Source organism: Miniopterus natalensis, chromosome 2 (assembly GCF_054644295.1).
Source record: "Miniopterus natalensis isolate mMinNat1 chromosome 2, mMinNat1.hap1, whole genome shotgun sequence".
Lineage (NCBI taxonomy): Eukaryota > Metazoa > Chordata > Mammalia > Chiroptera > Miniopteridae > Miniopterus > Miniopterus natalensis.
The window spans coordinates 10485351-10546298 of NC_142082.1; the positions used below are offsets into that span (position 1 = coordinate 10485351).

The window sequence follows — 60948 nt, forward strand, 5'->3', positions numbered from 1 at the left end:
GTGGGAAAGGGCGATGAAGGACATTATTGGGTCATCAGAAAATATTAAAATATGGTTAGTGGCTTAGATAAAATTGTTGTAGCAATATTAAATATAGTAAAGCTGATAAGTCTCCCATATTGAAGAGATATCCTAAGTGGAACAACAAATTGATGTTTCCCTCTCCCCCTTCCTCTCTCTCTAAAATCAATCAAATCAATAAAATAAAAAATTTTAAGATTTATTTTAAAAATTATTTGGAAATACAAACAAGATTTTAGGGCCATGATGAATGCAATTTACTCGGTATAGAATAAAAAATATGATTTAAATTACACACACACATGCACACACACAAAGAGAAAAAGAAAAGATCAAAAGTTAAAGCAAATGGAACAAAATGTTAACAGTTGGTTAATCTGGGTAATGGGTATACAGGAGTCCTATGCACTGTTCTTATTCTTGTAACATTTCTGTGAATTTAAAACTATTGTCAAATAAGGAATTTTTAAAACTCCTCTCATTCCCTTACATGTATTGTATACTTTGGTAGCTTTATTATGACCTACACTTCATGGAAAAAATCAGACTGGACCATGAATATGTAGGATAAACTTCACAATGCCTTTAAATAAAATTTAACAAGAAATCCAAAAGATTAAAGTTAAAAGGAAAATTCAACATTTGAGAAACAAACCACAGGTTTACATATAAAACCAGGAGCCCTGATTGATCAGAAAAGTAAAGCTTAAACATAATGTGAAAAGAAGCTAAAACATAACATAAAAATGTAAAACTAACACGAAGCATAAATGTGTAAATAGCTCTTGGACAAAGCCTGCATTTCTACGCCACATGGATTAGGATATGAAAGCACTATATTCTTGCTTAAATGATCAGGGTTTCTTTAAAAGTCTGTGACAAAAATCTCATGAGACGCTTTCAGATAAAAGTCAGCATTCACCCCGTCACTCTCACAACCAAAATCATCTCCAGAGAACTGGGGAAGTGCCTCTCTCGAAGCGACAGTTCTCTAACTTAACATTACACAGGAGAGCCTTCCAGGCACCTATCTCCCCTGGATAATCACCAGCCCAGCGCTTCACTCATCCGTTTAACATGCAAAAACCCACTTCACTGCAGTGTGAGGACTATGGGGGCACCCGCTCCCTGCAGGCGGGCCACCGCAGGGGTACAGAATCCTCACTAGTGACCCAACATCTCACTTGACTTAGCCTAACCGTCAGGGCCATGCCCAACCTACAGGGGCCCTTCTGGGACTAGAAGAAGACACCCTGGGGGTGGAAGCAATCCTGCAGCCCCTTTCAGGATCCTTTCCGTGTTGGGGTTCAGTTGGACGGTTTTTCAGCTCCATGCGAGAGCAGCGGAGGCTGCAGTCATCTGGGGCTCAGGCCTGGAGCATCCAAAATGCCTCACTCACAGGAGGCTGGGGCGGCTCTTGGCTGTGAGCTCATCAGGGGCCCCTAACGCAGCATTTTGATTCCCTTCCACATGACCTCTCCATGCAGCTTGGGCTTCTCCCCATATTTCCAAGAGTGGCCTCAAGAGCAAACATTCCAAGAGGAGGAAAGCAGAAGCCTCTTAAAGCCTGGGCTTAGTCGTCCCAGAATGATATCTGTCACATTCTGTGGGTCAAGGCAGCCACAGGGCAGCGTGGACTCGGTGGAGGGGATCTGTCCCGCCGCCTGATGTGGAGAGCAGCGAGCACATGCAAAGAAAGGAGGGACGTTGGGGACCATCTCAGGAGATTACAATGGATATGTGTCATCCCGCTAGTACCAGTTTCCTGGGGTGCTCTTGCAAGTTCACAGTGGAATCGGGTTCAGCCCAAATTTTCCCAAATCACCTGATCCTGGGCCTCGTTTTTCTGGGGATCCTGGGATTCTGCACCCACCCGCCCTAACAAAGAGTCACGGTCTACTTACTCACATTTAAATACATGTATTTCTTTCAAGTTCTTTCCTGCAAACCGATCTTTCAATTGATCACCCTTACACATTTTAATTGTCCAAAGGCCCAGTCTTATCTTTTCCCTAACTTCTTTTCATCTGCCAGTCCTTAAAACTTAGCATGTCAAAAACTCACATTTAGGTGACACAACGTACGATCATACAATAAATTCTGCCTTCAATCAAAAAGTTATACTTCAAAGGTGGACATCATTAGTCAATGGTGCAATTTCATTACATGGCTAAACCTACTTTTTGCCAGTAAAAGTAAAACACTCACTTTTAGTAATACTTCAGAGCTGGCCTTAAGCTCTTATAAAACACAAAAGATAAGGCAGGAAAGGAGGAAAAGATGTTTTTGATCTGTGTTCAACCTATTCCCACTGCGAGTAAATCACTTCTTTATATTTACAAGAGTTTTCCTGTAAATGCACAGCTCTGCCTTTGAGAAATTGTTGCTCATAAATAGCTCTAAATTTCTCCATTTTTTTTGTTAGCGAGGGACAAAACCCTCAGCAAATAGATTCAGCTGGTGGCCATTCTCAGCATGAATCTGTGCGGACATGGCTCGGTGCAAGGTCAGAACTGAATCAGTGTGGCAGGGACCCCGCAGGCAGGGCCTGGTCCAGCTCCAAGGAAAAACGAACCCCTCAGATGGAGCGACTGTCTCTTCCAGTGGAGGACTATCCCCCACTAGGGTCGGGCCAGCCACCAAGAGCCTTGGCTACTCAGAGAAAAATGTGATGTCACTGCTACTTCAAGCAGCATCTGCTGTGACCACCAGACACAACAAGCCGTGAAAGATGATTTCAAGATTCCGGAGTTGAGAGGGGGGATAGAAACTACAAAAGAGATTTTCTTATATAGAGGCCAAATATAAAAGAATTACGGGGGGGGGGGGAAGAAAAAATTTATATCTATATATATGCTTGAGGTTAGAAGACATCAGTAAAAGTATGACTAACGTATTCTTAGAATCGTTTCCAGCCACAGAGCTGGACCGCGCGTCTGCTGCCCTGTGCTCTGTCTTGCTTCATCCTCGTATGTCCCACTCTCTTCTTAAAAAGTCGGATTTGTGTGCTGCTTTTATTTTTAAAGCATTTTACATTGTACTCGTGCAGTCCTGAGAGGACATCAGGACAGGGGTTTCTATTCCCGTTTTTGCAAGGGAGAAAGCTGAAACTAGAAGTCGTGGGCCTCTAAATTGAGTCGTGTTGGAACCTTCCCTTAAAGGACCAAACCGAAGCAATTTCAGCAAGAAAGTGAATTTACACACACACCAAGTTTGCTTTTTTACTATGTGCTATTATATGCTTAAAACAGGATACAAAAGACATCTTGGGATAAACTTGAACAGGTTTAAGTTTAAACTTAAACAGGTTTGCCTCATGTGGACACTCGGAATTAGGCTTCCTACCATGTTGAAAGAAAATTATTCCTTTTTTTTTTTTTAAATAGTATCTTTTAACATAAATATAATAATCACTGAAAAGTACAAGGTGTCATCATTACCATTAAAACCTTTTGTGAGATAAAAGGTCTTAACAGGCATCAAGAAAGAATTCACACAATACAATATACAGATGATGTATTATAGAATTTTACATCTGAAATCTATATAATCTTATTGACCTGTGTCACCCCAATAAATTCAATAAAAAAATAAAGTAAATAAAACGGATAAAATTCACAAAATTGGGTGGGGAGGGAGAAAGAAAAAATCCACTGCCAGCTTCTCAGTGACAACAACAGTTACATTTGGTGATGAGATTAAGCGAAGTAACAATCATTTATTGTATTAACAACGCGGGTGTCACAATCTGGATAATGTATTTTTAGAAGGGGATAATGCACTTTTAATTTCTAAGTTAATCTTTACAAAGACTCAGAGCCCCCTGTGGTGGTGTGCAACTTGGATTTCCGCTAATGATCTAAAGGACAGCTGCCATCCGGCCGAATGAAGGCAAGCAGAGAGGAGGAGAGGGGTCTGCGATGATCAGCACGGCGCCAGGCTGATTAATCTTGCCCAAATGAAGGCAATCTGAATATACCAGCAGGATCCAAAACTGCTTAAAATGGGTTCTCACCGGAACAGACCCACTTTGGCCAGGAAGGTGGAAATGAACTCATCAAGTCTGTGTTGCAAAAGCAGAGCCCACACCTCTCATGCTCACCTGCTTCATTTTCATGGACTTCACTCATTTGTGTTTTTAAGTCCAACTCCCATAGCCTCTATACAGGCATTTTACATTTTACTTGTCACTCCGTTTTCTCTAAAAGCAGGGAAGCGACTTTGTGGAAAGTAGTAAAATTATGAGAATAAACTGGAAGAAATGTTTTGGATAAAATGCTGATAGCACTGAAAGCAAATTGCTCTGGTATAAATTCAGACGTGGACTAGCACCATCTAATAGATCAGAGAGTAGACGGTTGGTGAAGTTGATGGGATATTGATTCCAGCAGGAAAATAAGGGGCAATAAAACAAAAGATGATTAACATGAAATCGTTGAGTGAAGGAAAGTCTTAATATACTTCAAGTTGTTAAATTAAACAGAGAGAGCTGCGTAAAAGAACTCAGCTCTCAGATCACTTATACAGAATTCCTTTCCATTACATATGAAAATTTTCCTGTGTGTTTTTACATTCCTGTATATTATCAATCCATATTCACCCAGTTCAGAAACATCTGAAATTAACATCTGGGGAAAGGTAACCGAATCTGGGCCACATCATCAATCAGACAGACAGCAACTCAGAAAGCAATGGCAATCAGGGCCTTAAAAACCTATAAATACTGTCAAGAAATAAAGCTTATTTCTTTCATTTCACAAAATCCCATTAATGTTTTGCTACTATACCATGCGCAATATTTTTTTATAAATGTTGCTGCATTGTACTTTTACAGGTCGATTGGTTGCTTAAAATATGCAGTACTCAATGAATAGGTATATTTCTAAAGTATTCTTCATGTGAATTTCCAGGGCCAAGTATCATTTTGGTCAAAGTCACTCTACAAAGGAAACACACTCCCCATTTCCTCCACCCCTCCAAACACACACCACCACCACCATCACCACCACCACCATCTTCACCACCACCATCACCATTATCTCCACCACCACCACAGTCACCACTATCACTACCACCATCACCACCACCACCACTATCTCCACCACCATCACCTCCACCATGATCTCCACCAACAACAACAACTCAATTCCTGCTAAGATATTACCAAAGAAGCTTCCTTTTCCCAGAAAACCAGGCATTGCTGAAGTATTACTGGTTTCATTCCATAAAAAAGAGGCAGCCTTTCTGAATCAGAGGCAACGCTATTAAGAGGTTAACTACAGTTTTCTGGTCAACCACTAGGAGTCAGTGGATTAATGCACAATCTTAGATCTCCAAGTGCCATCTTTCAAAAGCAGATATGCTGGTCTCGATTGAACAAGTGTGTGTTCCTGCTGATGGAAAGACTTTTTTCCAGAAGACCTCAAAGGGCCTGAAGTACATTCAGATAAAAAAGTAAAAACACGAAAATATTAAAACAAGGTTTGCATTAAAGATTCTGCCTCAGTGGAGCTTCAACTGAACTATCGATAAAGGCAAAATAACCCTTGTAAAGTTTCTAACCATTTCATGCTACCCAAAATATCAATGGCTGAAAACACTGTTTAAGATTAGCAAGAGTTGATGAAAAGACTAGTTATACAAGGCAAATAGATGCAAGCACTCAGTATAATTTTCCCCAAGATTTCTCTTTGACTCGTTTCATTTAAGTTTTCCCTTGGCTGCGGAGAAATTGGCAAGAAACAGCAAACCCAAGGTTCATTCTCTGTACACAGCCTCTCTGATTTAACTTGGGGCTGCCAAATACAGCAAATAAAAATGCAGGATGCCTAGGTAAATTTGAATTTCAAAAAACAAGAAATAACATTTTAGTATAAATATATCCCACGCAATATTTGGCACACACTTATAATTTAAAAATTACTTGCCGTTTACCTGAAACTCAAGTTTAACTAGGTGCTCTGTATTTTATCTGGCAACCTTACCCTAATTATACTCCTACCCGATTCACATTGTATTTCAGAACTTACTCCCTCATTAAAGGAAATAAGATAGCTTTCAGGGATAGAAAAACTGGAAAAGTCCCAAATTATGAGTGAGAAAAATGTACCTTTGCAAAATGAAAGCCCTTTATAACTGTATAAAGTGTAATACCAATAGTTCTCAGTGGGTCGTGGCAAGAAAGAAGGAAGAATTGCAATCACTGAGGAGTATTTCCCCTCAGATTGAAACCACTACACTGCTCATATAATGTGTAGTTATTATGTAGTGCTTGCCCATTTTTATTTTAATCTTAGAGGCCATGGTTATAAGCACAAGCTCTGGAGTGAGACTGACCTAAGTTTGAACCACGGCCCTGCCACTGACGAGCTGTTTGATCCTAGATCAGATGCTTAACCTCCCTGTGCCTGCTCCTTTGCATTTATAAAGGGAAGGCGACGACACCTACCTCATCGGGCAAAGGCAAGCGCTAAAAGAGCCATGTCCTCTTTCCAGCACACTTGGGCATCACGCGACACACAGCAAGCCCTTGCTCGTTGAATGGTATTACCGTTATCGTGTGCAAATTGTTTTTACCTTACGCATTGACCAAGGATAAGGCTCCCTGGCAACGACAATCACAAAAGACCTCCTGCCCTGGGTTATCTGTGAACAGAGTGTGCTGGGGTGCAAGTGAGAAGAGCCAGCTGCCACTTGTAATCTGCAGGATTTCTGGCCTGCATGAGCTCTGAATCGGGAAAAAGTCCGGAGCCCGGGGAATGTCAGGTTCCTCTCAGAGCCGTTTCTCCTTCCTTAGGATGGCTCCTTCCAGAAGCTCTCTGCTCTGAATGCCTTCCCCACTCCAGTGGACAGAAGCAGCAAGTTCACCTGGTCTCCAACAATAGAGTTCATTTTTTAAATTTATTTTTTTTAATTCTCACTGAGGATATTTTTTCCATTCATTTTTAGAGACAGTGGAAGGGAGGAAGGAATGGAGAAAGAGAGGGAGACAGGGAGAGAGAGAGAAACATGGATGTGAGTGGTTTCCTCCTGCACACACCCCTACCAGGCCAGGGATGGATCCTGCAACCCAAGTCCTTGCCCTTGACTGGAATCAAACCCAGGACACTTCCGGGCACAGGCCCACACTCCAACCACTGAGCAACACAGGCCAGGGCTAGAGTTCTTTCTACAATTTCTTTCCAGAATTTGCTCTGGGCAGTCAGATATATGTATTTTGATACAACATTCCTGCAGATTCATAAATGGTAGCCTGTGGTCTGGTTCTGATCTTGGACCAGCATCCCTCACACCCAATCTACCCGTTTCTTTTCCCCCGCAGAAGTGTAACGGAGCTGGCCAGACACCCTCTCGAGCACAGCTGAGGAGCTGTGCGATTGGAGGGACGGCCATCGCCTTGCTCCGAGGCGTTTTCTGCACGGGCGAGCCTCCCTAATCATATACCCTGAGCGCTTACATTGCATTTTCAGGCTTATTGCCTTATTAGAGGAAATAGGACAGCTGCTTCCCTGAAAGAAATGATGGGAAAGCCCAATTTGTGAAATGTGTTTCATTTCAAAGTCTGTGGCTTACGGGCAGCGAGGAGTGAACAGAAACAACTTTTAACACAATTTCAACCTCACCCTAAATGTGGAGCCTCTCTTAAGGATTTCTACCTTTCCGGCATGCTTGAGGAAGCGAGGACTGCTTGTAAAACCTTTGCTACCTGCAGAGACGGCAGATGTCAGCGCTGTTAGAATTGATACAGGCTGTGGGCGCTTCGCTCCCCGGTGCCCAGACACCACATGGATATCTTGTACCTGATCACTTTCAAACCTTTAATAAGCGTTTAGAATTATACCACCGAGTAACAGGTAGATAAGTATACAGCCCCTTGGGTTTTCTTACAGGAAGAGAAAAATGATTTCCTAGGACTTAGGATTTTCTGGTTTTTTCAAAAGCATTCCCATCTGCCAAACTAATTAGGAGAGAACACCCCCCACCCCCCCATGGACCAGATCCACATCCTTCATACATTCCTGAGATGTTCTTTCAGACAACAGGCTTCCCCTGGTGCTGAGGCAGAGAAGGAGACTAGTAACTGGATGGTAGACAAGCCATATGCGCACCTAAGCAGCACATGCCCTGTCATCCTACGGATCCCCCTTGAAAACACCCCCATCGACCTTCCACAGCCCCCACTCAGCAGGGAAGCGGGAAGCACTGGTGGTGGGAGCGATGCCCAGCCTCTCACTTCCACCCTCTTGCCCAGGGGACTAGGGCATCACTCCTTCAAGGGCACACAGGAGGGCGTAGATAATAATAAATATGTTTTCTTAATTATCGATTTTTAATTTTTATTATCTTCAAAAATCAAGATCAAAGCTTTTCGATATGAAAATGACTTCAGAATGCTGAGTAATCTTCCGACAAACACTGAGTTCCTGGTATTGGCCAGGCCTAGTGCCAGGCAGGGGGTGTGAACTGGAAACAAGATGACCAGAGGCCCTGTTTGCATGGAGCCTAGAGTCCAAATGTCTGAATTTCTGAATTATCCAGATGTGTAAACAGATTAAACCACATGCAGTTTCTTATATTTTTATGTCAGTTAGATTAAAAAATGCTTACCATTTAAGAATATTTTTATTATTTCCTTGTAGTAAATGTATCATGCCTTTCGGGTCAATACCTGAAGTTTTAAAAGAGCACTTTTCACCAGAGATGAATAGTATGCCATCCTAAATGACAGGATATTTAGGAGGCTCACTAAATAGTTTATCACTAGGTATCATAGTGACAGACTATCCCTGAAATCGGCTATGAAAATAAACAGGGGTGACATGAGCAATAGTCCTTAACCTCTCTCATCAGAAATACATGCTTGGTAAAAAGAAGTGAAAGGCGGTAAAACCTCCAGAAAGAAGGCACACATCTAAGACAGCCTTGTTAAAACTATAGACGCAGGAGTGCGGCAATGTACTTAATGAGGCCAGCTCAACAATATACATTTTAGGCGTGGCACAGACATCTAACATAGCTAACTATAATCACATGGCTGCCAGCTCTTGGGGTTCTACATTTGATGGTATTAAAGAAAAATATATATACTCATCCAAGGAGGACAATGCCTGGAAGGTAGGTACTTCAGAGCTTCCTCATAGTTGCCTCCCTTTCAGGCAAACTGGTCCATCTAGTTTCCCAGCCTTCAGCACTGTAGCTGACTCAAAGCAGGAAGCCTCTGTCTGAGACTATGAGTAACTAGCACTGCGTCAGGATGTCAAATGCAGTGAACTGGGTCACCCTCTTTAGCTTAGGGGCGAAAATATGGAACCTGAGATCTAAGACACTGACTTTTATTTTTATCTCACATTAACAACATTCAATCATTTGTTCAGAAAATATTCAAGCCCCTAGCAGGTTCCAGTCACTGTGCTGGGCACTGGGAATGTAACCCCCAACAACACACAAGTGCTCGAGGTCCCTGCCCTGCTCTGCGCACCAATAATTACAGGAAGGGCTGGGATGGAGAAGCGTGACAAATTGTAAGCTGATAGATCTAATCAGTGAGTCAGAAAAATAGTTGCTCGATATTGAGCCTGCCTTAAACACCAGCGCAATGGGCAGTCGCTAGTCATCCATCCATTGCTCACGTGTTACTGAGTGCCTGCTAGGTAACCACATCCCAGATGGTATGTCTGAGGGGCAGCAAGGCGGCCCCCTTGAGTAGCCCGAAACCACATAGCTTGCAAATCCCATGCCCAGCCCCCGCTGCACAAGGTGTCTCGCTGCATTTCCCAACATTTGGCCTCCATTAGCCACCTCCAGCCACACACCCACCAGCATTCATATAGGCTGCCACCTGCAAATCAGAAAACTGTTGTTCTCACTCAGTCCCCCTCAACCAATTTAAAACCATATGCATTTGTCTCCAGCATCGGCCACGATCAAATTGCTAAACAGGCAACACGGATTGTCCTTCCTTCTGTTTCCCTTTACCCACCAACCTGTCCAGCTCCTCCAGCTCACTCTTCCCAAGCCTTTTTAGTTTTTTTTTAAACCCCTGCGCCAGGTAACAGCTAGTTAACTGAGATGAGATTAAGGAATTATACTTGACCTCTTCAGGTCACATATTTGCATCTGCCACGTACATTCTCAGCAGGCAAACCCTGCACAGCGTTCAAGGGGTTGCCCACTGCACACCACGGGCGATGGCACTTTCCTGGGAGGGCGAGAAGACACGGTGAGCGGGGCAGAGGCAGCAGGCTGGCAGTTAGGGCGCCCGCTCTAGAAGCAGGCAGTTTGGGCCTGAATCTCTGCTCCAGGCCTACGAGTTTTGCCTATCTCACCTCTTTGTTCTCAGTTTCTCCTCTGGGAGGTGGGAACCAGGACACCTCACTCAGAGGGTTGTTATAAATAGTATTAAATGAGCCGATGTAGTTAAGAAATTTAAAGCAATGCCTGGTACGTAGCAAGAACGCAACAAATGTCAGCCATTATACTGCTCGCAGCAAGACTGGCTGTATAATTTGTGAGATCTGGTGCAAAATGATAAAGCAGGGCCCCTTGTTCAAAAATGATTAAGATTTTCAAGACCTGGACAGCAAACCTTTCAATCAAGTGCAGGGCCCTCCGCAGCAGGGGGTCCTGTGCAAGTGTGCAGGCCATCTGCCCGCTACGGTGCCCTGACTCTCAGGTCTAGGGCAAAACTACTTTCCTGACCCTTGCATCTAGGAACTTTTTGGGGTAATTGTTGAGAAAAAGCTCTGGAAACCCATCTTTTGTTTGCTTCTGGGAGAGGGGATGCTGGCAAGAAAGATAGCTAGTATCTACAAAAAATGCAAATAAAATATACAAGTGACAATCACTTGTACAACTTCATGATGATAGATCTCGGGTCAAAGATAACATCTTCCAATATTCACTAAAGCTGTTCTTCAGTGGCAAAATTTTACAATAAATCTATGTTGGTCATTCACTATAAACTCCTGCAAACAAAAGCTTTAGCTAAATAAAAGGAATATCAGAGTAAGGGGGTATGTTTATAAGAAGCAGGGATTTCTTCTTAGATTAAAAATAAAATTGTGGCTCTTTAAATTCATTTATTTTTAAAGATATATACTTTACTGTTTAATTTGGTGGTTTAAATTATACCATAAAAAAATAGAGCCCAGATCCAGAGCTGAGTAAACCAGTTTTACTTTCACATGCAATTATAGTTTTTTAATCTTTTTCACCAGCTCATTTTCAACATCTTTTTATTTTATCACTTGTCATCAATTCTCAGCAATTTACTATACAAATATTATCAAATGCCTTCCATTTATTTTAAAGGTATAAATTCTGATGAAGTACGCCTCTACGATCAACACAGATAGCATTCTTTATCCACTCCCAGGTCCCTGGCTGTACATCATGATGTGACAGCATCTATCTGGAGGTTGAATCACTGTTACTAGTCTACCTTGTTTATTACCAGGTCACAAAATCTTCATAAATCATATTCCCGTTTCCTTTTTCTTGCACTTCACATCTCAGTGAAAACACATTCATTTTCCAAACTCATCATTTCCGGCACTGTTCATTTTCAACCTTAATTTCCTGGCCAATCTATTCATTCAGATATCTTCTTCAGAGGTGATATTTGTCTGAATACACTGCATTAGAGCCAGACATCTTTTTAGAGCTCTTCTCATCTACCATATAACCTCTGAGAAAGGTTAATATATCCTTATATATTCTTAAATTCCAAATCTCTTCCTATTCCACAAGCTTAAAATTATATTGAGGAAATTTCAAATCACTTGAACTATGGCTCTGTGCCATGCCCCTTAGCTCTCTCCTATTTTGGTTGACAATGATCGTGTTCATATGAATTTTCAGGGCTCAGAAATACAAGTGGCATACTGAAATATTTTTTTAATATACCTTTTACAATTTCTGAAACTACACTTTATAAAACCTACCTCTGGGAGAAAATTATTTTAAAATTTAATTTTGAAATAAAATTTTAATACAATTAGTTCATAAGTTTAATGTCTCATGATCTTGGAAAACCCTCTTAGCAAGCTATTTTTATTAATAGACTATTTTGACTGATAATAGGAGGAACACACACATTTAACTTCTTGGGCACTATTTCTTGGATGTAAAAGAAGTAATAATTAGGAAATGAGGTTTTTTATTATTGATTTCATAGAGAGAAAGAGAGAAACATCGATCAAACCTGCAACATGGGAATGGGCCCTGACTGGGAATCAAACCTTGCACATGTTGATGTACAGGAAGATGCTCCAACAAACTGAGCCACCCTGACCAGGACAGGAGATGGTTTTTAAGTTTTTAAATCTCCTGAGTGCACTGCAATTTCCTTAATTTTTTTTTTTTTTTTTTTACATAACTTTGAGTGGTGGTGACAGAGACCAAACTCTGGAGACCTGTATCCATACATAACTTCCCCCACCCTTCTTGCAGTGGTATCACAATGTCTGTGAGAGGGGTCATTTCCATGAATTTGAGGCCACAGCTAATAGCAAAGTGGGCAGTGGCCCAGAGCCGTGCAGTGAGGAGCATGACTTGGAGGAACAGAGGCCATGAGAGGGATCCAGGCATGTGCAGGTCACATATGGGCTCACAACCATGAACTCCATGTTCCTGAGTCTCAGTTGAGCCCCACATCAAGAAGGACATTTCTAGAGAAAAAAACACAACGCAATCACTCCTGCCTTTCTGGAAGGGGCTCTTCTGAACAGCTACTTCCTGCTACCATATGCACAGCTACCACATTTATTAGTAAACTTTTGACATAAACCAGCTAAAGGCGGATCTACACCTCTACTGTCTTTCAGTAGCACCTTTTAAGGGTATAACCCAAACCACTGTCATCATTTCTACATTAAAAGTAACGATCAATTTTGCTCAATGCAAGTTTTGACCTTAATAACATTCCCAGAATTTGGAAAACATGTAAAAATTAAACCTATATGTCCCCAAGTTTAAGGCCATCTACAATATTCCTTAAGGAATCGATCAAGGAGTCATTTTAGTAACGTGGAATTTTCCAGTATGGTGAACCCATGTGTTTGCTCACTTTCTTCAACACTGTTACAGGCTGACTTGCTCCCTGAGGCTGGCTAGTGGGGGTTGTTCTTAAGTGGAGTAGCTGGAGTTGAACATACCTCCAGGTAAATTCTCTCAGAATTCCTTGGGTCTTAGGGCCACCTTTATTTGTGATGTATTTTGATTTACAGAATTGTGTCCTCCATAATTTAACTGTCTCTGGACACAGGTACAAGAAAAACACACAGGAAATATACATCATTTAACAGGTGAATTCACAGTCTGCTCTAAGGATCAGTGAGCTGGCCTTCTGCCAAACCAAGGCAGGTGGAGAATTCCACAGTGTGGACCTCACAGCCACATTCTAGGAAGAATTCTGAGAAGTGTTATCCAGAAAATCCTGGATGATCTTAAATATTACCTAAAATTAAGCATAAAATGACAAGTTTATACTCATTTTTTAAGGAAGTACATGATTGATAATACCTTCAGTGTTTCTGCTATCTTGATATAAATAGACTGAGTTTAAACATTGAACCAACTTAGTTTAAATAACTAAATAGTGCCCAATATGAGCAACTAGTGAAAAATACTGTGACTCTGAGTGAATGAAGAGTGGTTGCTTTTTTAATACGATGATGTTTATAATTCACCTGTCAAAATAGCTATACAAACAAAAATGATTGAAACAATCCACCTAATACTCCGGCCCTAATAAAAACAATATTTTTCTCTTTGTGTCCATCCATCTAATTACAAGTATGAACATGTGCTTTCATTCATTCAATAATATAGGGTGTCCCCCCAAAAATGTACGCACACACTTTGAATAATTATAAAGGTGGTGCTTATTAAAATACATTTCATTTTCAAAATTGAGCTATCTGCTGTTAAAGTGTGTATACATTTTGGGGGAACACCCTGTACTTATTTCCTACCCATCACTGTGCTGGTAGCTAGAAAAATGGAGAAGAGTAAAACAGACATGGTTGCTGCCTAATGGAGCATACAGTCTAGTGGGGAAGACAAACATTAAAAAGTAATCATTCAAATAACATACATATGCTAGTCCTAGTTCATGATAAATGCTAGGAAGGGGGGAAACGGCATTAGAAGATATAACTGAGGGACCTAATTCAGATGGCTGATGGGGGGAAATATGGAAGAGGTCCTCGAGGAGTGACATTTTACCAGACACAAAGGATGAATAGTAGTTATCCAAGCAAAACATGGGCAAAAGCACTTCCCAGGCAGAAAGATCAGCATATACGAAACCCCCGAGTCAGACAAGAGCTTGGCTTGTTCAAGGAACCATAACAAGGCCAGTGAAAGCTGCAGAAGCAACACGGAGCTGGAAAAGGAAAAAGTGGAAGGATCGGGAAGGCTTAACAGACCACACTGAGGATCTTTTATTTTATACTAATTATAAGAGGAAGGGTGTTTGTTCTGCAACGTAGGTCAGCTTGTTTCCAAGCCTCAGGTGCCTCTTAAAACCCATATTTTCAGCTTTCTCTGGCCTGTTGTTCTAGTTTTCATTGGTCCATCTGTTCACCAGTGTACTCATTTCCTAGGTTGACCATAACAAAGCACCATAAACTGGGCGACTTGAAACAACAGAAATCTATTGTATCTTAGTTCTGGAGATCAAAAGTCTCAAATCGAGGTAACAGATGGCATTGGGGGGAGGAAGGAGGGGCTCATAGAAAGAAACCATGTCTCTCTTCTAGCTCCCGGTGGCTGCCGGCAATCCTTGGCATCCCTGGGCTTGTGGAAACATAACTCCAGTCATCACATGGCTTCTCCCTAAATGTCTTCTCCCCCCTAATCCAGTATGGTCTTATTGCACCTTGATTGCATCTGCAAAGGACCTATTTCCAAATAAGGTCAGAGTCACAGGAACCAGGAAGGATACAATTCAACCCACAACAGGAAGCTCTTTACTAGGGAAGTGATAGGATCATATTTACATTTTAACTTCACGTTGCCCATTGGGTGGAAATGGGTTGAAAATAGGTTAAAGTGGAAGGGGGATGTTCCATTTTTTATAATATAGTAAAATAAGTGTTCTGAAAAAAAGTCTAATCATATAAAACATATAGAAATACTAAAAAAAAATGTATTTAAAACTACTTTAAATACATAGCTGAGCTAGAAAAAATTATAATTAACTGTTAAAAATTATAATTAACTTAGTTTGTCATCTTTTTCCCCATTGATTCTAGAGAGTGGAAGGGAGGGAGAGAGAGAGAAGAGAAACATCGATGCGAAAGAGCCACATCAATTGGCTGCCTCCCACATGAGCCCTGGGGAACCATGCCCTTGACCTGGAATCGAACCCAAGACCCTTCAGTGCGAGGGGCAGACACTCTAACCACTGAACATGAGGGCCAGGGCTATAATTAACTATTAAATCCCTGCAGGCATTTGTAATCAGGCATTTGCGCTAATGTCTGGGCCTGGAGGCTTGAGCTCTATTGGCTCTATAGGGGACAGTAGGCAAGGCATCGTGTCAGCCCAAAGAAGGAGTTAAATAAAATTAAGATCTACAAATAAAGCCAGGCTCCAGTAAAAGGAGAGAAAGCAAATCTCTACTGATTGTCCCATTCACTGGTTCTCAGTCTGTTTTGTTCAGCTTCTCTGGGACTATAAACTCACAGACCACTGAATTCAGAAACCTTTAGACTAATTCTTTCGTTTACTCTCCACTTATTTTGCCTGGTCGTATCATTTGAAGAGTCTTAGATTTTATTCTTTTTTTATTTTATTTTTCTCAGACAGGTTTACATAAAGAGTTTAAGGTGTTTGGTAAGAAATAGTCCAGTCCACTGGCTGGAGACTGAATATAAAAGTTCCCGGGAAAATTGAGAAGAAAGTAGCTGACATGTTGCTGCAGAGACTCATCACCAGGATGGAAGGGACACTTTGCACCTCTTCCTCCCCATATTGTCTTTAAAGTACTGGTATGTTACCTAAATAAGTACGCACAATGGGTGGCAGGGACAGAGGGGGCAGGGGAAGGACAGGAACAGCTCAGTAGCCGACGCTGCGCACTGTTGACAAGGTTTCAGTTGGAGCAGAGGAATACACATTGTAAAGTACTATAAATCTTAATCCCTTATATAATCACGTGTATAGTTTGATCCGGAATTTGTAAAATTTTATTTTTCGCCTGTCCCTCTAACTAGCTGGTTAGCTGTGTGCGTGTGTGTGAGTGTGTGCATGTCTATAAAATCTGGCATGATGTTCACCTGATTTGATGATTCATTATGTTGAAGTAGTAGGATTTTAGGTGATAAAACTGGTCATCTTAAACTTTCTATATTGCTTGAAATTTTTAAAATGAGAGTGCAACCTCAACAAAATCTTTTTAAGGTAATTCATGCTTCTCATAGAACATTGAGATAAGGGATAATATTGAAAAGTATAAAACAGAAAAACAAGTAGCACCCTAATCCTATCACTGTTAACGTCCTGTTGTTTCCATCATGACTGATCTGAATACTCAGTTTGTACTTCTCATTTCATAGCGTTTCCCTGTGTCCCGGGCACTGGGGAGGAGACTCTATTCCAGCAGTTCAGATAACAAAGAGATGAGAGTGATCTAGATAAGGTGATAGGGGTTGAAATGAAAATAAGCAAAGAAATATAAGAATTACTTAGAGATAAAACTGACAGAACAAAGAGACGAATTTGATGTGTATTTTGAAATAACTTTCAAGTTACATGTTTTATCTTTACAAACATAAAGGTCTCACATAATTTCATGACAAATCAAGCAAAGAACACAAGTGTAATAGTACTTTCATGGGAAATGCATGAAATCTCTTACAAAGCCATAATTTGAAACTTTGAGTTCATGTGCCTGCATATTTACATTTTCTAACAACTTTACTCAACAGTATGAATGCACGTGTTCCATTCTAAGCATCCGATGGAAACAACAGGACCTAAAATAATTCAAGAGAAAGAGTCTTGGCTCTTAACCAGAGCCTTCTAGGGCATATTTCTGTCTTCACTACATAACAGTGAAGTCTATTAAAAATCCAAAACTGAAGCAAACTCAACTCCTCATGTTGCTTTAATAATTGTATTTTGAGGGCCTTTGCTATATACTTGAAATACTTTATTTTCAAAGCTAAATGACTGATTTATGAAGCAACACACATGTGGGGTTTTTTTTCCTTCACAAAAGCAACCGAAAGCACATTTGGATATTATTAAACTGAAAAGATAAAATATTGCACAGGTCTGAAGAATTAATTTTAAAATGTTTCTTTAAGACAAACAGCGTACCAACTATATCTTAAATGTCATCACTTTGGATGACCAACTCGGCAGATTTACAGACAACTGCAGGGCTCAAAAGGAGTTCTTTTGGTCCATCTGTCAAAAGCTATTACGTCCAAATACGTGGGCATCACCTCCACCCACCTGTGAGCAGTGGGGCCCCCACTGACAACAAGGGAGATCTACTCCACACCACGCATAATTCTTCCAAGTATTTTCTCATCTTAAGATTGGCTCAAAAACGACCCGGTACAGGGGGAAATAAAATCCTAGGGATCTCAAGTCAGAAAGAAGGAGCTGTCAGCATTCCACCCTTCGGACTGTAATTCAGAGCTGTTACACAACTCACATGCTGCCCTTATCAGAAGCCTGCTTTCGTAGCTTTTCTTTACACATTCCAACCTATCTTCACATACTTTGAGCTTTCTGTGATGAAATAAGAACTCTAAGATATAAGCATTGGCTGCTGATTTAGACTTTGCTAACCGGGTCTATGGCATTCAAAAGTCAAATTATGGTGCCGCGCACTTCATGAGCCTGAGGAAGGCCTCCACGCCTGGCCAGCACCCCATGCGGCCCCGGGCTGGCACCTCTGCCAGCTGGTGTTTCTCTGCAGGGTTGAGGCAGCCACTTCGAAGCCTCCCGAATTCTCAACTACGGCCTCTTGAAGAATTGCAGAGTTTGGCAACCTAGGCCACAGAGTCCTGCTCCCTCAGGTACCGAGCCTGGAAGAAGGCGAGACCAGCTCTTCATAGGATGAAGGAATCGAAAGGCATCAGGGTAACGCCCTGGTCACTGGAGATTAGGGTTCCAATAAACTCACATCCCACTCTTTCTCGAGGATTCATTCATTCATTCCACAAATATCTACGGAGGGCCTACTGCGTACAAGGCACCATTCCGGGCGTTGGAATAACAGAGTGAACCAAAATGGGCAAAAATCTCTCTCCTCATGGAGCCTACATTCCACATTTTGGACAACATCTACTGTCAAAAGGGGTCATTCCTTCTTCTGCAGCGCCCAATGGGACACTGACGCTCCCTTTACAACAGAGGAAGTTAGAGCTCCTGATGACAGACAGTGACCGACAAAAAGGCGACAGCTGCTGAAATGCGCGCTCCTCCAAAGCTGAATCTCTTCGGTCTTAGCACACACACAGCTGCACTTTCCTTAGAAAAGCAAAAAGTAATCAGAAGATGAATAATGTGAACCGCTTGGAGCTACCTCTGAACAACCTGGTGTGTACCTTATGCTTAACTGTTCTGTTTCTTAAGAGGAGTTACCTGTGTTCATTGCCTTGAAGAAATAAAAAATAAATAAAAATAAAAACTGCATCACAGATGTTGGGAAAGTAAGTATTGTATTAGTAACACAAAACCACAGTAACGTGAGGAATCGTTCTGAGAGAGACTTTCAATCCTGTCTCACCTTCCAGCACATGGGAGGCCTGGGGGTCTTTAGAAATATCTAGGAGGTTGGATAACATCTCTTAGCACCTCAACTCTCCCAGAAACTCAGGATGAGAGCTGGGTGCGAGGGCCCATCTTTCAGCAGCTCCTGCTCATCCGTAAGGAAACAATGCTTGCTTTCTCATGTAAAGAGGGAGCCTTGTATCCATTCTGACCGGTTTAATCTTGATGTTTGATGAGGGATGGAGGCTACGGAGGCAAATTTGAAAGAAAGAATATTATATTTTATAAGCTTGATTTGAATATAAGCCTTATATTCATGTTGACTGAATCCAAGGATGTTACTCAACCAAAAATAGCAAAGGGTGATCAGTTTTGAGTTTTTTTCCTAATTACAAGGCCCATGGGCAGAGTAATAATGGGGAAACTTTCATCATGGAACTGGATCCCTCAGAACTTAGAGATAAAGAAACATCAAAATGAAGAATTACAATTGATTCCAATTCTCCCTTTTTCATTCCTTTCTCTTTTTTAATGCATCTAGCTACCTGAACACTATTATGTATTTTCCCCCCTCCCTAAAAGTGAATCTTCTTTTTATAATAACTGGAGCCCAAGTATTTCTATTAGAAAATTCTTTTCTACATATACAGTGTTTTATATTGATATAATGGGGTTTTTTGGAGTAGACCTCAATAGGTCATTAAATTAAACTTTTAGATGACCGATTTGAGACAGCAAGAAGTCATTCTTCAACATGTAAGAAGATTAAAGTCACTTTGCAACCTCAACCAAAGATATCAATATTCAAAAACAAGACTGATTGAGGGAGCAACATGGATATTCAGTCGCAACTCAAATTGCAGGTCCAGAGCGGAGCCCTTGAGTAATTCGCAGGGCCCCATGTAACGAAGATTCATTCCTGATAACCTAAGGCCTAACAGTTCATTCTCAAGCACAGCACAAAAAACCCTGGAGAATTTCCTGAGTTTTCAGCCTTGGCACAGAACCGTAACCGAGCTATGGGGAAGCACAGCATTTGCTGGGCGCCCTCAGAGGACAAATAGGAGAGCAAAGCCTTCCTGTGCTAAAGGACTCAAGAAGCACTGCTCAGCTCTAACTGTGAATGAAGAAATCTCCCCAGAATTTCCAGAGCAAGAGAGCTCCCAAATTCTCTGTCAGCTCATCCTAGGAGTTCGCTGGCTGCCTTCTGCCTCCGGCTCACTGTCGTCAGGGCTTCCCCACGCTCAGCGGCTCTGGCCCACAGGGCCCGTCTCACACACACCCCAGGCACCCGGTCTGGGCGCACAGCCCAGGACGGAGCAACCACCCATCTCTCAATGCAGCGGGTCAAGAGGAGCAGGTTTGTTCATCAATGTTTAAGTACAGGGAGTAAACAAAACATATGGAATGGAATTGTCGCATTGGGTTGAAAATATACCTAAGGCTCCTTTGCCTATTCCTTCATCATTTGTAAAATTGTATCTATTCAACAAATCTGTCTTGGCTAATTGGTTGATACCCAATTATACCATGTATCAAATCATATAGGATTTGTCCACAGAGTCGTAAAACTGACTTTATGACAAATATAACCAAGTAAATGAGCGTCACATATGCTTACCCATTTCTTGCTTTTTTTTTGGTAACCCAAAAGTAAACCACACAAGAAAAGCAAATGCATTGCTTTACAGTAGCCCCTTGTTTTTAGCCCATTAGAAAATGAGTCAATCTCATCTACACGGTATGTACCAAACTTAATATATTTTCACAACTTCACCCTCCTCAAAACACAAAGACTTCTCTCCCCTGATGACATGCAAATGAATGTGTCATAGAGCCCAAAGCTACTTTCAAAAGGAAAAATTCAGAAAATACTTTGAACTAAGCAAACATAAGTAATGTGGCCTCCCAAGGTCACACACACACACAAATGACAAACAATGACCTAGAATGGTAAGCTTAGTGTTTTTATTACTTGACTTGTTACCTGATTTTATGTGTTTAGGTTACATTCTGGATGTGTAGGGAAAGAATTCCTTTGTGAACTCATTTTTATAGATTTTAAAACATAATGAATCAGAATCTGCTCTCTATATAATCATATAAGTGTATCATAGTGCCTACTATTTAACAATTTTCAAATAAACTCTCACATATGAACATACGTATCACATCGCTTAAAAATTTACTGAAAGTGCATCTTTTTTATGCACATATTATTCTGAACATTTTAAACTAAACCTCCTTCCAAGAAACTATGAGGTTAATAGTCATTCTCCTTATAAGCAAATCAGCTAAATTTTCCAGAGATACTTTTCCTTTACAGCTATATTCTTATATCCTAATTTTTAGAGCACTTTGTTCTAATTTATTTTTTTCAGAAGCAAAGATCATTATGTTTGGTCTCAGAGACCAACACTGAGACCAAACAGATTTCACTGCAAGTCCCTTTGGACATTTTTATGGAGATAACTATAGATTCACACGTGGTTTTAAGGGATGGTAGACAGAGGTCCGTCGTATACTTTTTCTCGTTTGCTCCAATGGTAACATTTTGCAAAACTACAATACAGTATCACAACCAGGAAAATGACATTATATAAACCAGTAATCTCCTTCCACTTCCCCAGTTATACTTTTGCGGGTGTGCTTATTAAGTTTGATACAATTTTATCACCAGAGCAGATGTGTACCCACCACCACAGACCATCAGGATACCGAATAGTTCCATCCCCACAAGGATCCTCTGTCATTTTTTCACTTGGCAGGCAGCTGTGGCGAAGGAAAGACACCAAAGGGTTGCCTGTATTCAGTTATCACCCAAATGTGACTTTTCACAATAGGTGTCCGTTTTTCAAATCCATTTGTTATCCTCTGCCGTCTCAGAAGGATCACAAGTACAAACTGCAATTTTTTTTAATCAAGTCTTATTTTCAGTGGACCATGCTTGCTGCACATCACTGTCAGAACAGAGGAAACAGGAACATTTTTAAGACAGCAAAACTCATCACAGTCCCAAGACGAATCGATGTTAGCGTCCCCGGCGGAGCGGATAACCAGAGCCCATATATCCTTCTGCTTTTGGTCCTGAGGCCCTGTCTCCCTGTCTTTGATTCTCTAGCCTGTATCATTCTAGCTTCATCCTTACCTATTTTTTAGGAAGATACGGACAAAAATTTTAGGAAGATAAAGTCGCAATTTTCTATTTTGAACTCAAAACATCAGAAGAGTTTGAAGCCAAGACCAGCCGTTGATACAGGCCACAGGTGATCAAAAAGAGCAGAAGAGAAGGAATATGGCGAAAGGGGTGCTATCAGTTGCCGTCCGAGCTGTTATACTTTCGTGAGGGAAGGGAGATCCTGGCACAGCAGCAATTTTTTAAATAGAGAACATGGGAGAAACCAATCAGAACCAAACGTGTGCAAAATACAACTTAGGAACATGGACAAAGATGTTCGTGTGCTGAAGTTCAGCAGTGAGCCTGCATCTAAGATTATCAAGCTAACAGGCCGCGGCCGTTGCAGGCAGAGCTGGGTCAGAGACGGGGTGCACCATCTCTGCACCGAGGGCATTTCTGCAGCTCAAGGCATCACAGCCAGGTCAGGGCGGCTGCACCACCGGCTTGTCTCGGCCTGTGCCCTTCCCGGGGAGGCAACGCAGCTTTGAATGTTTCAGGATTACATAACAGACTCCATTCCTGGGGTTTACCTGAAGGGCATCCTGAAGTTCACTGGGAAAAGACGGCTATTTCCCTGTAAGGAAGGGCCCGGATGGCCCCACCACAGATTCTCGGACTTGGGCAGAGAGGCAATGGGAGGCAGTTCTGGGCCAGCTCCCTCTCTCGTCATTAGAAATAACCCACATGAAGCTTTCCTGTTGATATGTTCATTGATAACTGCAATTTCAATTAATTATATACCCCTCTGCGTCTTCTTAATTCTGTTCCCCAACTAGATGAATGTCTACCAGCGACCTCTAGTTGTGCTGTGAATAGTGAGCAGTGAATGATACTCAACAGTATTCTTTCTCTAGCGTCATAATGCTTTGCATTTATATATGGTCTTGTAACATTTTATGAGAATTATATACTGTACCATATATGTTTTCGACAGTGATGCTAAAAATGTCCCATATCTCTTTCTCCTTTGCCTTACAAATTAGTTTTATGCCAACTCATACAACTAAATTATTCGTCTATACCAACTAACCCGAATAAATTAGTATTCTAAGCTGATGGGCCCAACTTCTTTACTCCAGTTCCACTGGAACTGCTGACAGTTCCAAACATAACATGTCCCATTATCAGTGAGTTCTAAAGAGGGTAGGCGGTCCCCCGATGGGCTCCTAGAGCTCCGGGAACTTCCTAGGCAAGAGCTATCACCTTGTACTGAAATTGTCTTTCCACTTGCCAGCCAACCCCAGTGTAACCTGTCTGCGGACTACGGAACGTGTTTCTCTCCCTCACCACTGAGGTCCCACTGCCTGGGTAGACACACGGCCGCTAAATGAAGGCCCGTAGGCCCTGTGGGCCCTCTCTGCATGTCGTCTGCTTCCGACCAGTGCCACCAGTATAAGCTGAACACAAAATCTTCCCCCACCAATCCGTAGCAAAGGGGCTCGATCGAGCCTGAACACCCTTTTCAGTACCTGTCTCCAGGGGCCGCCTCCCCCTCCTCGAAAGCACAGCCAAGCGGCTTCTGAAACGCAGGCCCCCACGGGCCACGCCAGGTGGGCCTCATCTAGCTCTTTGGCCGCAGTTAACACTAATTCATCAGGAAAGCGTCCTGAATCCCGGCTTTAACCAGACGAAAGCTCGGGGCTACCGTACTTTTTGCCAAAACACAGTGGAAGAGCTTCAACTGCCTGAATGAAAGAAAACAAAAGGAAAGGTTAGGTCATGGCATAGCAAGTCTGTTTGTTTTTTGGGGGGTCCTAGGGCTGTAACACAGGGATTCCTCTTGAACTGGCTTTCCCCATCTTTGTGAATGACTTTGGAGAGGAGAAACCACCAGCTTCCCCAGGACTTTGGCAGGCAAATCTCAACCCCACCCGCGCAGTGCTGTTGGCATCCAAGCTAGAGACGGAGCCAAGCACTGCAGTCAGGTGGCAGGCGGGAAAGAGCAAGCTAGCCTAGCAAGCTGGCATCTGTAGGGAATGGCGTAAAACCCTTTCTGTAACGGAAGGAAGGTCCTTTCGAAGGTATAATAGAGGAAGAGACATAGAACTGTTATAAGAAACTAAAGCGGGATTTACTCTGAGTGATGACAGCTACAAAAAAAAAAAGGCACCGAGATGCGGGTAGATAAACGCAGGCTCCTAGTGCCACTTAGAAGGGATGTGGTCTCAAAAAGGACCCAGAGAATTGGCATCACAGTGTTATGCTTATTTCTCAGGACTGGCGGTAAGAGAAATATTAAAAACTAAAGTAAATTTATGAGGCAGAAAGTAATAAAAATTTTAAAACTCAAGGAATAGTTTATATGGAAAAATTTGAAAGATCGGATCTGTGTGGTTCGCCTAAATACTGACTTTGCAGAGGTGCTACTATCTACAGATATACAGAGGAAGTAAATAAGAAAACAAAAATTACTTAGAATGATACGGAAATTGTATAAATATATATATAAAGCTAGAATGAAATTGAGGGGGAAATTATAATGCCTTTACTTGGGTTTGGTAATAGTCTTTCAACAGACATCAAGCATACTCCACCATGGGCTAAATCTAACGTCTCACATTACATGTGATTTGGGGGTATTTTATGGTACAAAATAAAATTATAGATCCTTCCTTTTTCATAAATTACCAAGGGTACTTTTCCACATCCTTTGTTCTTGTACTAAACACCTATGTTACCCAACCAGTGTTGACGATGTGTGGAAATATTTTACACACCCCCCCACACACACACACAGTCTTAAAGTGGGATATTCATCACCGCTGCCCAAATATTTGTCGGGAGGGACCTATTCAAGTGTTGGCACCCAGGTTGGTGTTGATGTCATTACATTCAACTTCCAACAAGCCAGGGTTACTCCGTCATCTATAGAACTTACTGTATAGAACAAAGAAAACTCACATTAGAGTAGCAAGTGGCACAGGTGCTGTTTTCCAGGTTTCTTCTTTAAGTTCCATTTTACCATAAATTTAGACCTAAAGCCACATGAATAATATGGCCCTAATCTTTAATCACTCATATGCACTGGAGATATAACTAAAATGGATTCTAATGAAACCAGGCTTAATCTGTATGTGAAAATCTCATTTTGGTGCCTACTACAAGTATAGGACCCAGTCCCTACCCTCAAGAAATATGCAGTCTTCCTAGGAAGAAGGGGCATGTACATAAAAAATAATTCACCAATATAAGATAGAACAGGATCATCAAATAAAGGGGTCAGAAACACAGTAAGTGACTCAATAAAAGTCAAGAAACCGAGAGGTTTAGGGTGTACTAAGCTATCCCAAAGACTGAGGGAAAACCTTCAGGGAGAATTTGGATTCCCTATTGCTTGTTTTCCTTTTTCCACAAATGAATATCCAGCACCTAGCTCACTGAAACAGGCTTTAAAATAACTTAACGGTACCTCTTGAATATTCCCATTCGTGCATGCAATACTTACCTGCATGCCTACTATCTGCCAAATATTCTTTTTAAACCTAGAGATACAGCAGTCAACAATGCCATGTCCCTGTTCTCATGGAGTTTACATGAGGAGAGATGAAGCAACCAGTCAAATATTTAAAACGTGCATACAAAGCATGTCAGGTAGTAAGGGGTGCTATGAAGAAGGGTAAAGTAAAATAATAAGTGCCATTGTAAATGAAATGGTCAGAAAAACTCTTCTAGTGACAGGGTGTGCTAGGAGGAGGCCTGGATAAAGAGAGACAGTAAGCCATGGTGATACCTGGTGGAGGGACATTCCAGGCAAAGGCCACCTTAAGTGCAAAGGCCCTGAGGCAGAAGCACATCCACCTGGAGTCTTTGAGGACTGCAGTGGGAGACGGGAGCGTGACTGGACTTGAGCTCAGGAAAGCGACAGGAAACAAGATGACTGAAAACCTTGCTATTCGCAGCAAGATATTGTCATTTACGTTGATCTGGAAAACCACTGGAAGGTTTTAAGGAAATGAAAATTATTAGCTATCTTATGTTTTATTTTTTTAAGTTTATTTTTTGTTGTTGACATTATTACAGATGCCCCCTATTTCCCTCGCACTTCCCCCCCTCCATCGTAAGCCTTTTAAAACATAAGACAGATAAACCAAAGAACTTATCTACCTCATGTTTTAAAAGGCTTACTCTGAGGGCTGCTCAGCAAGAGTAATTTCACAATTAAAACCCCTGTACTTTCTAAGATCATCATTCAAAAGTTACTAAAGTATAATCTGTAAGAATAACAAGATTGGAACGGAGCCGTTTACAAAACACTTTCATTACTTTCCCACATTTAAGAGGAGTCCTCAACTGGTCAATATATTCCTGCACATTAGAAAACAGTAGTTTGGGCTGGCTGCTTTCGTTAGGGCAAATCGCTAAGTTTAAACTCTTTCTGAGCCCTGCTATAGGGTTAAGCCTGGGAATTGTCACTTGCTTTCCTTTGGTCTGTAGATAAATCACAGGCGGCGGACCATCCCCCGCCCCACCCTGGAAGCCCTGGGGTAGCGGAAGGCCCCCGTGCCAGAGCCAAAGCGTTGCCACTTAGCTCAACACGCATCTGTTAGGAGAATTCCCACAAGCTTCAGCTCTACCGGTGAGCTCGGCGACGCAAGGAAATTCTGTGGAAAATCCTGCACAAAAGGAATCCTCCCTTTCTTCCTATCTCGAGGCAGAAAGTATGTTTCCCAATAACTGATCTCCAAAGAGCAAATGGAATGGAAATTCCAAAGAAGCGCCCCGGTGGGGCACGTAACTAGCAAAACGCCACATCTGCCCCACAAAACCCTGCTCCCACCTCAGGCTGACTCAGGTTGGGCCCCCCAGACCTGCTGACCCCGTCCTCCTCCCCGGGCACTGGTGCTGCCCGCGGGGTGCCTGCGCCCACACAGCAGCTGAGCCCGGGGTCAGGGGCCTCCCACTGCGCCCCGGGGCTCCCACCACGACTGTCCTGCGCCGGGCACACAGGGCACACTAATAAATAAGTGTCAGTGGAACACTTTGACCTTGGAATGTTACATGGTCATCCAAGCATGGCGAGTCATTCTTTAAAACACTTTGAAAGGCGTTTTGGAACTTATTTTTTTAGATGTTTCTAATATTTCCAGTAACAGCAGGGTCTCGCCCTTCCAGGTTAGATCATATTTTATTTTTTTGAAACTGTCAAAAATCAGACAAAATCCAGCCTGTATCTCTGTGCGTTCTCTCTTCTGCCCCACTTGATGCTACAGAACCGCCCCTTCTTCCCAGGCCAACTGCTCCACAAAGAAACGTGTCGAGTGAATCACGGCAACAGGAGAACCTTCGGGATGTTTTATGAGCGATGGTGCTGCTGCGGGAGTAAGCTGATAAATTTCCAGGATTACTATTTGATACTCATTTGCGTTTCTTCTCTATCCGTGAGCCAGAGTAAAGAGAAGGGGTCTAAAGAGGATGGGAGTTGCGGGGGTGGGACCCAAGGCGGGGGACAGGGCTGAGCCTTACACATGTCGACCAGAACAGATGTAAGAATTTTCCTGCCTTCTTTCCAGACAAATCCAACAAAGATGTCTCTATCTGTTACCTAAAACCAGCTTGAAAGGTTTGCCCCTCCCACCTCGAGTGGCTTTGTATAGAGCACATAATTCAACGTTAGTTCCTACAGCACAGTTATTCCTTTCGGTGTTTTCAGATCATCGTTCAGAGCAGGTTTTTTATTTAATCCTTGGCAATCACAAGCGGGATGTCGACAATGTTCAGCACATTAGCTGTATTAGGGAGAAAACACCGTGAAACTCTAAAGACCTTGATTACTGGGGCCATGAAAAATTCATGTCCTGCTCCGGTGGAGTCAGGCCTTGGCGGGGATGGCGAGATGCCTTCGAAGTGTACCAACGAGGTTCCCAACCTGCTGTTTCAGATAAATGGCTTTCATTTTACTGTTTGCTTGCGCTTGATAAGGTTACGGGATTGATTCCGGCTGTCTGCAATGCCTCGAAGGCAAAGGATATTCCAGCATCCCGCGTCCTCACAACTCACTGTTGCTTTTCTGAGGAAGGTTTTCATCGTGATACCCAAGATAACAACAGAAGATATTCCACTTCTTATCATATACTTGTTTTCCTCTGGAATAATAAATGTGACTACCAGAAATTCCCAGTGAGGGTTTCATGTAGGTGCTGACGTGTGTTCTCTAAGCTGTAGGTAGACTGCAGGGAGACTTCTTTTCATCCAGGGTTTCGAGTCTCAGGCCACAGCAGGACAGACATCGAAATACATATTCTCAGCTTGGATCTGAGAATTCTAATAAAGATTCTGTTTTCTCCCTAATCATGAAATGGGGTTGTTATGGTCTGAATGCTTGTGCCACCCCACCCCCTGGAATTCATAGTTTGAAAACCTAGTCCCTAATGTAATGATCCTTTGAGGTGGGGCCTTTGGGAAGGGAATAGCTCATGAAGGTGGAGCCCTCAGGAAGGGAATTAGTGCCCTTCTACGAGAGGCCCCAGACAGAGCTCCCACCCCTTCCATCACGTGAGGGTGCGGTGAGAAGATGGCTATCTACGAGGAATCGGGCTTGCACCAGGCATGAAATCGGCCAGCACCGTGACCTTGGACTTCCAAGCTCCAGAACTGTGAGAAATCATGACTCCTGAGTTATGAAACTTAGTGCAACTCAGCACCCTCCCTTCAACCACACTCCGCCATCCAAAGGAGTGGAAGGTACATGATTAGAGCCGAGGATGGCTCGGGACCCAGGACCCCAGGGAAAGCTGCAGGGGGCACACAAGAGAAACAGAGCCATAGACATGGAGAAAGGACGGGGAGCCATCAGTCTCCCTCACTGCCCCTGGCCCCTGCAGTGACGAGCCCAGAAGTCTCCTATAAGGCCTCAAAGTAGCTTCTGGCTACTCTGTTCCTTACACTTTTTCCACCCCGAGCATTAGCACAAAGAAAGAAATTTTTTGACCTATAAAATGCCTGACTGGGTGGTGGGATGTTAGGAATCCTTCACCCAGTATGAAACCCACTCTCGTGGAGTCATATGGGCTAACAACCAGTAACCTGAGGGGTTTTGGAAGCCTACAGCAAAGTTTTCGTTCATCTTGATTTTCCCCTAATGCCTCGCTGAGACTGTGGGTGGAGGGCTGATGTAAGGACAGGGAGAAGCAGAGCTGCCTTCGATGGGTGGAGCTCTTTAGAGGCAGCCAGACAAAGCTTAAAACCAAGAGGGATCTTGGAACAACTCAGGGAAGGACGGCCTGAAAGCAGCAGGTACCTGGGGGGCACCGATGCCCTGGCCCCTGGCCAAGCCAATCGTGCCAGCATGTCTGATAGCGGAGCCCAAGCAATGAGTTTAGTTTTACTGTGGTGAACATACATAGCATAAGAGTTACCATTTTACTCATTTGTAAGGGAACAATTCAGCGACATTAAATGCACTCGCAGTGCTGGGCAACCGTCACCACCACCATCTCCAGAAGGTTTCATCGTCACAAACAGAAGCTCTGTGCCCGTTAAGCAATAGCTCCCCACTCCCGTATCCCCCCAGTCCCTGGTGGCTTTATTCCACTTTCTGTCTCTATGAATTTACCTGTTCTAGGCACTTCGTGTAAGCGGAATATTGTACAACATTTGTCTCTTTGTGCCTGGTTTACTTCACTTCGCATGTGTTTTCAAGGTTCGTTCACGTTGTAGCAAGTATCTGAATTTCACTTCTTTTCAGGGCTGAATAATATTCCGCTGCGTGTACACACTACCTTTGTTCATTCGTTTATCCACCAATGGACTTCTGGGTTATTTCCATCTTCTGGCTCTTGTGAATAATGTTGCTGTTAACGCGGGGGTAGGTGTACCCTTTGGGATCCCTGCTTTCAGTTCTCCTGGATACATAGCTACCTATGAGTGAGGTCGCTGGATCGTATGGTAATCCTATGTTTAGCTTTTTGAGGAGCTGGCAAACTGTTTTCCACAGCAGCTGCACCATTTTACATCCCCACTAGCTAGATACGAGGGTTCTAACTGGTTTTTGTTTTTTAAATAACAGCCATCTTCATGAGTGTGCATGTGTCTTTTTAACGCCACTTCTGTGGTTCTAATGCGTAACGAGGTGGGGGGGGGGGGGACCACGGATCTGAGGCTCGGTTTTTTTACGTAGGTAAAATGGAACAAACAAAACCTATCTTGAAGGGCTGCTGTGATGATTAAATGAGTGCCCGCAGAAGGCAATCAACAAACGCAGCCCAGTCCCTCTCGCTCCCTCACATGTCCACTCCCTCCCTCGGCGTCCAGAGAAACTGTGAAGTTTTAAGCTGCGCAGGTTTGACATGAGGTTGATTTTAACTCCTGTTTTTGCTTTACCCACAGACCCTGCCACAGATGTCGAGCGTGTCCTCCATTACGTCTAAATAGCACCACACCTGCTCCCAGATTTCCTCTCACGTTAACTACTCATCGGCTCTGTTATTAAACAAACAGGGAGCAGCTGCTATGCTGGAGAAACAAGTGGGATTACACTTCAAAACTACAGCTCTGCCAACACTTTCCGTTTGTTGAGTAACTCCACCAAGTTGTCCAGTTAAATTAATACAATACTTTGGTCCCCAGATACTTGGGAAAAGAGGGAACAGAATATTTTACAAGTAAAGCACACACGTATGACACCTGGAAATGCTTTCAGAGGTGAGTGACAAAGGTGCTTATTTTCAATTAGTGCGTTTTCTTTCTTCTCTCAGTCACAAACCGTGGCCTAGCTCATTGGTTGAACACTCGCTGGGTGTTCTTTATAAAATGCTGGAGACTCCCTGCACCACCTCCCCCAGCCCCCTCCGGTGTCAGGCGGCCTGTCCAGGCTCCCGGTCCCCAGACTTGTCCCTGGTCCCTGTGAACCCAGCAGCCCTGTGCCTGTTTCCCCTCGGGCTGTGTAGGCTGACTAGCTTGGAAAATCCGTTAAGTGAGCGCTGCACACCGATGGCTTTGCTGAAGATCACCGAGCTCTATTCTGCTTCCCAGATCCCACGTCCCAACAGTGGGGTTTCTGCCCGAGAGAAGAGGTGGTGCCCAGCAGGCCCACAGGTGCGGGTCTGACTTACTGCTAAACAGCCAGGGAGCTCGCCTCAGACCAAACACCGTTTTTATGCAAGCCTAGGACTTGAAGAGCAAAGCAGAAGACGGCCGGTGTCCCTAAGAAGACGCTACCAGGTTTAACTCACCATGTCATTCTCTCACCACACTTGTCTCCTGAATCTCCCTTTAGATTTGAATTCCACCAAGGAAATAAAATTTGTTAAAATAAAAGTGATTAAGATGGTATTTGGCCAGGGAACAACACATCTCTCCATGACGTCCTTAGAAAGATGTATATGTACAGAAAACAAAGCCTAGTGAAATAATTATCACTACCTGAGAGGGGGGGAGAGAGAGACGCTGAGCTGAGCTTAAAGCTGGACGGACTCTATCACTAACTTGGTCTAACACCCAAGCAGGCCAGAGACCCCTCTGCCCCCTCCCCAAGCCCAAGCCCAAGCCTGAGACCCGACCGCTGCAGCGTGAGGAAGGGCCAGGACCCCTGCCAGGCCCGAGAACAGAAAAGCAGCCAGACAGTCGTCTCAGTGATGCCAGGGAGCTCGCCTGAGCTTTGTTGGTTTTTTATTTGTTTTTGGTTGTGTGTTTGGTGGGAGGGAGTGGATAGTCCCTGCGGCCAAGCATGAGAATGCAGACACGGTTATCCAGCATTTGGGGGAGCAAAGCGGGGTTCCAAAAAGAAATGACTAGTCTTCCTCTCAAAAGGAGTAACTGCAGGCTACCTCAGCTCCCGAGCCTGCCCATAAATCTTTCCCTAGAGTTAGGAAAGTTCTACCTCTAGCTGTGGTTCACAAAAGATCCTTAAACTCGACTGGCCATAGCAGTCCCTCCCCAGAGAAACGAAGCGACAGGGAAGGTGCGGATAGAAGCCGTGGGCTTCCTGTCCCCCACAGGCCGACCGACCCGTCCCCTACCTCCCACAGAGCTGGTGGGAGTCAGCCCTCCACTGCCCCTTACCCACTGACAGTACCACAGAACCTTTCCTTACTGTGAATGTTAAAGGTTTCAAAGAATGTCGTCTCTGCGTTAGGGTGCCCAATTCACAGATCGATAAAGCTGTTACCCGGAAAGAAGTGAGGTTTCAAAAGAGAGGGTGTCAGTGTGCTCAGGGACTTAAGACATAGTCTAGTACAGGTCTTGGAAGCAGAGACTTGGATTCAAATCCTCGCTATGCCACTTACCAACTATGAGACCTTAGGCAAGTCTCTGAAATGCAGTTCCTCGGCACCACGGGAATAGTAAGAGCAGCCGAAATAGGGTTCCTTGTGGACTAAAATAATAATGTATTAAAGCACTTAGCATTTGTCCATAAATTCTACCGTACAATTTCAGAGCACATGCTTTTACCTAGAATATTATAACCCTCCTATGATAGATGGAGCTATCAGGTGTCTAGTTATGTCATTCTGTTAAAATTCTGTAAATATAACAGGGTAAGAATGAATAAATCTTTAGAGGAAATAGCCAACTGTGCTTTGTTTTTAACAAGTCCAAACAGACTGTGCAAAAATCAAGTCATATTTTAAATCTTTTTATAGGGGCTAGTTTTTTTTATCCAAGGCACAACTGATTTTTATTAGATAAGGTACTGCGGCCTGCGTGTTTCTGTGCTCCTGGAATTCGTATGTTGAAGCCCTAACCTACCACGGGATAGTTTTAGGAGGTGGGACTTTCCAAAGGCAAACAGGTTTCCGTGAGGTCCTGGGGGGGGGGGTGCATAATGGGATTAGTGTTCCCATAAGAGGAGGAGACTAGAGCTCCCTCGGCCACTCGAGGACACAACCAGAAGGCCGTTGTCCTCAACCCAGGAAGCGAGTCCTCACCAGGCACGAGATCTGCCTTGATCTTGGACTTCCCAGCCTCCAGAACTGTGAGAAACGGATGTTCGTGTGTTATAGCAGCCTGAGCAGACTAAGACGTAAGGCTGTTCTGACTTTAGAAATCCAGCTCACTGCAGTCACCTGCCATCCTGAGATGCTGTCTCCTCTCTCCTCTCCTGACGCACAAGCTCTGGCCCAAACCTGACGGGTTTTTCTCTGCTCCTGTGGGCTGCTTCTCATGCAGTCAAAGAATGCTTGCTAAATGGAATTAACCATCTCCATGCTGCTCACCTGCCAACGTCTGCAGCGCACAGCTCCGTGGGTCCTGCCGGACCGGAGGCTACTTCATCCTGCTCATGAGACTGAGGTCTCAGATTTGGCCCAAAAGTCTGGATTCTGGTGGTAGCCTTTCCCTCGGGATGCACATTAACACCCTGCTTAGCTCTGAGCACTGAGCGTTGAACGTTTGGCCACCACCTCTGGCCAGTGGCCTTTCTCTCTGTCCCAGTGCCCGTCAGCCTGACCTCCGGTCTACCTCGACGTTCACCGAGAGCCAGGCCTGCCGTGGCCACCAATGGCTCAGTCAAAGTCAGAAGCTGATCTGCTGGCTCCCAGTCCAGGGTTTGCCCGCAAATCCATCAGCACAGATATTAAATACCTCGGCTTGCCTTATTTTCACTTTGCCACCTCTTAGAAATCTCCATTTCAAGAATCCTGACCTCCCAACATTCCATAATCCTCTGGAAAGTGACACAGCATACAGGCAGCACACGCTGTGCAAACGGAGGCCAATTTCATTTTTCCATCACCTAAAAAGCACACGAGGTAATTTGTAAACCAGCAGTAACATCTATTTACAAAGAATGCTGATTTGTTTTCCGCACTTTCCAGCACAGAGGTTCAATTTATTTCCTTACCATAAAAAGAGCCATTACTTTTTTTAAGCAACCATAGTACATTTTAGAAATGTTTTAATTTAAAAAAAAAAAAAAACTTGCAAATTAGAGTGTAAATAGCTTTCTTAAAATGGCCCCATTTTGAACCCAGTTTGCTGATTGATGATTTCCCTGGGCTCCAAGGCAGACAACTTCACAGTCATTGGGTATATAATATGATGTTTTCATAAAGCCATTATATCACAAAATATAATTATTATAAATGAAATTATGAGGGAAAACGGGAGATGACTGTAACAGTGTTGAATTTTGAGCTAACTCATTGCTAAAAATTATGTTTCTACAAGAAGAACCCTACAGATTTCTTCTATGGGACAAACCTAATAGCACCCTGAGAATTTAATAATTACAGAACAGGAATGATGATGATTGCTTCGAGTACCCTGTTTTCTTGGGGTTGGCTGCCATGTATTATTAGAAGGCAAACAGCACCACCTTGTGGACAAAAAAGGAAGAAATGGGATCCATTTTGCTCAAATTTTTATTAGGTTGCATTAAAAACACTATTTTGTTAGGTTTGTGCAGCCCCCTCTACAAGAGAAGTGGGGCCCTATTTGCATTTAAATGATAGCATATCATCACTTGTAGAGATTTATAAATGATCCTAAAATGTATAAATGTATAAAGATCCCAAAATGTATTCAGGGAGACCCATCGTCTAAATACAGCTACGCGGGCTCTTTCTAAATTCCAAATTTGGGTGCGGGAAAAAATGAGACAGAAGACTTTGAATGTACCAAACCTTGGAGCACAGATTTAAAAAGTCCTTAATGAGGCAATATCAAGGTCCATTCACACAATTCCTCGCTTCTGGTAATCTCATCATCCAAAGAGCAAATTCTAGGAACAAGAGCACGAAGAAAAAGGAAAGGAAATGAGACAGTGACCTTCACCTCTGCACTCCTAAACCCCAGCCCCACCCGTCAACAGAACCCCCCACCCACCGCCCCTCACCCAAACACACCTTCTACCCTGTACACCTGGTCCAGAGAAGCCCAAGTCCCTTTCAGGGCGTCTGCAAAATTAAAACTCGACTCCTAATAATACTCGGGAGTCGTCCGCCTTCTCCACCCCCATTCTCTCATGAGTGTACCCTGGAGTTTCCCAGAACCCACCTGACCAGTGATATCGCAAGCACACCAACAGAAGCTCTTTGGGGACTGGATAATTTTTAAGAGCATAAAAGAGTCTTGAAAGCACAGAGTCTGAGAACCACTGGTCTAAAGCACACACTCTGCGGCAGCTCCCGCCCTTCTCATTTCTTAGAGACAACACTTGATCAGTCGGCCCCCAGTCCCCTCGTGAAGCCTCACTGCAAAGTCCAGGAACCGGTCCAGCCTCCAGGCCTCCCGCCGACGGGGCGTTCTCGGGGCGGTGGGCGTTGCGTGCCAGCACCTTCCCCAGGGAGCGTAACGTCATGGGCCTGCTTGGAGCCACTTCCCACCCCGCCCTCTCTAAGGCATTTTGTAAATTCCCTCTTTCTCGGGGCGCAAGTCAACTGGTCTCTGCTTAGAAATGTGTCAACTGGCCAAAAGGAAAAACAGAATTCTTTGAGACTTCTGATAAGTGAGAAAATAATGATAGAATGTAGTCGAATATCACATATTTCAAGCCCTGTCAACTTGTGACTCTACGTGACACACCTTCTGTATATATCATATAGTCAACGCTATGTGCCCAAGTGGAAAATCCACAGAGTTCAGTCCAGAATGTCCCAGCTTCGGTCCCCGGGAGACGTGCTCGTTACAGCCTCCGAATGCTCCTGAGACGTTAGGTGTTTCTATTGAAAATGACTGTAAATGGTTCCTGAGATAAAGGCTTCTTGTTTGTACTTCTTGGCTGCTCACCACCTACTGTCCCCTTGTATTAGCCGTTGTCTGAATCCCTAATGGGGCCACCCCTGTCCTCGAGGCTTGGGGGATGAAGCTGAGCCCACCCCCAGCTTCGGGAGTGGGCACCAGGCACCGATGAAGGAGCCCAGCTGAGGGGCAAAGGGGGCTGAAAGGCAGCCTGCAGCCCTGCTCGCCAAGCCTCGTGCTGCATTTCTCGGAACTGCTGAAAGGATAGAAAGAGAGTCACCACTTACCCCGGGGGACCCCGACGGGGGGCAGGCTGTATGGGAATGTGTCCAGTTGGTCTGAGGTAAAGAAGCTCATTTTCAAACCTACAGTGATTCCAGAAACAAGAACAAGAATGATTCTTTTACTTTGATGACACAGCCTTTAGTGTTAAAATGAAAGAGGCCCTTCAATAGATTTCATGGCAATGGAAACAATTTAGGAGAGAAAGGTCTAGAGGTCCTTTTTTTTCCAAAAGCTTTATCTTAAAAAGGGGGAAAATTACCCTGAACATACAAAACTAGTCTATCAAACACCATGGTGGATTAACATGATACACTGGGTTGCTTAACAAATTTACGGTAACAACTGATTGGAAACATTGTCCACAAGAGGATTTTGTTTCACCTTTAAGAATTCGTTTCACAGAAAGTTTGTTACTCACCTCCTTGGTTCATAGTGCCCATTAACCCTACTAGTAACCCTGTTACTCTGAGCCAGAATTAAAAATAAAACTCATACTTTTCTCCAGTAGGGTGTCTCGCTGACTCCAGGGGGATGCCGGGATGCAGGCGTATGTTAATGGGCCTTCACATGGCAGAAAGGGCGGGGTAGCTCTCTTGGGCCTCTTTAATAAAGGCACTAATCACCTCCCAAAGACCCTACCTCCAAATGCCATCTCATTGTGGATTAGGTTTCAACCTATGAATTTGGAGGGAATACAAATATACAGTCTATAGAGGAAAAAAAAAGGCACCGGACAGTTCACAAAATCATTGCCGGTGCTGGAGAACCGAGGTAGAAGCCAAGGAAAGCCGAGGTCATCCCACAGAAACAACCTGTTTAGGATGCCACCTCCGGGTTGTTGCCAATTGACACCCGGCACCAGCAGCTGGGCCTGGGCACTGGCTGCCACAGCCTGAACTTGCATCTCTGCTACAGCTGCTCAGAAGCACCTCTGTCCCCCGTCCTTTGCAACATGCCATCAGGTTCAAAACTCCAGGACCAGACAGTGGTTGGGTCCAGGTGTGTGCCCATGCTACAGCAGCCAGGAAGCTGGGGGAGGAAGCCCACGCCCCTTCAGCTTTTGTAGGGGGCGGTGGAGACCTACCCCCCACTGAGCTTAGCATCCCACAAAACTGGTTGGTAAGCTGTCCACTCCAGCACCCCGTTAGTGAAGGAAGAAACAGGGAGACGGAATGTGTAAAATCACAAGGTCGGTCTAAACACATTGTTAGGGAGATCCCTAGGAGAGATTATATTTGATTGGAGGCCGGAAAATGCTTCGTGAAAGTGGCATTTGAGAAAAACTTGATGGATCAGATCTTTACTAGTAGAAATAAACGGAAAGGGGGTTTCAGGCCATGCAACTAACCTGAGGACTAACATAACCAACTTCAACCTGAATGTCAAGGAGATGGAAACATCATATCTTCCATTAAATTCTTATTCTGCTTAAGTGGGCGACAGTTTATTTCTGTTACTTGCAGGGAGGAATACAGACCGGGCATACCTTCACATTAAAACACCATCCCCCCCAAACCCCACCGCAGAAAGTACGGATTTTATCTTTAGTTCTGGCTGTTTGATTCTTACATAGACGTTCCGCCCAGAGGTGGGGGGGTGCAATGTGGCAGCAACCTGTAAACTGAAATGTGTGCCCACTGACTCAACATTCACTCAGAGGCCAACGTGTTCCAGGTTCTGAGATCAAGTGGACAAAATTAGCAAGTTCGAGGGGCCTTTGGGGTGGGCTGAGTAAGGCCCCCGCCCCACCAGGAGGCCTTCTCCTCTGGAGCCTATGAATTGTCACCTTACATGGCACAAGGGACTGTACACACACGATTAAATTAAGGACCTTGAGATGGGGAGATAATCCTGGACTACCTGGGGCAGGGAGGCCGTCTAGTCACTTAGGAGAAAAGCGTGCGGATGGACGCAGGGAAAGCAAGCAGGACGGGACAACTGTGGCGCCACGTGGAGGTTCTGAGCTACCTAAGCTGTGACCGTTAACTCATTGCCACAGAAAATCAAGACGAAAGCTAGCTAGAAATACAAAGGCGAATAAATGAAGCCGACTAGAAATAAAACAATAAATAGTAATATTTATGGAGCTCTCACAAGGCACCTTACCTGTGACACGTAAAAATGTTGAAATGTCACATAAACTGCACATGTGTGCAAAAAGTTTTTTTAAAAGGTCTTTTCTTTCTCTAACTGATCTCATTGTATTACCCCTCAGCAGAGGGTGGGAAAGTGCTGAACTTGCCAGTGAAATGCACTGGCCTTTTCCCACTCACTCGATCTCCTGAGCGCTCCCTCCGATCAAAGTCCAAACTCAAGGCTGCTTCCTTGGGGGGGGAGGGGGGAGTCTACCCTCTGTGCTGTTTATCCTGCAAAAGGCACCTGGGCCGGGAGGAAAGCCACATTTGAGGGGTGCACTCGGGCGGGGGGCGGGGGGCCCCTCTTCTGGGACCCCCTGGCCCCTGCTGGCACTCTGGAGCGCCCTGTGCATCTGCCAGCGCGTGGCCAAGCCTGTCTCGCCCGGGGCGGGCACTGCCACCCTGTGTGCAGTTTCCCGTCCCCCACTGCCGTTCGCTTCTGACCCCCGAGGCACCACATTCGGGGGGGCCCCCGCCCTCTGCAGGCCTCTGCTGATTACTCGTCCTCTGAACAGGGCGAGTCTCCCTCCAGCCAAGGCGGGGAGGGGCGCGGGCTGGCGCAGCGCTCAGAGGCCGAGAGCCAGGGGCCTCGGCACCTCTCTGCCCGCAGCGCCCCTGGGCAGCGCGGACGTCCTCTGCCCTGCCGCCACCTGCGCGGAGCTGAGCTGGGAAGCGGCTGAGGGGGTCGGAGCGGGCAGGAGCCCTTCTTAGCGGCTCTCTCAAGGCCAGCCCTGCACGCAGATTGCCCAGGGCGTTCGTTTCCCATGCCACCCTCCCGCCCCTGCGCCTGCGCCTGCGCCTGCGCGTGCACGTGCGCCTGCGAGTACACCTGCGCCTGCGCGTGCACGTGCGCCTGCGAGTACACCTGCGCCTGCGCGTGCACGTGCGCCTGCGCCTGCGCCTGCGAGTACACCTGCGCCTGCGCTTGCACCCAAATTCCCGCAGCACTTTTGAACCTTGCGGCCCAAATTTCGACACTGAAGTTACCTTTTGTTATGTTCCCTAATTGTTCCCTGTAGCGCATCACTCGGGTCGCCCTGGTTAAAACACTGCCAGAGACGTTTACGGAATCGAACTGAAACGGCTCGTGCAGTCGTCCAAAGCCCCCGGGGCGCTGGCGGCGCTGACTCCCCACGGCGGCGAGAGACGCCGGCCACGGCTGCTAGACCCGCTCCGACCGCCAGAGGGCGCGTCTCCCCGGGTTTCCCGAGCGGGCCGTCCGGGCCGAGCGAACGAGCGGTGACGTATTTAGAGCCTCTGCGGCTGCCGTAGCCGGGGCAGTAAACAGGAAGCGGCGCTCGGGCCGGGACTCGGAGTTCGGGGCAAAGCAGCCCGGGGTCCCCGCGGGGCGCGTCTTGCCGCCGGTGCCCGTCCCCACTCGCGTGCCTCTGCCGGCCGTTCGCGCTCCCGCCGTCCCGCCGCAGCGTCCCCGGCGCCATGGCCGAATACTCCTACGTGAAGTCCACCAAGCTCGTGCTCAAGGGGACCAAGGCCAAGAGGTAGGCGCGGCGGCTCGGCGCCCTCAGGCCCCCTCCCCGAGGCGGCGGCTCGGCGCCCTCAGGCCCCCGGCCCGGGCTCCCCGAGGCGGCGGCTCGGCCCCGGCTCGCCCGCAGGGGGAGACAGCGGCGGGCCCAGGGCCCGGGAGCCCCGCCCCTGCCGTGGGCCCGCGGGTCGCCTCCGCGAGGGCGATTGTTCCGCCGCGGGCGGTTCCGGACGCGCCTTCCGCGCGAGGAGCGGGCGGCCCGACGGGGAGGGGCTGCGCGCCGTGACCGCGGCGAGCCCGCCAGGCCCTCGCGCCCCCGCCGCTCGCCTAGAGAGGGGCCGCCGGCGCCCGGGGACGGGCTTGTGAGGGTTACGCGGCGGCGCGCCGCGGGCCGTTGGCGCCTCGGGCGCGGGGGGCGTGTGGGGCAAAGCTGCCGGCCCGCCGGGCCCTCCTCTCTCGGCCGCGGCTCCGCGCGGGCCGACGTCCTCGGGCTGTCCGCGCCCTCGGTCCCGCGGTGGCCAGAGCGCGGGCGAGGGGAGGACGGCGCCCGGGAGCCGCCGGAGCCGCTGCCCGGGGAGCCTGAGCCTCCGGCCGGGGCCGCTGCCCTGGGAGCCTGAGCCGCCGCTGCCCGGGGAGCCTGAGCCTCCGCTGCCCGGGGAGCCTGAGCCTCCGCTGCCCGGGGAGCCTGAGCCTCCGGCCGGGGCCGCTGCCCTGGGAGCCTGAGCCTCCGCTGCCCGGGGAGCCTGAGCCTCCGCCGCCCGGGCTCGGGAAGGAGGGCGAGTCGGCTCCTGGAGCGGACCGAACAGACGCGCCTTACAGTCACCCTAGATGCCGAGCATGATGTATACATGTGTAGCACTTTTGTGGGCCAAGAACTGTTGTGGACACCGCATAATAACTTTTTTAAATCACCCCTGGGGTTTTTTAATTATTGCAATACAATTTACATACCATAAAACTCAGCCTTTTGAAGGACAAATTCAAAGTGCAGGTGGGTTTTTTTTAGTATATTCACAAGGTTCATCACTAATTGCTAAACGTTTCCTCACCTCAGAAGGAAACCCCTTACCCATCCAGCGCTCACTCCTCCCATCCGCCCCTCCCTGTCCCCATCCCTGTCCCTGTCCCCGGCCACCACTAATCTGCTTTCCATCGCTGCGGATTGGCCTGTTCTCAGTAGTTCACACAAATGTAATCATACAATGTGCAGCCTTTTGTATCTGGCTTCTTTTACTTAACAAGACATTCTCAAGGTCCATCCGTGTTGGGACATGTCTCAGGACTCATTCCTTCTATAGCTGAGTAACATTTCATCGTGAATGTAAAATTTATGAATATAACACATTTTGTTTATCCATTCAGCTATTGATGGGCATTTGGGTTTTTCCACTTTTTGGCCAGTATGAATAATAGTGCTACAAATATTTTTATACAGTGAAAATGAGAACACAACCCCAGGTTTTGGGTGACACAGGGAAAGCAGTCCTAAGAGGGAAATTCATAGCATTACAGGCCTATCTCAAGAAACAAGAAAAAGGTCCACCCATCATGGCTCAGCGGTTGAGCATCCACAGCTATGATCCAGGAGATTGGAAAAAGCTTAAATAAACAATCTAACTTTACACTTAAAGGAACTTAAGAAAGAACAACAAACAAAGCCCAGAGTGACTAGAAGGAAGGAAATAAAGATCAGAGCAGAAATAAATATTCTTATACAGTTAGCATATGGACATATGTTCTCATTTCTCTTGGGTGTATACCTAGGAGAGGAATCGTTCGGTCATATGGTAAGTCTGTGTTTAACTTTTTGAGGAACCCCCAAACTAATTCAAAGTGGCTGCACTATTATACGTTCTCACCAGCAACATACGAAAGTACATACTATTAACTCTTAATCCTCACAATAACCTTAAGAGTTGGGTTAAATTATTCTTATTTTATAGGTTGGGAAACAGTCAGTTTTGCCAAAAATCACAGAGCTGAGAAGTGATTAGAATCAGGATTTAAATTCAGATGGACTAGCTCCAGGGTCTGTACTCTTAACTGTGACTCAGTATATACGGGATCAGAAGCAGCATCTCACCATTAGAAGTAAGAGTCATATCGATGTAAATTTATAAATCAATGTACAGCTTAAAAGAGCCTTCTAGAATTCCACCCGTGATATTTAAAATGCAGATCAGCGTATCTAAACTCCTCTGTACTGATTACGTCCTGTAGTAAGAAGAAAAGGAGCAGAGAGAAGAAGACAAGGGAGGAGGCCGACGAGACACAGCTTGATGCTGTTGGTGAGTGCGCTTCCTGCGTTCTGAGAACAGTTAACCCTGGGTGAGATCCCTTAAAAATATTTTCCTAGGTAGAGGTAAGTAGTTAAAAGAAAGTAGGAGCAATTTATGGCCCATTCATACTTGTCTCAAAGTGCCCAGGTATTACGGTTGTAGGTTTCTCTCGCTCTTCAGCGCAGTAGATGTCACTGATGCCTTTTCTCCACCATCAGAACAAAGCCCAGGAGAGGAAACAGCCCTCTGATTTAGTAGACACCATTAGTCTACTTAATAGCCCAGATTCTGATACATAATTTTCCAGGCCTGATATAAATATTTAACCAAATATATTTTACAAATTACAGTAAGTCCCAATTTAGCAAAGTTGTCCATAGGTTCTTGGAAACTGAACTGTAAGTGAAATGATGTAGGTGTCATGGAACCAGTTTTTCCACCGGCCGATGGATGTAAACAAGAGTTAAGCTCCTGCAGCATATTTCTGGTCACAAAAACATCACCAACCTTCTAAAGAAAGACCCAGAATACTTCTGATATTAACCATTGACATCAATACAAGCTGTGCACACCTTTAAGCAAGATGAACATGAACAAGAAAGATCCTTCTCTTCCAACCCCCTTATTCCAGTTCAGGTTGCAGGTGACCAGAGCCTCTCCTTGCAACTTAGGACACAAGGCAGGCACCAGCCCTGGACAGGATACCCTTCCATTCCAGAGCACACTCACATGCACTCCCACACTCAGACCGGGACAGTCGAGACACGCCAGTTCACCTCACGTGCACATCGTTGTGATGTAGGTGGAAACCTGAGACCCGGAGAAACCCCACACAGAAAGGGGAGAACATACAGACTCCACACACAGTGGCCCCAGCTAGGAATTGATTTTTTTTTCTCTCTCCAATGTTATGATGATACATCATTGAAAACAATGTTATTCGGTGACTTTATTTTCTTTGAACATACATGCATTTTAAACCAGTGATTTGTATATCCCTACAAAAGAAATATATTCACAGTAAAAATAATTTCTTTTATACAATGAAATGAATGGAAATCTTAATTAAACATCAAGGTAGCCTATAAATGGTACCAGCAGTGAACTGGCCCAAACATACTTAACTAGCCTGTTTTCTAGTTAACCCTTCTTTCCACACCTATACTTTAAAGCAGTTATTTCTCCTAAAACTTGGCAGGTTGTGTTTTGAAAGTTCATAAATTATGGCTCCTTTACATTTTATATGAACTGGTATAAAGCTAATATTCCAGAAAAATCTCACATTTTTTTGAAAGACCAAATCAACAATTCTAAAATTAGGGTAATTATCTTGGATAGATGTCTAGGTGTGTAGAAATGCTATGTCAAAGGAAAAGTGAATATTTATATAAAAAACTGCCAAAAGTTTTCTAAAGTGTTTATAGCCTTTTACCCTCCCACCAAGAAAGTATTAAAATTCTATTACTCTTTTTTCCTCAGGTTGTGGTTTGACTTTTCATTTTCTTAAGTGTTTTTTGATAAGTTTATAATTTTTGTAAAGCCCAGTTAATTCTTTCCTATTATGGCTACCACCTTAATTCTCCAGTCTAAGAAATCCTTGCTTACCCCAAGGTCACAAAGACATTCTTCTACATTTCTTTTTACATGCTCATTCTTTGGGTCTTACATTAGGTCTATGACTCATCTCAAATTAATTTGGGGTATGAGGTAAGGATCAGCATTCTTTTTTTTCCTTTTTTCCCCCCAGGTTTTTATCCAGTAGATTCAGCAATACTGTTGAATAGACTTTCCTTTCCCCATTAAACTGCTTTGGTGTCTTTGTCAAAAATCAGTTGATTTTGTATGTGTTGGTCTATTTTTGGACTCTGTTCCATTAATTTCTCTATTTCTGTTGTCCTGCTGATGTATTTGTCTTGATTACTGTCACTTAACAAAGTCTTGAAATCAGGTGATAGTTTTCCAACTTTATACTTCATCTTCAAGAATGTTTTGACTTATAGATCCTTTGCACTTACATATAAATTTTATAGTCAGTTTATCACTTTCTACAGTAAAGCCTGTTGGATTTTCTGGGGAATTGTATTGAATCTAGATCATTTGGGGAGACTTCACATCTTAACAACATTGACTCTCAATAATTTGCAGGTTTTTTTGTGTGTTTTTAAAAAATATATCTTTGTTGATTTCAGAGGGAGGAAGGAGGGGGAGAGAGAAACATCAGTGATGAGAGAGTCATCATTTATCAGCTGCCTCCTGCACACCCCTGATGGATCGAGCCCACAACCCGGGCATATGCCCTGACCAGGAATCAAACCTCCATCTCCTGGATTCTAGGTCGATGCTCAACCACTGAGCCATGCCTGGCTGGGCTAATTTGCAGTTTTTAGTGTAGCTGTCTTCCATATCTTTTTTAAATTCTGAAGTATTTCGTAATTTTACACTACTGTAAATAGAATTTTGAAATTTTATTTTTCAGTTGTATATAGAGATACAATTGATTTCTGTATATTGACCTTTTAGTCTGAGATGTTTCTAAATTAATGGATTGAATCATTGTCGGTGTCCTGGTTTTGATGTTATACTATCAATAGCAAAGTTATGCAAGGTGTTAACCTTTCGGAGAAAGTGAGTAAAGGGTATATGAGGCCTCTATTATTTCTGAGAACTGCAAAATAAAGTTTTGCAAAGTGCGTTATAACAACAATAACAAGTAAGAACCTTGTGTCAAATCTAAAATATAAATGTTAAATATTGATTTTCTTTTTTAGGAATCTGGTGGACAGTAACAAACTTTGGTGAAATTTCAGGAACCATAGCAATTGAAATGGATAAAGGAACCTACATACATGCGCTTGACAATGGACTCTTTACCCTGGGAGCTCCACATAAAGAAGGTTTGTGCCAGTAGAAGGGATTAAAGGGAAAGTACACATTTTACTGCATTTGTTCACTTAGGCCAGTATCTCACTAATCTCAAGTGTCTTCCAAAGGAATGGATCTGCTGCATTTGACTCTTCCACTTTTTCTTTCCTCCGTATTTACCAATTATTGGCAACTCCCTCTTTCTAATATAAGAATTTGAAAACATTTTTTTATAGTTCGGAAGAATATCTGTGGAAATCAAAAACAACGTGAATAATTGCAATCATGTGGGAAAGTAGAAAACTTGGCTGAGTCAAAGTTCAGATTCCTGTATCCTTCAGACCTTTTGCCAAAACTAGCCTGGAGCACCGCACAAGTCAAGTCTTCCCATTCCCTTAGCCGTCACAGGACGCATTGTGATACGAAGTAATCGGGAGAGTAAAGGCAAGTCTTCAGTCTGAAGGGTCATTGCTTGAATTAAAGCATTTAGTTTTTTAAATATGAAGTGGTTTGCCCATGTATGACAGACTGCATTTTTAAAATGCGAAGAGAATATCTTGGAAGTGACTAAGCATCATGCTGACCTTTCTTATTAAGCATGTAAAACTAACACTGCAGTTATAAGAAGATAAAATAGGTTTTGATAGTGTGACTATGACATTATAACTATCATAATGTAATATTCTTACATTTAATTTTAAAAGGAAAACTACATTTTTAAAACTAAGGAATATCTTTACATGTATATTTATAACAAATATTAACTTTATTTTTAAATGTTTTTTTCTCCTTTAGTTGATGAGGGCCCTAGTCCTCCAGAGCAGTTCACAGCTGTCAAATTGTCTGATTCCAGGTAAGCCTGCATTAAACTATAATTAATAACCTTTGATTTTTTTTAATTTAATTTTATTCATTAAAAAATTTCAATATATAGCTAACTTATGCCCAGAGAGTACTTTTGATTTTAAAAAGCAAAACAGTATTGTTGGAAAGTGTATTTTGTGATATTTAATAAAATATAACATTATTCCCCTGCTGGCGTGGCTCAGCAGTTGACCATCTGAGCATTGACCTAGGATCCAGGAGATTGCAGTTTGATTCCCGGTCAGGGCACATGCCTGGGTTGCATGCTTGATCCCCAGTCGGGGGCGTGCAGGAGGCAGCCAGTCAGTGACTCTTTCATCATTGATGTTTCTGTCTCTTTCCCCCTCTCCCTTTCTCTCTCTGAACTCAATAAAGACATATTTTTTAAAATATATATATGTACATATATATATATAATATTATTTACATATCCAGTTGATATTTAGGTATTATTAAGTTACATTTCCAGTAACCATGTCTTTAAAAGAGAATTAAAGCCCCAGATAAAAACATACATTATGATTTCTCTGCTATATATAATACTATGCTGGAAAAAAATGAGAATTAATGATGTCATAGACCAAATAAGATATAGATTAGAAAGGTCCTGTGATGAAAACAGACATAAGACAAAACCTGTCTGCTGTTGCTATGGTACATAAACTCATGGGTTAGAAATCAAGAGACAGGATAGAAGAAAGGAATATTGTTGAAACCAGCAGAGAATGTCACATAGTCATAAAGACGAAAAGACCATTTGACTCACTGTTTTTACAGGCATTTTATAAGCTGAGCTTTTAAAATGAAGTACAGAAGTACAGAGTGATGCTTCGTGTGGTAGACAGAGAAACTGAATTTCATATTCTAGTCATTGGCTATGTCAAGATGATCAAGATTTGTGTTATGTTATCATTAACCTATAAATGAGTATAAAGTCATTCTGCTGGCATCACAGGATTGGTAAACTAAAAACGTAGAAATCATATTTTTTCTTTAAAAAACAAGATTAAGATGATTATTTCTGTACTTCCTTTGAATGGCCAATAAGTACAGTGGAGGACTTTTCAAGAGTAAAAACAAGGAGAATCAAGAAACACAAGCTTTTTTATATGTTTTAAGAATAAAGCATTTGGAAAATGTTTGCTGTGTAATATATAACATAATACTTGCAGTAAAAAGCAGAATATGACAGTGTATATGTAGAACTACTCTGTCCAACATGGGAGCCACTTGTCACATGTGGCTTTTGAATATTTGAACTATGGCTAGTCTGAACTTCTATACAAATACGCATCACTTTTATGTTCCATATTTGATTTTCTTTCTCAGTTTCTAACATTTTACCTTCTTCGTTAACCTGAAGAGTTGCCCTAAAATCTGGCTATGGAAAATACCTTGGCATAAATTCGGACGGACTTGTTGTTGGGCGTTCAGACGCAATCGGACCCAGAGAACAGTGGGAACCCGTCTTTCAAGATGTAAGTGCTATTGTTGTATATGAAAAGCTGCTGGTCGATGTAAGGAATCTCTTCTAGGGATAAATCAGCAATCTTCATGTATAGAAATAACCAGCAGCACTATTTATGATAGCAAAAAAATACACTTTAATGCATCTATAAAAGAATATTACATATCTATTAAAGCAGTATATATGAAGAATAATGAATTTAGAAAATGTTTACTATATAACATATGAGATGTAATGCTTGCAATAAAAAACAGAATGTAAAGTTATATATATAGAACTACACTGTCCAAAATGGCAGCCACTAGCCATGTTTCCACAGTGATAAATTAGCCAAACATCCACCTAAAAGTACAATTACTTAGACTGATCCCCTCATGCCCTGGGATAAAACCTCTGGATCACTGACTTGCAAACTTGTTCACTCCAGTCCAGTGAGGAAGACATTTTTCCTTTGCACATTGTAGCCTAGTGCACACACATAACTGAAACAGGAGCTATACTTAATAGTACTTATCTACATGTTTGCAGTCTGGTATTTTCTGTTTTACCTCAGTTTCTGTGTCTTTTTATTTTCCCCCCAGTATTGGCCAGAACCCTCTAAATTGATTTCATGAACTACTAATGGGTTGCAACACCTTGTAGATGATCCTATCAATATAATAAGATGTTTATAATAAAAGTTATATCAACAGAAAAGGCCATTATATCAGAAAGTTAGGATGGTGAGTCAGATACTACTGCTCATACTGAACTTTAGGGACGTTCATCTCACTTTATTTTGGGGAAAGACATTAAGTTCTTAAAATACAAATTAAAGAAAAACTTAAAAGTCCCTGATGTTACAAGTAAAATTTGATTGCAGGTATAAATCACCTGGGACTGTACAGCCATTTCCAGGCTCACCAGGGGTCATCCAGGTGACAGAAAACCCATCCCTTGCCACCTCAAGTAAATTAAATCAGATCCATGTTATTAGCACTTTTGTAACTGGATATGATATAAGGTTATTAACACATTTTTGTAATTGTGGATATTTTGTTTGAGGTAGTCAGTTTTCCAAAACAATCAACTATGTACAAGTTATGATTAAACCTTATATATGTAAGGAAATTGAACTAATCAAATTTATAATCTTGGTTTAGATACACAAGAAAATGAGTTTTCGAAGTTTTATCAGAATCAGATAATACAGCATTAAATAACTAAAAAGAATGTGAATATTTCTTTCCACACACACAAGTTTCTCAAACATTGATTCTGAAAGTTCTGAACATAAATTCAAAGGCACCAAAGGCTAGCTTTTATATGATATAGTCTTATATTTTCTAGTTATGGAGAAAAATTTTACTTAAATCACAACTATTTGAGTAAATTATTGTGTGTTATAATTTTTTATTGTGTTTAAAGCTATTTTTTTTCAAACTCAAATTAGTTTTATCCTCAATAGATCTTTTAGACCAAAGGAAACAGTTCTATATCATCTAATTAGAATTTAGTCCTGCTAGTAGAATATACTAAAAATACTTATTGTGGTTATCTTTGAATAATTAGATTGCAGGTTATTTTAGTTTTCTATGTGTTTTTCTTTTTATTTTCCAGGTTTTCTCCAAATTCTTTTTCCTGATTACTTTTAGACTCATGGGGGGGGGGAATTAGTTTAGTCTTGAGAGTTAAGAATTCTTTTGAAGGTATTCTCATAACTGTTTTTGTTATTTTATTTAGGGGAAAATGGCTTTATTGGCCTCAAATAGCTGCTTTATCAGGTGCAATGAGGCAGGCGATATAGAAGCAAAAAGTAAGACAGCAGGAGAGGAAGAAATGATCAAGGTAACCATGGCATATTTCCGTAGATTAATACCTGTCACGTGATGTGACTAAAGCTCTTTAAAATGTTGGAAAATGATTTACTATCACTTGAAAGATTTACTTCATAGTTTTTTATACTGTGCTCCAAATAAGCCTTGTTTTTAATTATAAATCCTATAACTGATGGTGCGTTTGCACAACATGGTAGAGAAATTAGTACATCTGTGAGCTCCTTTGCTATTATCTCCGTGTATTAGAATCTTTTCCTGAATACTTCACATGTTTTTTAGGCCTAGCTTTTTTTTTTCTTACCTGCATTTTAAAACTTAAATTTTTAAGTAAAAATGTTCACATGGTTCAAAATTTTTTAAATATAAGCATATATAAACACATCTCCCATCCTTCTAGAGTCTCTGAATAAAAATATGAATATATTTGTCATTTTCTACTTGTTTACACTAAAGTTAGCCTCCTGTACACACTCCTTTAGACATTGATTTTTTTTCCTTTACATTTTATCTTGAAGATTTTCCTTTATCATTACATGGAAAGTTTTCCCTCTCCTTTTTTCTTCTTCCTCTCTTTTTTAACAGCTACATAATACTGTATTTTAGGGGTGTGCCATAATTTATTTAATCAGTTCCTTATAAATGGAAATTTAGGTATTTCCAGTCTTTTGCTGTTATAGGCAATGCTGCAGCACATAACTTTGAATATGCATCATTTTGTGGGTGTGCAAGTATATCCGAGGATAAATCCCCAGAAGCAGAGTTACAGGGTCAGTGGGTATAAACATCTGTAATTGTTTAGATTCTGCCGAGAACCCTCCGTAGGGGTTGTACTAACTTACACTCCCACCTACACCTGTGAGCAGGTTACTGAGTTTTGAGTTGTTTTGTCCTTGAGCACTGTGTTGCTAGTCACTTTATAAAATATAAAAGTCACAGCAGAATTTTCAGAGCTCTTGCCATCACTTTCTGGATCTTTGGATGAATATGTAAAAGGCTTTACATGAGGAGGAACATGAAGCACATAAAACAAATGTGTTTTAATTTGGTATCAGTCACTAAGATGGAAATAAAAGTTGCTCATTCCAGGCTAAATTCCCTAATATTGTGTTTTACTTCATTATAAAAGTTATACAGACATCTTCACATCAAGGTAAAATTTTAACTAAAACTACAAAATAGATAAGTCATATAGTTATCTTGACTGAAACCTGATGAAGGCCTTTAAGGCTTAGTTACCACCTTCCTGATGTGGTGTTCTCTTTCTTGGCATTCTGTCTCAGTGCTGAGCATTCCGGACCCCAGGGAGCACAGGTTCCGGAAAGTCTGATCCAGAGTTTGTGTTTGTACTGCATTTGGGCGGGCCAGAGTGCACGGCTCAGACAAATGGGGGAAGTGCCTCAATCCTTATAAATAAAGCATAAAATCCATGTCACATTTTCTCTACCACCAGCACAATTTAAAAGCACCTATCAAGTATCTGTACATGCGTTGTGTTAAATTCCATGTCATATATTTGATTTTACTATTTAAATATTCTTGATTTTCATAATCAGTTTTAGTGTTTCAGTATTCTTTTTACTTTGAAAAATATTACTAATCTTTTAAAACAAGAATAATACCAGTAACTCTTCATTTCATTATCTGGAGTTGATTGGTGGAGAGAGAAATCCACATAGCACAAAAATTAGAAATTTCAGAATGTATTCCAAAGTTTCCCCAAAAGGTATTTTCTCCACCAGAGTCTCAAATAATTTTCATCTAAAACTCAGATCTTAATTGCCGTACCTGTGTCTGTTCATTTATGACAGGATAGTAAATGTCAGTCAAAACTTAGAATATAAGGAGTATTTGAAAGGGGTGGAGTCTAGTTAGGTAAAAACAATTGTGTTATGTTAAAAGTTTGAAAGTATTTGGTAATAGCCTATGCAAAGTAAAATAGCTACTACCTTAAGCTTTCAGTGTTATAAAGTGAACACTATATACCAGGGACAGTTTGGTCCTGCTGTATTTACTTTGAGGTCAGAATTAAGTTAGTTAAATTATTGCCTAATTGTTCAGCAGGATCTGATCGGTAAAATGTTTTTCAAATAATTTTCTCTTTAGTGTTTCTGATGCAAGGGCTCTAGAGAAACAAATAATAGCAATGATTTATGTAAATTCTTTATAGAAATAAAAACAATATCTAGAACCTGTCTTTTCCTGAATCTAATTGCTAAGTTGATTGTTTTCTTCTTTTACATAAGAAATCACCTAGGATGTTCTCATGTAGTAAGTAAAGTGGGAAGGGGGGAGATAAATGTGTAACTTACTGGGTTCTCATCTCCAATATCCAGATTAGATCCTGTGCTGAAAGAGAAACTAAGAAAAAAGATGATATTCCAGACGAAGACAAAGGAAACGTTAAACAATGTGAAATCAATTATGTGTACGTACTTTTTTCCTTTTAGACCTACAGGTCTGAGGAAAGTGCTTCTCAAGGTGCCTAAAATAAAAAAATACCTGAAGGACAGGAAGAGGCAGTGAATTGTAAACTAGGACAAAGCACTGAGCTCAGGGCTTTTCTTTTCTCGTTCCTTCAGTTTTCCTGATTACCCTGCTGGCTTTCAAAGCTAGAGTCACTTGGCTTTGTCTGTTCTCCCTGTTAATTGATAGAATGGCTGTAATGCGTGAGTACAGACTGCCAGCCAGACACTCCATAGCGGGACACTTGGGACTCCAGCCCGCATTCCAGGGGGAGGTGAGGCATGCAGAGCTGCCCAGACCGCGGCCCTCCTCTTGGTGGGGCACTGAGAGCATCGGTAGTTGAGAGGCTGTGTGTTATTAAAGAAATAGGATTTTTTTAAATAAATGAAAAACTTTTAAAATATAAGTTCATCAGTAATCAGGTATAATCAAAGTTGAGATATTTTTCAAGAAAGATATTTTCTTAACAGAAAGAAATTTCAGAGCTTCCAAGACCACAAACTTAAAATAAGTAAAGAAGACAGTAAAATTCTTAAAAAGGCCCGGAAAGATGGATTTTTGCATGAAACACTTTTGGACAGGTAGGTATATTTCTACTTATTTCCAGCTATGGTTAAGTACTCAGAAGTGGCGTATATAAAACCAATGTTCTTTTTGAATTGCTGTAATTGTCAAATATTTATCTTTATTTCTAATTTGTGAGCATGGTAATATTACCAAAAAAGGACATCATAAGCCTGGGAAAAGACCAGCAAAAAAAACTAACTAAATATAGCTAGATTCCAAGTACTTATATATTTTGTAAGAAATTCAGATTTCACTAAAATTACATGGTAAACTTCTTTACCAACATCTTTTTGTAACTGTTGGAAGCAGGCTAGAAAGAAGTCATTTGACTAATTTCAAAATTCTGTTCTGTTAGAGTGGCACAGGTTCATAAAAATGTAAATATAGGTCAGTTTAAAAATTACTAAATATGAAGTTAAATAAGTGAAAGTGAAGCACTTTAAGTCGAATTCAGAAATGTACAGTATATTTATCACACATTATTAATATTTATTACTGTTCCTATTTAGGTAAGTAGTACTCTGGATTTCCAACATTAAGAAAATGGGTAGAGAGGTTTAACTTTGAGCTTCACAACTAAAATCAAAGAAGTGCCAGAATAAAGGGGAATTTGCTTGTCTCCTGCCACTCATTCAAGTCCTACATTGCAAAATTAGTCTTAGGACATTTCTTTATATTACTTGATAAAGACAGTGCATTTCCTGTTAACTAGTCGATTGAGTTATTGCCTAAAGTCAGTAAATGATGTAAGAATTTTTCCCAGCTGAGCAAATTAGCGTCTAGTGCCTAGTTCTAAGAAATCAAGAATGGGATATAAAAATAATCAGGTTACAGACACAGAAGAAATAGAATAAGTTCAGTGTCCTATAACTTTTATCACTTAGGAAAACACAGCATTGTTAAATAGAAGTTTAGGGCATGCTTAAAGTCAGAGGTAATTAAAACTGTGCACTGAGAAAGCCCATAGGCACATTTGTTAAAGATTAGGAAAACATTTTCATAAGAACAGAATCCACTTAGTATGAAACATAAAATTGAAAAGTAAAATTTTGATTAAAATGTTTTAATATAAGTGGCATGGTAATATAGTAACCAAAATTGAGAACATAATTCCTAAACATGGATTTATATTTGGTAGCAGTTGACTGTATATGGAATGTTTTACATGGATTAATTTTCATTATTTGTTTTTTTAAATAGGAGAGCCAAATTGAAAGCTGATAGATACTGCAAATGACCAGGATTTTTGTCTCTGTCTTTGTTTTTTTTTTCTTGAATAAAATAATAGTGGAAGTGTTTTTGCAGAGTTCTTGGTTTGTTATGGAATTATTGCTACACTAGTAGCGACTTTAACCAGGTTTGACCGAGCTTCTCCATGGATGTACTTTTTAATTCACTGCAGGGTTTCGGTGGAAATGAAACATGGTACACACTTAGGAGCCTTTTCTTCTCTGGATTTCTTGTCATAGAGCAGGAGATGCTGCTCGGTGAAGCTGATGTTCCTTGTGTAGCTGTGGGATCTCTCTTACTGCTTTACGGCTTATTGCTTGCTTCACATTGCTCAATACAATGTATGCTGATCAGTTCCTCTAAAGTAAAGGGAAGTTAGAAGGTGCCAGTCCAGTCAGTCATCAAGGCTGTGAGTGCACCTCTTCAGTGTTGCCCAAATCACATGCAAACCAAGCAAATACCAGAACAAGGGGGCTGGGCCTAGAAAAGTCAGCAGGAGGCAGTGGACAGGGAACAGGAAACTACCAAAGAGCAAGGGGCTCAGGACAGAAGGTAAAAGTAAAATTGGAGAAATCCCCTACTTCGGACAGTTTAGTCGCACTGGATGTGTGTGCGATGCTCTTCTCTCCTGGGGTGGGAGGGGAGCTGTTGAAGAGGTTCACACACAGCGTGCTGAGGTCTGCTGTGCTGAGCCAGTGTGTTCCTAGCCTGTCTCTTTCCGAGTTTCTGAGCACGGTGTTGCAGATGTCATCTCACCCAGTGAGTGTTTCTGAAGCCAACTTGTGTACCCGATGCCTGGACTTCACTGGAAATTCTGCTTCAGGACTGAGGTGGTGTGAGGCTTGTGTTTACAATTCCACACTGATTCCCAGGCACAGCCGGGACTGAGGCCTGGCCCAAGCTGCCAGACCCTGTCTGGTTCTCAGCCTTTATATTTTATGTCACCAGCTGTAGTTGCCCCTCTTCAGCCAGATACTAAGCTACCCCAGTACCAACCTGGTAAAGGAGCTCTTGCTGTAGATTAGCTCCAGCTTGGCACTCGGTTCCACAGCTGGATATTCCCCCACCTGTGTGCTCCCTCCGATCCTCAGACGGAACAGGCTTACTGCTCTGATCCTCCGAAGCAGTGGTTCTCAGCCGGGAGGTATTTTGCCTCCCCAGGGACATTTCACAGTGTGTGGAGATATTTTTGGTTGTCACAACTGGGAGAGAAGGTGCTACTAACAACCAGAGGGTTCGAGACTAGGGATTCGGCTAAACATCCTACAACACACAGGATAGCGCTGACACCAAAGAGTTATCCAGCCCACAATGCTGGCAGTGCCAAGGTGGTGAGACGCACCCTGAGACAGTCTATTCTTTACTTTTGCCAGGTTTCCAACCCCTGAAAACAAACAGTTCAAAGTTATATGCGTTAAGAATCACTTAGGGTACCTATAGATTTCCAAGACCCATCCTTAGAGAGACAGGCTTAGCAAGTCTAGGTCTGGGCCCCAAAACTGACATTTGACATTTTAATAAGCACTCCCGGTAATTCTGAAGCAAGTGATCTGAACCACACTTTTGAGAAACACAACGCTCAAGAAACAGGTCGCCTCTCCAACACCAGCTTTGACCCCGAGGCCATCTGCCGCTGACCGACTCCCCTGGAACAGACATTTTACCTGCCTGAATTTCTGAACAGAGCGCCTGGATCCCTTGTCCCAGTGCGCACCCTCATGTTCCCCAGTTCCTGCCCCCATTCCAGACAGAACTTGCAGAAGGAATTCCTGGCGACTAGGAAGGTCCATGTTTAAGGCATTGCCTCCCTCCTGGACTTTACAAATAGGCTGAAATAAAAAACTGCAGGTGACAAGTGCTCCTTCCCAGTTCCCATCATCCCGCTTGGTGCAAACCCCCGCTGACAGCCCCGAAGTCAGCCCGGGAGAGCGGCCGAGGTAAGAATGGGTGCGTTGGCACCCTGCCGCCTGGCCCGCGTTTTCCCATCTTACGCACGAGGAAATCATGAGAAATTTCATTTAACGCACTTGAGATCTGGCCAGGCACTTCCCTGATCTACCGGCCTAGCAGCCTCACCCCGTGAAGGTTATACGGAGACAAGCACCGCATGACCTCACTTACATGCGGTACCCCAGGGGCAAGGCAAACATCCAGATCCGGAGAACAAGGGTGGCTGCCGGCCCGGGGGCAGGGGGCAGGGGGGGAGGGGCAGGTGAAGTGGGTGAAGGGTATGGAGCTGCAAACTCCCAGGCATGAATGCGTCACGGGCCGTAGTGCACGGCGCGGGATGCCGTCGGTAATACAGCTGTGCGGGGACACGCAGCTACACACGATCATGTTGTACAAAAATAATCGAGTCGCCGTGCTGCACGCCTGAAACTAATATTGTACGTCAACTGTAATTTTTGTAAGTTTCTATAAATAAAAGCACTAACCAAAGAAAATGCTCCTCACACCCCGTTTTGAAGGCTCACATTTTTCAGCTTCGGTAATTTCAGTGTTTTCTATCCGTAAATTTACCGACCTCCTGTTTTTCCATCTCCAAGCTGCTGGTAAACCATCCTGGTGACTTTTAATTTCAGACACTTTTCTTTTCACCTCGAGACTCCATCTGATCCCACTGCGGTCACAGTTTCCTTTTCTCTGCTGACACTTCCTGTCCAGTGAGAGGGTTTCGGGGTGGTTCTGGTTTGGGGCAGAGTTATACAGCCCCCTGAAAAACCCCTGCCCACCGACTCCCAGCACCTGGGTCGCCTGGGGGCCGTTCTCCGCCGATTGCTTTTCTTTTGAGCATGTTTCTCCACGTGTCCGGTGTAATTGGGTTGTATCCTGGACATCGTGAGCAATGCATTGTAGAAACGGTGGATTCTGCCTTGTTGCTCTGCAAAAATGTTTGTTTGTTTGTTTGTAGAATAGGCAGTTAACTTGGTTGGTCTCAGCTCCAAATTCTGTCTCCCCCGCCTATGGTGGGCAACAGCTGAAATCCCTGCCGTTGTTTCAGCTGGGCTGCTGGAATTCCGTCAGCCCCGAGGGTGTACGGTGCAGGCCCCATTTGGACGATGTGGGGACCCTCCAGCTCCCCCTTTTCAGCGTTTCCTCCTCACCTTCCAGAGCCTGTGGCCACGCTGAACTCTGTCCTCCGATTCCTCAACTAGTACAACCTGAGGTTTCCATGAGTGTTAGTATTTGTCCAAAGTTTAACTCTGTGTGTGTGAGAGGTTAGTGTGGTACAAGCTACTCCACCATGACTGGCTCAAACTCTCATATTAAGGACCTGCCTGGGCTTTTCTAGATACAGATACAAAACTCTAACATGCTATACACACAAAAATAAAGAAATCATTAAAATACATGCATGCATTCATACCTCTTAAAATAGTCCTGAATTCCTAAAACGAACTCATCACACTAGGTCACCCAGCACCCACCCCAATACAGCAGCATTCCTGGTGCCAATCAGTCCAGGGCGTCAAGTCCCTGTTGCAGAAGTTTCATTTACTCAGTCATTCTAAACTCTGACGACCCAGAAGAACAGGTTAAAATATGCTCGCTTAATGCCATATTGTATTAACCAAATTAGTGTGACGTGATAGTTTTAACTGGGACAGGAAATGAAAAATGACTTTCTTTTCATGGTATTACTCTCTCATGCTTTGTCCTGATCAATACTATTAGCCTGAGTGGCTTAATGCAAGTAAAGTCCATTAAAATTTTTTGTGGCTCACACATACTGAAATCCATTTCATTTAATGAAAAGCTTAGAAACAAAAATAATAATTCCATACCTCTATTTCCCCTTTTCTCACGCACCTATTAGTTTGCAATGTTTTTAAAAGTACATAGTTCATTAGGGAAACTTGACGGGGTTAAGGCAGGTTTTGCTTTTCGACATTTCTTGGGTGCTATATACCCCAGGATAATCTCGGCACTATTCGGTGTGTTTCTGTTTAATTTTGTGGCACTAGGACTCTCGTCTTAAGTATCACTGAGGCATATTTTCCATGATGGAGAAACAATATGCCCTCTTCCCACTTTGCCTGTGTTACAACACTGCCTTTGTGTTTCTGGAATATATTTTCCTTTCTGAGTGCACAGCGAGGGCTTATGCATTAAAACCTCCGGGTGTTTTTCTTACAGCGCTTTACAGGCCTATAGAGGTTTTGCAACCCTGCGCCGAGGGCCCCGGAAGGGAAGCCGGGTGCAGCACTTCTTGCTAGTGTTTGTCTTTCTGTCCTGCAGTTTCCCAAGTCCGGTCCTCAGAAATAAGTGGCGTTGTAAGGGAGAAACAAAGTGAACCGCACATCTCTTTATTCCTTCAGGAAGGTGGAAACTTAAGACCACAGAGTAGGGAGCCAAGCACAGCTGCTAACCTCAGCTCCTAACTGCCCAGCAGCAAAGGTGCAGAAAGCACACGATTGCGGCGGATCCCGGGGGGAAAAACAGGCAATGCTGTCAGCTTCTACCGTCTTACCTACTGTTTTCCTTATTAGTCCCCTGGGCTTGTATCACAGTGTTACTCCCTGTCATTATTTATTATTTATTATTTATTTAAATCCTCACCTGAGGATATTTTTTCCATTGCTTTTCAGAGAGCGGGGGGGCGGGGGGGGGAGACATCGATGTGAGAGACACATTGATTGGGTGCCTCCCGCGCATGCAAGGACCGGGGCCAGGGATCGAGCCTGCGACCAATGTACGTGCCCTTGGCCAGAACTGAACCCGGGACCCTTTAGTCCGCAGGCTGATGCTCCAACCACTGAGCCAAACCAGCTGGGACAGTCCCTGGTTTTTAATCCTGCTCCTGAACATATTCCCCCAAGGCATATTTTTTTCTTTTTTTTAGTTCTGCTTTCTGTTTTTGTTTTAGTGATATCGGAAACCACCCGGGGACATTCCTAGGTTCGGGAGGACTCAGAGTTAAGAGACTGGGTTAGCCAACCCCAGCGCTCATTCGGTCCCAGGCCACCCGTGTGTGTCTGAAGAGTGGTGACTTGTCTGGAAACGACCAGTGGGCCTCGGGCCAGCCGAGGCTGGGCAGCAGGCCCTGGGCCCGTGAACCCTGGCTGAGATCCGCTTTAAGGCACAGCAGCAGGCCCTGTGCAGACGCTCCCCTTCCTGCTGCTGTTTACGAAAACAACTTCCCCAGCTGCCTGGAGCATCGGAGCCTCCTGCATGGGCCTGTCCCCCCACCCTCAGCCCCAAGTCCCCTCTAGAAGGCCTCAGCGTCCCCCGTCCCTGCCTTCCCAGCCTCTTCCCCCTCTCACCCAGGGTCACCAGCTTCCCTTCACCCGTGTTCCTTTACTGCCGTCACCTCATTCCACGCCCCTGCTCTTGCACAACTCAGAGAAATGGGCAAAGACTTAAGCATTTAGCAGTAAACAGAAATTTCCAATAAGCAAATTTCCTCTCGCCTCTCCCATGAAAGTGCCCCTCCTGATTTTCTTCCCTGCTGAACTCAGCTCTCATCCCGGCGTGGCCAGAGCTGCAGGATCGCAGACCACGGCCCCCGGTGCCAGCTTGAAACCCCTCGTCGCCCATCCACTCGGGCCTTGGAGCACACGTCACCACACGCGTGACACTGCGATCCCGCACTGCTCTTCGTCACGTGTTCCACCCCCCGAGACGTGCTCCACAGTCTCTGCTCCCAGCCTCCCGTCCTCGGCTCACTGACGGCAGCGTCCACGCTGTGATGACCTTACACTCAGCTGCCTTAGAAATTCTGTTGGCTCTGTTCTACTTTTACTCAGCCTTAAATGAACGACGGGGCAGATAGGTGACATATTTTGCTTTTGCTACACCTTCCTGTGTTGGAAATCTTCATCTCTTTTTTTTTAATATGTCTTTATTGATTTCAGAGAGAGGAAGGGAGAGGGAAAGAGAGAAACATAAATGATGAGAGTCATTGATCGGCTGCCTCCTGCACGCCCCTGGCTGGGGATCAAGCCTGCAACCCGGGCATGTGCCCTGACTGGGAATCGAACCCCGATCGCCTGGATCCCAGGTCGACGCTCCACCGCTGAGCCACACCGGCCATCTCATCCCTGACTCCTAATGACCCTCTGAGAGCTTGCTGCTCACCCTTTGCCCTGTGCACTTTTCATTGTAAAGTTTTGAAATGTGCTTTCTCAGCTTCAAGCCCTCTCTGCTATTACTAGATTTTATTGTCTTGTAGTGTTTTATTTCTAAACCTAATAATTTTATTTTTAAACCATTTTATAATGTACTAGTTCTTGAGTTCATAGAATAGAAAATACCTTTCAATCCATTGTGGATATTTTCCTATATATTTCCTGTAAGGAATTCCACCTCGTGCCATGTTCCAACTGTAATCCGGACCCTCAGCACTTTCTCTTTGATCGATCTGCCACACAGTGTAACTAAGAAATGAAAGATGAAAAGCCATCTCACGTCTGAGGACACGCTTACTGCTCTTCCTTCTGATCCCCCCCCACTCCCCATTACTGCAACTCTCACGCAGGAGTCGGGGGGGCGGTGCTGATAGACCCACCACTTTGCTACCTAGAGCCACACACTGAACACACTGATTTCTCTTTTATTCTTTCCTGGGACTTCTCCTCTCCTATCAAACCCAGGTCTAGGCCAAAGGAAAGTGAGCCCAGAGGGAAGGAAAGAGATGCCACAGAAATGTTAAGCGAAGATACTGAGGCTGGCCCGGCTGGCTCTAAATATAGCTGTTGGAGTAGAAGATGGGCGTCTTTCACCCAGTCCTTCCCTCTTACAGCAGACTAAAGCAGGGCTGCGTGACTTGCAGAGGCTTTGTGGCCTGGCCTGGCCTGGGAATTCGGCGTAGTGATTAGGTGGATGTGCCTTGGAATCAGGAACTAAGCAGTTACTTAACCAGGCCCCAGACGGCTCAGCCACGAGGTGGGGTGAGAAAGCACTTACTTCATATTCACGTGGAAAGCACACACTGATTTCCAAACGCCTGACTTAAACACTTTTGGAAACACAGCCCATTAGTAACTTGGTGATGCCTTATATTATTTTGAACACCATTTGGTATGACGTTAGTGCAGTTTCTTTGGTTATATTATTTATTCCACAACTACTTGTTAATTGAGTGCGAGTATGTGGCGGACACTGCTCTCGGTGCTGACAATCAGCCGTAAACAGAACAAAGCAAAATCCCTGCCCGCAGCCCGGTGGGAAGAAGCCAGGAGCTAAACAAATCAAAAAGGAAACGTGTACCTGATGCCAGATGGTGACGTCTGGAGTCAGGTCAAGCGGGGGGAGGTCACGTGGGGAGGGGGGTACCAGGAGCACCTGCGGAGTCTTACATCCCACGTGCTGCTGCAGGAAGGCTCCCTGATGGGCGTATACCTGGGAAAGGACATTCCAGAGAGGGAGCAGTGGGTATGAAGTTCCTCGGGAGGAACACACTCGACGTGTCTGAGGTCCGTGCGCAAGGCCAGCGCGGCTGAGCATCGTGAGAAAGGGGGAAGCTGGTAGGATACGGGATCAGAGAGGCGGCAGGCGGCCACCCAGGCCTCGCGTCGCCTGTGGGTCGTGGTTCAGATCTCCGCTTTCACTCCCTGGAGGACTCTGAGGGGAGGGGGGACATGGTCTGATTTCTGTGGACATCAGGTGGGAAAGGCAGGGGAACCAGTTACGAGTTCATTGCAATGACCAGATGAGAATGACTTGGATCAAGGCAGAAGCAGAAGTGGTGAGAAGTGGTTGGATTCTGTATATAATACAATTTGAAGGTGGAGCCAGTAGGACTTGCTGGTGTGCTGGGTGTGTGGTAAGAAAGAAAAGTCCAGCCTGGCCGGGCGTGGCTCAGGGGTTGAGCATCGACCTAGGATCCAGGAGATCAGGGTTTGATTCCTGGTCAGGGCACATGCCCGGGTTGCGGGCTCAATCAATGACTCTCTCATCATTGAGGTTTCTATCTCTCTCTCCCTCTCCTTTCCTCTCTCTGAA

The 60948-nt window shown here is 43.7% G+C and overlaps 1 protein-coding gene and 1 long non-coding RNA gene across 3 annotated transcripts; one reads left to right on the forward strand and one right to left on the reverse strand.

Moving 5' to 3' along the window:
- Window positions 1-18008: 18008 nt before the first annotated feature.
- LOC148093634 (uncharacterized) lies at window positions 18009-39031 on the reverse strand. 2 transcript variants are annotated; one of them, XR_015714019.1, is made up of 4 exons: window positions 38959-39031; window positions 35839-35916; window positions 34490-34592; window positions 18009-18513 (listed from the first exon to the last, which is right to left on the reverse strand). It is a non-coding gene; the product is annotated as an uncharacterized LOC148093634 (long non-coding RNA). The 2 variants fall into 2 exon arrangements; XR_015714018.1 differs by lacking the exon at window positions 18009-18513 and having other exon boundaries at window positions 33527-34592.
- A 293-nt stretch (window positions 39032-39324) lies between these two features.
- Window positions 39325-53072, forward strand: FRG1 (FSHD region gene 1). Its single transcript, XM_087814106.1, has 9 exons — window positions 39325-39470; window positions 41675-41742; window positions 44502-44627; window positions 45391-45448; window positions 46823-46937; window positions 48650-48754; window positions 51078-51169; window positions 51678-51788; window positions 52975-53072. The coding sequence occupies exons 1-9, from the start codon at window positions 39409-39411 to the stop codon at window positions 53009-53011; spliced, it is 774 nt and encodes a 257-aa protein (XP_087670232.1). The 5' UTR covers window positions 39325-39408; the 3' UTR covers window positions 53012-53072.
- Window positions 53073-60948: the final 7876 nt, after the last annotated feature.

Coding starts and splice junctions, on each gene's coding strand:
- FRG1 (XM_087814106.1), top strand. CDS start 39,409: ATGGCCGAATACTCCTACGTGAAGTCCACCAAGCTCGTGCTCAAGGGG. Junction 39,471..41,674: donor AAGGGGACCAAGGCCAAGAG/GTAGGCGCGGCG, acceptor TACGTCCTGTAG/TAAGAAGAAAAGGAGCAGAG. Junction 51,789..52,974: donor CATGAAACACTTTTGGACAG/GTAGGTATATTT, acceptor TTTTTTAAATAG/GAGAGCCAAATTGAAAGCTG.